Here is a 58,559-nt window from a genome sequence, read left to right as displayed (position 1 = left end):
CCCCATGGAAAGCCCATTGAACTTAGCCTACATGTAATGAAATGTGCTTTATAAGTAAAATTGCTATTGCTATTGCCATTGCTATTGTATGGAAGAGGATTAGGGACACTGAAAAGAATATATAAAGGTCGAATACATTTTTTTAAATGTTTTTGTTTTGAGAAAAAGGTCAGAATTCAGAATAAAGAGCCAAAAAGTCAGAATTCTGACATTAATCAACTGGAAAAAAAAAATTAGGGTCCAATATATTGTATTATCAGTCTGAGAAAAAAGTTGGAATTCTGACTTTAATCTTAAAACTCTGACTTTTTTCTCAGTATTCTGACTTTAATCTCGGAACTTCGACTTTTTTCGCAGAATAAAAACATATAAAAAATATATTGGACCTTAATTTATTATTATTTGTCAGTGTCCCTAATCCTCTACAGTACTATTGCTATTATATCAGTCAGGTGTATTTCTCAACTTCCTCTCTCTAAGTATGCGTGGACTGTCGCCACCTGATGCGCTCATCTGATTGGCTGAGCCCCCTTGTCCCCACCCTCTTCTGATGACAGTGTAGGATTCTGATTGGCTGAGATCTGCTCCGTACTGTGAGACGTCCTTCGAGGGCGTTTCCATCTGCATGCTGCTGAATAGATCTACTCCACTAGATTCAAAATTTTATCCTGCCTTCACCTTTATGCCTGACACCGGTAAGACACCGTATTTACAGTGTTAACGGACAAACAGACTCGTGCTCTTTAAATGCTTGTATATATATTTTTTTTTTTCTGTTTGCCTCGCGCTCAGGTTATGTTAGCATCATCAGGTAAACGTCCTCTCATGTTTAAGATGTCGCTGTGCAACGACACAAAAACCAACAGCACTTTGACCTGAACTTTGCTTCCAATTTACTATTTGAAATATTTCAAGTACTTCCCTAGGGTTAATGATGAGTGCCATTATTTAATGTACCAGAGGCTGCTCAAACAATGGAAAACTAATACATCAGGGTTTAGTTCTCTTATTCTATGAAAATGTCAACTTTTAAGATTTATTTGTCATATTTTGGTACATTATCTGTGTTCTTCTACTGACAGATTTAATGCAAGTGGCTTTATTATGCTCCCCATAAGTTGAACTTCTGCTTAACTTTTGACAGATCACTTTTAAAAATATTTTATTCATCTTTTATTGAGTCTATTTTAACTTTTACAATGACCTCTTGGTTTGGTAACCACAGCATTTTTAACAAAAACAGGTTAGATTACATTGTCAAAGTCTGCTGCAAGATCATTGGTACTAATCTTAATAATCTTGGACATCTTTATCAAGTGAGAGCCACTCAGAAGGCAAAGACCACCCTTGAAGACCCTCACCACCCCCTTTTTTCAGAGTTTAAACTCTTGCCAACAGGGAGGAGGTTCACTGATACTAGGAAGGCAAGATCAAACCAATATCTTAGATCATTTGTGCCCTCAGTTGTTGGGTTTTTAAGCAAGCTGTAGGACCTTGCCTTTGTCTCATGTACAGGAAGGATGATGTCATCCACGGGAGTTAAGTTATATGGATATGTTCTTGAATTGATTTGTGAACTTGTGATTGTTGTTGTGTGTATTAGTTGTATAGGATGTGTGTAGGACTGCTGTTGCGAACCAAATTGCCCCTTGGGGACAATAAAGATTTTCTAATCTAACCTTTAAGATATCCACATTTGAAAAGTTGGAGCCTAAATAATTGTGTTCACTAACTGATGATAGAAAACTTTAGGGAAAGGAGAAACAATGTTATGTAAAAATATTATGCATGTAAAAGGGCTCTGTTCAAAAATACTACTGAGACAACTGGACCTTAAATACCAAAACATAAAACTGGATTACTTTACTTAGATCTATGCTTAATACTTCTTTAAATGCCACCATTTTTACATTGCTGGTTGAGTAAAATACTTTGAAATACAGTTATCAAAGAATAAAGTAGATTATAATGTGATCTGGATTTTTTTTAAATAAATATAATGAAAGACTAATAAATCATGGTCCATGGTCCTAATTGTTCAGTGTAACAAAGGAGACATCCAGCAATGTCAGTAGCAGACCAGATGTGGAAAAGATGTCAAGTTTTTGCCAGTACTTCTTCTAAACCTTTTTCTTTGTCGATGTCACAGTAACTTTTTAAGTCATACTCATTGATGTGTAATGTTTTTTGTGATTCTGTGCAAATGGCAGCAGCTGTGCACAGCTCTGTAGTGAGGACCTGTCATGTCAGCCATACGTTGAAGTTGTATCATTCATTTTGTGCATAAGTTTTAGTGCAGTATAAATGATACATTTGTCATAGATATGAAAAGACATCTAAAAGAAACCTCTCCAATTTGAGCTCACAGAAAATATGCTTAAGTGTATATTTCACAGTATTAACTTAATTTATAGCGAGGCTCATACTGTGCTGAGGTCAGAGGGAACTGAAATAAATTAACGGCCTGTTTAAAAAGGAACCCTGGGTGCTTTTTTTAAAGAGTCAGATGTTAATTGCTTTTAGTTTGACTACGGATTATAATGAGGATTAATGTTATATTTTGATAAATCTAATTATTGAAAATAGATGAGAAAGCTTGGTTACTTTGTCTTACTCCTCTCATTGTTACTAAATAGCCTGATGGTCTCATTATTCCTGTCTTTCTTTCTGTTAATTTTTACTGACATATGTTGTTTACTCATTTCACAGGAGAGCAACAATGAAGCTGAACACTCAAACACTCAAACACAAGTCTCCACATGACACAGAGCGGGAATTTGGAGGAACTCTGGGTGAGTTACAGTAGATCAGGCACCAACACTTCTTATTTTATGTAAACCATAGTATTCACCAAGTCATGAACCCCACATTTATTAGCAACATTTGCTGCATCTAAAGAGAAATCAGCAAAAACGTGTTTCCCCGTTTTATTCATGCTCTCCAATATGTGCAAACTGCTCCAAATCGTGAAAACTTGATTACATCATGATCCTCTTCAGTGGCTGATGAGTTCCTTAAGGAGACAAAGGCAGACTCCTGAGTCTATGCAATGTCCTTGAAAGCCAGCAGACTTCCCTTTGACCGACTGGATCTGCAGCATTTTTCTTTAGATTTTACTTTTCAGGGTTAGTACGGATATATCTGCCCTCATTTACTTATAGTGCATTCATTTGGATTTTAATTACAGTGGTTTGCATAGCCCCTGAAGTTCCACAAAAAGAGAAAAGTTTACACTTAAGTTATCTTTTATGCACGAGACAACTTGTTCCTGTAATAGTTGTGCACTCCCTTGTTGTGATGAGCCAAGCATAAACATTGCCTTTGACTCTTACATGCCATTATTCTGACAAGACCAGAGATAGATAGATTGATAGAGAGACCTTTCTTGTATAAGATAAGATATCCTTTATTCGTCCCACAATGGGGAAATTTAAGTGTTACAGCAGCAAAGTAGACGGTGCAAAACAGAATAAAGCAAACAAGAGCATATAAAATAGCAATTATTAAAAAGTTATTAGCAATTAAAATTAAAGAAGTAAAAATAAGCATATCTTACAACATATATACACAATGTATATACACAACTAAATAAGTAAATTTACAATATTTCCAAAATCACGCATGACGTGGTGAAAAATGTGCACAGACTTCTAGCCTAGGTATAAACAACGTCATTCAACAAGGAAATTTGCTGCCACAGTCGGTACAGGCATACACACATAGATAACATAAATAAATACCAGAAACATATGAGGTCTCTCGCTGCCAGCTTTGTGGCAAAAATGAGCTCCATAGATTACTTGAACACATTTTCATATTTTAGCAACCATTATGCTGGAAAAGCATAATGTAGCAAGCCAAAATCACTGTACAAATCGATGCCATCACAAAAGTGTTTGATACTAAATTCAGAGGTTCTCTCAAACATAACCATATGAATAAATAACGCTTTTACCAAGTATTTTTTTACATATCAACCAAGCGTCAACTTCTGGTCTCAAAGTATGAAGCCCACGCTGCAGTGTTATAAAATGCAGTTCATAGAGAATCTGCTTGAGGCTGGCTGCAGAAACACCGGAAACCACATACACACCAATTTTAAAAAGGCGATCTTTCCAGCTTTAATAAACATGTTTACAGCCTGGTTCAAAAACAGCTTGGCTACAGTAGCTAATTTCTCTATCAGCACACACTGTATGGGGGGGTGAATTTTTTTCTAACGCGACGGTTCAGAAGATATTAAGATTGCGAGTTTTTGCCGAAATAAGGGCATGACTGACGTGACTCCAGGTCGGGAACGCATAGCTGTTGGCTCAGAGGCTCAAACTCCACCTCTTTACGTCACACTATGCCTGGTTGAGTTCCGCATTTCCAATATGGCTGCCGCCATCAATTGGCTTCAAAACAGCGTTCAGGAACAGACAAGTGATGTCACGGATACTACGTCCATATTTTATACAGTCTACGATATCAACACATTTTGGGGCACATCCCTCATACCTGTTCAGATTCCAGCAGATGGTGCTAATGTTATACACAAAATGCCAGTCTTGGTTTAAAGCTAATAAGAATACAAAGCAGTATTAAAAAAGCAAAATAGTGCCAAATAGGAGCAAATAATGACAAATGATGGCCAAAGAAAGCAATTGATGGCTAGTACAATGATTCATTCTGCTACATTCACACAAGATAATGTGTGCGAACAAACAAAAATTGGTTACACAGAATAATAATCATTAACTTATGGGACCTGTTTTCCCTTGTCTGCCTTGTAGTATGGTGTTTTTCTACACAGGTGACTCTGCATTTAAGGAGTATCTCAAACAAAGAGCGAGAAACAGTAACGTTAACAGCTGACATACAAAAAAACTTTTAGACTACTTTACTAGATGTGACATTCAGACTGTGACGTTTCTTTATGTAAAAAATGCTCCTAAAAGTTTTCCACTGTATTTGCCTCTTTTGTCAGTCATAAAACTGCTGCCAGGGTAAAAGTAATAAGACGACATGACTCTCTGCAGTATAGATCACTAGTTTCACAGCATGGACTCTATCAGCAGGACTGCTCATTACAGCTCTAATTGAAAGTCATCACAACCACCCAAGTTAGACTTTACATTTTAGACATGATGTGATATGAGAGAACAAATACATCACAGCCTATGTGTGTGTGTGTGTGTGTGTGTGTGTGTGTGTGTGTGTGTGTGTGTGTGTGTGTGTGTGTGTGTGTGTGTGTGTGTGTGTGTGTGTGTGTGTGTACACTTGTGTTCCTTCCTCCCCTGCTGTCTCCTTTAAATTGAGCATCACAGCCAATTTGCTCTCCACTTATTTTAAAAGTAAAATCATGTTTTGAAGCTGACAGCTCGGCTCTCAGCAGACTACAGATCAGACAATACTGAAGCGATACACCAGTTTTTTCTTTGCACTCCCACTGACAGCTAATTTAATCATTTTAATACTTGTAGTTATTTATTTAACATGCTTTAATATTCACATGGATGCTGTTTCACATCTTTCTATAACCTGTTTTCAGCTCTGTGTTGTCAGCCATGTTGTCCAAACACACCCAGTCTGTTGTCTCATCGTTATCTGCCATCCTCTCTCAGGTGCTGTATGCATCCCCATCTTTCTTCCACTGACGGTGCTGTTTCTGATCTCTGTGAGTCGATGCCCTGAGGCCAGTGTGTTCCAGTGGCCCCCTCCTCTCCCCTCCACTGACCAGTTGTGGGACCCTCTTGCCCCTGTGCTTCTGCTGGGCTGGATCGCTCTACATGCTCTCCTCTATCTGATGCCACTAGGAAAGGTGGGTTAATTCAAAGGCTTGTTTTTTAGGCTAAATAAAAGACTTTTTAAGGGCATGTGGCAGGTTTGGTGATACAACCACTCATTGAGTCATCTAATAAACTTTAGTTCATGACAGCATGATGTAGAGCGAGGACATAATGAATATTTTGAAGCTAAATGGTGGAGGATGAAATGACAACATTCATCTATCTACAGTGGGAATGTGAGAGTATGATCATCTTGTTTAATTGCTGTTTAAATAAGTTACGTATGACTTACTGATGACCTTTTTTGAGTTTGCCTTGATTTCTCACTTCAAAGGAACACAGGTTGGAAATTCAATGTACAATCACTGTATACAAAGATTGACAACACATCTCCACGTCTTCCTGAATGAAGCCAACATAACCCCTTAGACGCTGATATATATCACCAATGACGTCTTTTTTTAACCTGAGTCCATGTTGTAGGTCTCAGCTGGTGGATCCTCAGAATCAACGGCCTGCCCCTGCACTAACCAAAACACAGATTTAATCGACTAATAAAATGGCAAAGGTCCCACGTAGGGATGGGTACCTTTCACATTTGAACCGATACGGTACCGATGCCCGGTACCTGGGAATCGGTACCGGTACTCAACGGTACCAATTTTCGGTACTTTAGTGTGTGTTTGTGTGGTAATAAATGTTATTTTTTTAAATAATAAAATCTCAACATTTTTAAAGTTAACATATTTATTTCTCAATATATAAACTTTAACAAATATATCAAAACAACATCAAACTGTTTGTATATATGAATTTCTTCAACATGAAATGAACAGAAACAGGATTATAGGTGATTAGATATATTAGCTGAAACGTGCTCGTGGCGTCTAATTGCTCTTTCGGGAGTTTATCAATTAACACACGTGAATGCCTGCAGACGGGAAAAAGTCAGTTCTCCGTCTCTTTATAATAACAGGACACACAACTTACTTGTTGGGCATTCACGCACACAGGAACAATTACAAACATGGCAGGTAGTCGGAGCGAGAGAGTCCATCTCTAATTAATCCTCCTGCAGCTCTGCCTCGCGGTGAGTGCGCGCGCCGGGCAGCTGCAGGCTCTGTTTGTCGCGATCCTGCGCAGATGCAGAGAGCAGAGAGCAGAGAGCAGAGAGTAGAGACGTCCACCCGATCAGTATCTAACATTATTACAGGGCAAAAGTATGGAAAATCGCCTCCTCTTCCACTCCCTCACAGTCACAAGGATGCGTTTAGGTACCGAAACATGGTACCGTTTGATTTTACGTGAATCGGTACTCAGTAGTACCAACGAAATTTGGTTGGTGCCTATAAAGGTACCGAATCCGGTACCCATCCTTAGTCCCACGGTTTAGCCCTGCCCACAGCAAAACAGATTCTTGAGTCGGTCTGAGCAGACACTCACAGTTATGGAGCATTAAATGACCCTAGTGTTAGTGTTAGAACAGTTAGTCACATCCTCTTATTTTTAGCCTGAAATGACTAATTACAACTAAACTTCTCACAAAAATGAAACTCTGGCATAAATCAGCATGATAAGATTTAAGTGTAGTGACAGCAACTATGTTTGAGAAGAGCTGATATGTATAGTGGTTTCTAAGTCTGACTCATGTCCCATCTGTTAACATGGAGGAGGCAGGCTTCATGTCTCATTCTGTAGCTAGTCAGTGGAGGGAGTTTCAACAACAGGTTACTTCCTCAAATGGTTTGGCTTCACTTTTGGGGAGGTGTTGTGTTGTCCATCTTTTAAGACAGTCTAACACGGTCAACAAACTGCTCATTAATGTAATATTATAAATTTGTAAACTCTATCAACTACACGCAACATCCAATGATGTGAGATAATGGTGGCTGAAAACACCTTGTTATGTTGTTGCTGTGTGCATTTGCAATACTAATAAAATAGAGGTAATATGGAGATGTAAAAATATACATTGTTACCCAGCCCTTGCATTATGATATATATTATGCACATGAAAACAAAAATATATATGAAGTTTGATTCGATGGCTTGTGACCCAAATAGGTTCTTCTAGCAAAATGAGAAGATAAGACTTTACTGTGAGAACATGATTTTGTTAGGGCCTCATACTCTGTTTTGATTACAAATATGTAAACATTGTTTTGAAATGAATGTGTTTATCTGCAGGTGTCTGAAGGATTAGTGCTGAGAGATGGAACCCGTCTCAAGTATCCCATAAATGGTATGTTTATTTTGCTAATTCCATTAGTAAAGTTGATTACTTGATACACAGTATTACCTTCATATTTTCTGCATTGTGTATTTCTATAGTTCTAGGAATTATATTAAAGCTGTTCTGTGTCTGTATTGAGTTTTACCCAACTTCAAGTGTAATAGCCTTGCATTTTTTATTCTTCACTGAAGCAATATTCAGCTGTTCTGACTTTTTATTTTTGAGGTAACCTCTACACTTGTCAACCTACTCACCTCAAATAAAAGTTGACTTAAGTTATGCAACCTGAAGTTTCACATCTTACAACTTTTACCTTTTTTTAGACCGGATTCAGTCATCACGTCTGCCTTCAGGCTGCAGGACTTACTTGTGTTTGTGCGTCTCCCTCAGGTTTTCATGGCCTGTGCGTCAGCGGTGTGTTGCTGCTGTTGTTTCTTGGGCTCGGGGCTCCTCTGGGGTATCTGTTTGAGCTGCTGTTGCCTCTGGCGGTGTGTGCAATAGCAGTGTCATTCCTGTTCTCCGTCTACCTCTACATGCGCTCCTTTTGGATTCCTTCTCATGGTCTCGCATTGGGGGGCAACACAGGTGAGAATAAGAGTTCATCATTACAGGAAAACCTCACTGTAAAATACTGTTTAAAAGCTGCTATCTGTGATGCACTGTGTATTTCAAGGCTTTTTTACTTGGTGGAGGTTTTGGTATTCCTCTGGGTAATAATCTATCAGCCTGGCTCTTCAGAAGCCTGCAGGCATCAAGCAGCAACTGAACACTCACTTTCAAGTAGTCTGACCTTGCTACACTGAGAAGCTGTGCCCGACTGCATCCAAAAGGCAGAAACCAGAGAACGTCAAGTATTGTGATTCAGCTCCTGCTCACTGATTATTATATTTAACCCAGTTTGTGCAAAGAAAGAACTGCAGGGCTGCAACATTTCCAGCAAAACGTAACAAAAAAATACAAAAACAGTCCTCTATAAGCGTGTATTAACTTTGGTGACTAATAAAATGTGGACATGTATGTATGATTTACAGAGATTGTAGGTCAGACAAGGCAAAATGATTGATCCAGTGTTAAAGATGTGGATATTGTCCTCAGTTTTCATTTACTGACCTTTTATGCAGTGCTAATTAGTTAATGTAGGTTAGCTTGTTAATTTGCTGAACCTGGGGGGTTACTGAAGTAAGCATTATACTTATAAAACTTGAGCTTTTCTTACATCTGGATTTGCAACAGCAAATGATAGCATTGAACTTAAACCAGTGAAGCTTCACTGACTCAGAATAAATCCCCTCTCAACAACATAGACTCTCAGTTCACCATTATGGTTCCTTGTTTTACATGTATGAATAAACAGCAAACAGCAATCAAAAGAAAAAGCTATTTAAAAAACAGCTGCTTTCAGGGTTTTTGTACAGGGCACTCAGGGAAGTTTAGAAAAAGTCTGAAAAGACCTGAATTGAAGCAGAGAGGAAACGGTGGAATCAATCAATTAGTCAGACTTTATTTGTTTTGCTCTTTTCGTAGAACAAAATTAAATACAAAGCGCTTCACGTAGACAGGAAATCAATAAAAACAATCAGAACTCCAATTAATGCACAAGGTTAAGACAAACAAACATGGTGTTAAATCCCCAATGACCTATGGTGGATGCAGGATTAAATATTTCAGATAAATATACAACTTTTTTTAGGAGGAGAGATTTAGTCTTGTTATTAGGAGACCTAGTGAAAGTAGCACTGTCATTGACGGGTCGCAAACCTAAGTAGTTTTGATTGTACCTTTTGCTTTTCCAAACATTACATGTCAAAATGTTGACTGTCAAAAACACTTGGTTTATGAGTGGATCAGACTGTAGATTATATAAATCTTATAGACATAAATTGTTTCATAAAGAAAATATGCTACCCTGTTTCCAAAAAAGTGGGACACTGTGAAATGTAAAAAGAAACTGGATGTGAGGATTTAGAAAACATTTGATGCCAACATTTGATTTACATTTAAAGGAATATATTTAAATAGATAGATAGATAGATAGATAGATAGATAGATAGATAGATAGATAGATAGATAGATAGATAGATAGATAGATAGATAGATAGATAGATAGATAGATAGAGCTTTATTGTCTGCCCCAGATCGTGGCAGAAATTCTTCTTTGACAGGGCTCAAACAGGCGCATACACTTTTTGACAAAGATCAGCTGGATATCTCTAAGCTTGATCGCATCATAGAAACAGAGTTTTTGGGAAACAGTTGTGCTACAACTAGTTGCTAACTCACTGACTTCTAAATTATCATATATGGTTTAAAAAAATGCTGATATGTCATTGACATGACAGATTTATCACCTGTAAACATAATATTTAAGGCATACTCTCCTTGTTCACGTTTAGGAAATCCACTGTATGACTTCTTCATCGGACGGGAGCTCAATCCTCGGATTGGAAACTTTGACCTCAAATATTTCTGTGAGCTTAGGCCGGGACTGACTGGCTGGGTGAGTTTACCAGAAGATGTGGTGATAAATTTACTCCTAAATACAACCCTTGTTGTCTGACATTGATAAAACTGCCAGTGCAATGGTTTATATACTGTGTCTGTTTGTGCACTGTGAAACTGTCACTGGCCAAGGGCCAATAGCAGTGCAAGTAAATACTTATAGAGAGATAGCAATTTCCCTTGAGTTACTTTCAACAGTGAGAAAATCTGAAGGATGGAATTTAAAATTTCTCACACAACGATAAAACATTTAACTTGATTTAACTTTGATTTGTTAAAAACCTTGGCAGAACAAAGATCAAATGAAATGTCAAAAACTGAAACTCATAACTGACCTCTCTAAACCTTGTAACAGGTTTATGCTGTCAAACTACAGTTAATTTTGTAAGTCTGAATTATTATGAGTTAGTACTCATCATCATCACTGTTAGTTACCTCTGGTTGAGAACCCAAACAGTCCAACAGGGGGCGATGTTGCTCTCCCATGCCTTAATTCTGACACAGAACGACAAGCTCTCCCTGATGAGCTGACCCAGTGAGACATTTATTAGAGGACAAGGACGAGCATCATGAACTGTGTCTGAGCCATCAGACCCAATAAGACAAAATGTAAAATTTTCAAATGAGATTAATCAAATGAAAAATAGCTTATCTTTATTTGCACGACAGAAGCAAGCAAAAAAGGGCAGTATGATGATCTAGTCATACTGGAAAATGTTGATGTAAACAGTCCTTTGTTTACATTTTTTCGATCTTCATGTTCAGTAAAAACAGTCAAACCTTTGCTCGTCTTATTGTTTTTAAGCTTGGTGCGTAGGAGAGGACAGAAAAAGCTCCCTCCAACTGACTACAGACAGTGTGTGGGAGATTTCTGCTTCCTGTTGAATTTTAAAACTATTTACTTTTAACTTTCAGCATCTCACAATTGTGTCCAGAACAGAAACATCTCAAATAGTGATTATTTAAGGGGATCTCCTTTTTTTTATTCAATATAAATCAATATCATAACATTTAAAGCACAGTCAGAGCTACTGACCTCTTTTAACCAAGATACATGTAACATCTCAACATCCCTATATGTTTTCTATTCAGACGTTAGTGACAGAAGATGTAAGACTTTTCTGTAGGACCTTTTGGAAAGATTAGTCATGATACTGTGTTGACTGTGTGATAGTCTACAACTCAGGAAAAATCAGAAACAACTTGTCTCTATTTAAATATAATGTATACTACATTTTGACTTCTGAAGTACAAATTTTTCAGAGTCTTCTTTGACGGTTGTTCCTTCTTCACAATCTTCACCTCTCCTGTTTTCCTCTCAGGTGGTTATAAACTTTGGCATGCTGATGAAGGAAGTGGAGCTCAGAGGTTCTCCCTCACTCGCCATGATTCTGGTTAACAGTTTCCAGCTGCTGTATGTGGCAGATGCTCTGTGGAACGAGGTGAGGAGACATTTCCCACCATGTTTCTTTGTACTGTTTACTTTTTTACTGGGCTCTGCCTTAATCTCTGTTGTGTCAAAACAGGAGGCTGTTCTGACAACTATGGACATTGTACATGACGGTTTCGGCTTCATGCTTGTCTTTGGGGACCTGGCCTGGGTTCCCTTCACATACGGCCTGCAGGCTGCCTTCCTGGTCGTGCACCCACAGACTCTGAGCTCACTCGGAGCAGCAGTTATAATAGCGCTAAATGGTAATCGCCTCTTTGGCTGTGATATGATGCGTCTCATAGTTAAAGACACAGATGCTAACAGGTTTCTCTTTTTTTTTCAGGTATTGGATATTATGTTTTTAGAAAATCCAACTCACAGAAGAACCAGTTTAGACGGGATCCTACACACCCGAGTGTTGCAAGTCAGTACTCTTTTAATGTCATTAATCAGGAGAAATTTACCAGCACACATTCCAATCTTATTTCCTGTAATATTTGTTGACTCATGCTGCATGTATTAGGAGGACTAATCTAACAGAATACCTGAAGTGGTACAGTGTCGCTGGTTTGAATTGACTTGTATACTTCACTCTGAAATGTCTCCATTTCCCATGACCCCGTGCAGGACTAGAAACTATTGCTACAGCAACAGGGAAACGTCTGCTTGTATCCGGCTGGTGGGGTCTGGTTCGTCATCCTAATTACCTCGGTGACCTCCTCATGGCCCTGGCCTGGTCTCTGCCTTGTGGTAAGACAGCTTTAATGACACAGCACAGCTTGTTTTGCATGCAGGCCACACCGACACAGTTTGAAACACAGAGTCTTCATCAGAGGAAGATATATAAGAGATGTTTTTAAGTCATATTTAACATGAGAATGAAAACATGTGTTGGATCTTTTGATGCAGTTTCACACTTGCTCCAAAAGCATCTTTGTCTCATCAAAATGTCATCCTGACTGGTACCCACATGCCAAAGGATAGCTTTGTGAGGCTCATGATGTTAACTGTTTCAAAAAAGTAATGATAGAAGTGAACTCTTTCTTAATTAGTTTGTATTGCACTTTTTATAGGGAAACAACCAAACATCTAAAGACAAGAGAACTCAAGGCCATTTGTAATCCTTTTATTGTCAGGGAGCCTTCATTGTAAACTGACAGAAATGGCATGCGATTCTTTCAGGAGGGAGGTCTAACGTTACCAGGCCATGACAATAAAGGCATGTTAATTGGTTAAAGGGATAGTTCAGCTTTTTTAAAGTGGGACCTAATGAGGTACTTGTCACTAGTAAGTGTATTACCCACAAGGGATCCTGGTCAGCTCCGCCCTTTGTTAAGAAACCAGGCTCAGGACCAGAATGGAAGCTTAGCCATCAACTGCTGAAGATGGGGTCAACACTGCAATGTGGATTCATATAATGTTAAGTTTGTATTATTGTATAGTACATTTCTTAAACAGATTTAATAATACATGTGGTTATCTGACTAATAAATAGTAATAGACAAGTGTCTGACGACTCCAGGTCTGAGAAATGAAATCATTTTGAACCATAGACTGTATAAATAATGGACGTAGTATCCCTGACGTCACCCATCTGTTTCTAAAGAGCTGTTTTGAGGCCAATCGTTGACGGCAGCCATATTGCTGCTGTTGAGCAATTGTGATGTAAAGAGGCGGAGTTTGAGCCTCCTAGCCAACAGCTACAGTGTCGCAGTCAGCAGGGCCTCTCATTGGAAGACTCGTAATCGCAATATCTTTGAAATTGCCGCGTTAGAAAAAAATTCACCCCCCTCACAGTGTGAGCCGATTGAGAAATGAGCTATCCAGACTACACTCGTCTTTTGTACCAGGCTGTAAACATGTTTACTTCCGCATTGGACTCATATTTGAGAGCGGAGGTTGCCGCTTGTTTTGAACACGTAAATCTGTATTATTCCCAGTTGCCAGCAGGAGGCAATTCCTCCAATGGCAAATTTCAGGATTTACAAGTTAATCGTCTTAAGTCTTGTTCAATGCAGCATGGTGTTCATTTTTTCAATGATGGTTCCATTTAGAGTAAAACAGATCATAAAGAAAAGTAGAGATTAAGAGTGGGTTTGTGAATCCAATTCAACTCCAAATATAATGTATGGTCTCTTCGGTCTCCAAAAGACCAAGATAGTAAAGACCAGAACATACAGAACTTGGGGCTTTAACATTGTAGTCTTAAAATTAAGGATATCCTCACTGTGGCTTGTTTCACTCGCAAGTATGCAGTCTATGATTGATACCAAAAAGATGCACCCATTTTTCAATTAACCTTTTCACAAAATGAGCTCAAGTGTGTATGTTGCATGATGTCTAAATAACTGCATGCCGTAAAATATTCGATTAAAATCAGTAGACAATTATAAGATTCTCATATTTGATTTAATTCTGCAATTATTTTCAAGCCACATGGGAGCAGCAGGAACAAGCTGTGAACAAAACACTGACAAAACACCTCATTATGGCTAAGCGTTAGATAAGAGGTTACTCATTTAACATTCAGTATCTAAGAAGTTGTGATCTTTTGGAGTCATGTTTGTGGTCAACTGTCAGTCTGTTGTTAGAGGCTGAATAGACTGAGGTCATTCAGAGATTTTTAACAGGGTAAAATCTGCCTTAAACGGACAGAAGGGCAGTGAAACAGAACCAAAAGAAATGGCTAAAAGATGCTAAAAGCCAAGTAAAGCTGAGGGAAACAGATAAGTCATGTGAAAATAATCATTGGGTTTATCTGTACAAGCAGTACGTTTAATGTTTATGTCATCATGCTATATTTATCATTACAAACATTATTATTAACTTCATTTAAACTCGAAAATCATTGAGAGCACGCCCTCATTTAGAATGACGACGAGCATGTAAAAGAAACATTAAAATGCATGACAAGCAAATAAAAGATGTAACCCTAAAATAATGATGATCAATTAAAAACAGACAACAATTAAAAGTAATGTTACAACCATTGAAATAATGTTATACAAAGTCAGTTAAAACAGGTACAATCAGAGGTTAAAAAATTTAAAACTAATGATTTAAAATGTTTAAAAGAAACAAGTGCATTCATTTTTAAAGGGCTTTGAAGGGAGTTCCATGCTGATGGTGCAAACACGCAAAAGGCAGATCTACCCAGCTCAGAATTAACTCTGGGAACCTGGAGAGTGAGCCAATCAGTTGATCTGGTGTGTTTTGCTCCAGAGGACCAGACTAGCATTGAAGATAAGTATGATGGTAACTTCCCAACAAGCGCTTTATAAATTAACAGGTACAAATGCAAATCATGCCTCTCAGCTAGAGAGGACCATCCCACCTTTTTGTAAAGTATGCAATGATGAGTGCTGTAACTATCACCAGTATAAAACACAATGCAGAGTGAAAAATGGCATCAAGCGGCTTTAATGTAGAGGCTGAAGCATGCCTGTACAAAATGTCACCTTAATCGAAACATGGATTATAATGTAGAGCACCGAACCAAAGGCAATTATCAGAACAACAGAAATACTAACAATGCATTGACCGCCAACTTTGATATCCAGCTTTACCGATTGTTTTATTCAGACACTTAATAAATTCTGATAAATAATTCAGATAATCATATTGTGTTTGCAACTAATGCTGCAACAACAAAAGGCAACAGTCCATTATTTGTTCTCTGTAAGCTGCCTTATGTTGCTTTCAAATCCTGCTTCCTAAAGTGGTGACTGTCAGACTTTTGTTAGCACTGACACATTCAGCTCATTTGCATTCAAACTTTCAGTTTCTCGCTGCCTTTGTAATTGAGATGTACTGTAGTTTCCACCATAATTGCTGCTGTAAATGTCACAAACTGCTGAATTATGCACTCAAAATGAAAAAAAAATCATGCCAACGTGTTCAGGACTGATGAAAGCGGCTCTGACAAAGTGGAACAGTAGTTACATCAAGACCCTGACTGAAGGAACAATGACTGGAATAAAAAAGGTGTTTTTCTCAGAGACACTCAGCGTTGCAGTCTCAGAAAATCGACTGTGGGAGCATTATGAGCTCCATCGAGCTGGTATTCACTGCAGGATCTTTCTGTTATAAAGACTGTACAGCTGAGACGTGGTATACAATGATTACAGCGCGTGTCATGTCATTCACATAATAAGCATTGATCGAGTTTTTCTTTGTTTAGAAGATCATTTGAAATTCATAGTTCTCTTTGACATGTTGCTGTGTTTATTTAGTTATTTAAGCTACTGAACTCCCGGTGATAGTCTACATGTTTGTTTCTTTAGGTTTCTCACATCTTCTGCCGTACTTCTACGTCATATATTTCACCGTCTTGTTGATTCACCGAGAGGATCGGGACGAGAGACAATGCAGGGCCAAATACGGACTGGCGTGGGACACCTACTGCCGACGTGTGCCCTACAGGATCTTCCCCTATTTATACTGAACAAGGAAACACGAGTTAAATGGGACCAAAGCTATCACAGCAGCCCAACAAAGTGAGCAATAACTTGAACTGTAATCTCTTTTTCAGATACACAGTATTACAGTTTTTCTCAGTCGCTTTGGTACATTTCTCGAATCATCCTCGACATTTGCAAAACAGTAAGTGCATTTCTCAAAACAATTCGTACAAATAGCAAAACACAATGGGTAACCTGCAAAAGCTGACCCCTCTCTTGTTCAGGGATGACATCCCTGTAGAGTGTATCTACAAAGGTGACAAGACGCTCTGTGTTATACGGCCTGATAATGGGAATATGCGTTAGCAGCACCCATGGTTATGTTCCCGCCCCGTTGGCCTGGCACATCAACTGTAGCTCTGTGGCCGATGATATTTCAAGTTCGAGTTGATGGTTCATGAGATGGACCTTTGAGCTATGTCAGAAAACTGGTTGATCATTGGTTGATCTGATGCTTCACACATTTCCCTTCGTTAGAGAAAGTCAAAATTCACCTGGGAGAAATTTACCAATTTAGGACAGATTTAGAAAATAAGTCTGATGGAAATGTACAGAAATATAACTGACATATTCTGAAACCATGTTCAACCATTTTGCATGTGAAGACTTATGCGATGAACTAATGCCTAAATGTTGTGGAGGGTGAGACTATTCAACAGAGACCCATTATGATACATTTTGATCAACATGACATAAGCACTTCAAAATGTAGGAAACAGCAGAGAATTGTACATAATCATTTGCATGGATGTACCAAAGCATTTGCAACTTTTTCAAAGAAATGAGAAACTGCTTTTTGATGTGCACACATGGAGCAATGATTTTTAGATTGACCAAGTAGTTTTGAGAATTTCAATTCTGATCTGAGAAATGTACCAAAGCGACTGAGAAAAACTGTAATCAGCCTTGATTAGTAAGGTATCAATACAAAGGAGTGACATTTGCAGATCAATATTTTTAATTCATTGCAGATTGAATTTTACATTTTGAGGGAATCTTATACAAGAAAAGTTAAGCTGCATTACCTATTTCATGATATGGTATCTGTCAGATGTCTTTTCTTTAAAAATGAGAAGTTTAAAAAAAATTTGAATAGGTTTCCATAAAAACATCAGTGCCTTTTTCAATTAAAATATTTCTGGTAGCCTTTTTACCATTTTTATTAGTTTTCTACACTGTTTTCATTTGTATGTGTAGCTCTATGTTATCTGTGACTTACATTTGAAATAAATGTATAAAGAACAACATACTATACTCAATCATGCATCTTAATTTCACTAACAGAACAGTTATTTGAACCTTTGGGGAATGTGATAAACAAAATACTAAAGCATTAATGAAGGGGAGCTCTAATGTCGTTAGTTTGTATGAGAGGAAAATCTGTATTCCTTTATACAAGATTTCAATCTGTTCCTTCATAGGTCTGCTGGGGACAGCTGAGTGGAGCAGCTAATAGCTTTTAGCTGCTACCTTCACAGTCTGTGAGAATGGCAGCTAATAGCTGTGTCAGTTTTTAATAACCTTTTCCAACCTATTATCATCATCCTGTTTAAGTGGATTTCTTTCCAGCACACAGGCCTTAATAGCAGACGTTCACCAAACCTCTGGGCAACATTAACGACTGTCAGGCTTATGCCTTGAATTAACACCGCTCCAAATTACTCTGAAGAAACAAAAGGTATACAGGGAGTGTTAGTCGAAGTAAATGTAGCCAGAGGGTTCTGAAAAATAGTCCAGAATCAGACTGAAAGCTGCGTCTCTTCTCGAGGCCTTGCATCAGAGCAGGTTGATTCACTGTTGAGGTGACAGGTGGGCGTTTTATTACCAGACTGATGCGTCAATGTGAGAAAAGGTTTTTCAAAAAGGTGCTCACTAAGTATAATATCTTGCGTGATGCTGTGTTATAAACATGGCATTTTAATGGAGTTTGTTTTTTCCTCTTTCAGATTGTTTGTATCCTCATCGTATTAACAGGCAGTGCAGTCTGTCTAAGCATTATGTGCTTTGGATTTGCCCTTTTCAATTATAAACCACCCTTCATTTACACTATAAATTATATTTACTGTGAAGTGTACGGAGCAGAGCACTCTGATGATGCAAACCTTCATTTTCCACCTTTAAACCCATTTTCACTGCCGTCGGCCTCTGGCCTCGCCTACACAGCACTCAAGCTATTCTGTGTTGTTTCAAATGCTGAGTGCTAATTAGGAATGTTCTTGTATAATGAATTAGTGTCTGGATGTTGGCTGAACTTATGCAAAAGCTTATTTATGTTACTGTTTATATAAAATGTATGTATACTTTATTTTTAGAGATTTTTAACCACTTCGCACAACAGTTAGGAAAGAAGCAGGATTAAATACAACATGTATGGTAATAGTCAAGTGGTTGTTGACTTTTGTACTAGACTTCAATTGACTAGTTTCAATTGACTTTTTGATTGTAGCGATGTCAGCCAAATACATTTATTTTCAAACCCTAATACATAATGAAATATTTATTTTTAAAAAACAGCTTTCCGGTAAATGTACCATTCCTCTCTCCTGCCCTCTGGTAAGAGGTGCAGAAGTTTCAAGTCACGCACAAATAGACAAGAAAACAGTCTCTACCTATTCATAATTTCACAAAGTGCAGCTTGCTTTTACAAGGTACTATATGTTTTTTCACAAGTCTTGTCGTTTATTTACTATTTTTTCAGATGTAGCACTTCCACTGTTGTATACTCTAGTACCTTGATTCTGAAATGGGGGTACGTACCCCTATGGGTACGTGGGAGTACTGCAAGGGGTACGTGACAAATGTAAAAAATAAAATAAAAAGATATATAAAAGAAGAATTAAAAAAAATATCTGATTAAAAGCAACTTCATCAACAGCATTTAATTTTTATTTCAATGCAACATCAAAAAGGGCACTATCTCCAAATTGAGCGTATTAATGCATAAAATATATTATTTGCAAAACTGCTTGGACCAGGCGGCCTCCGTCTGTTGACGTCAATTGTTCAGCGAGCGATCACGTACATTTCCATGTTAATGAAAATGCGGCCAGGAGGGTAACAATGGACAGGTGGTTGAAATGCTTCTTGTGTGACAGAAATAAATCAGTGTGCTCCTTGGGCCATCAAAGGTACTAGCTGCCTCAATCTTTATTTATTTCTGAAAATATTGCACTACAAAAGCATAATATTTGTGTCATCTTTCTTTTCAATGTTATTATGACACTGTAAAACCACATTCATACATTTATTCATGTTATTTTCCCATATCCTGAACATTTTCTCAGCCATACAAGGGCATGCTTTGCTGAAATTGTTTTTGAAAGGGGGTACACAAGCCAAAAAAGTTTGAGAACCCCTGTTCTTGTACAATGACAACAAAGGCTTTCTATTCTGTTTCTATACCTTCACTAAAAATAGCCTATGTTATGCTCATAATACTGAGCTTACTATATTGAAGGTGTTTTATGTGTACCTGTATTTTTGGTTAAAGGTCTGCATATTCTTTCAGTCCTGTTCCCCTCTTCAGTCCCTCGTTAAGATGTTGTAAAAATAGAACATGGATTCTAAAACCCATTTTTTAAAGCCAACCGAATTAGTTCATTATTTTCTAACCTTCATCAACACTTAGTTTGTGATTTTAATTTGAAAAGTTGCTGTGACCTTTTCTTCTCATAGAAAGTTATAACAACCTTCTAAGGTTTAACCTTGGTTCTGATCAATATTTCAGCAGTCTGGGTTAAAATTAGACCCTGTCATGATCATTACTGAGCACAAAGAGAGTACAGCAGATTAAAAACCCTCAGGGCCTTATTCATAAAACATTAACAGTGGTTTGATCTCAAAATCTGAGTTTACAATTTCAAACCTGTCATATTTTTTAAAAACATTGCAACCGAGTTTAAATTAGCTTTTAATCTGACATCACATCAACAACCATCGTGTCCCCGACGAATTAGAAACAGTTTTTGAACAAAGCGTTGTTTGGGTTCATTTTTAGTGCGAACACATTTTAAAGGTCATATTGTCTGTTTGGTTTTAAGCACACCGATGATTTATGCATTACTGACAAATTATACAATCTGTCTTTTTGTTATATAGTTACTGAAAATGATCTCAGTATTTAGCAAAAGGCAATGCACAATTTTCAATTGAGACAGCAGCTGACAGTCACAGTGAGTCACTCTCATGTCTCTGTCTGGAGAGACGACCCCGCAGTACAAATCAAAAATATATGTGTGAACAGGTTTGACAGATTCTTGGACATTAACAAGCTCTGTTAAGACTCCACAACTGCTCCTCTACACTTTCAGGAGGAAAAAAGCAACACAGCACCTTTATTTGTAATGAAAAAATGGGAATTTAGCAAACATGAAAACCAACTTTTAATATCACTGCAAAAACTCAAAATCTGTGAAAAGTGAAATTGTCTAATTTTTAGTCAAAATGTCTTATCCCACTTGGTTTAAGATACATTTACTTAACAAGTAAAATTTGAGCAAGATAGAGGGACTTGTTTTAAGACATCTTAAATATCTTGTTAAGACAAACAATCTTAAAAATATCTTGTTTTGAGTTGTAATTTAGAAGAAGCAAGGTTTATTTTACATTTCATACATTTTTCAAGCTGAGATCTTATTTGTAGAAGACGGATAATCTTGATTTAAGTCAATTCATTTTATTGGAGAATCTATCAGAAATCAGCTTCCATTGATAAAAGAAAGAAAGAAAGAAAGAAAGAAAGAAAGAAAGAAAGAAAGAAAGAAAGCTGTTTTTTAAGGGTGTGTTACAGTTTTCAGGCACTGTTTCTTCTAAATCAGATACAAATATACATCCTCAAACTACATGCACACAATGAAACACCTACTTTTGAGCATAGCTGGCTTATCCTAAAAAACAACATGACTGAATATTAGTATATCCAGCTCACTATGAGAAGACATTATACCTCAAAATGCTCAAATTAAACTTTGTAATGTTATTTCAAGTACAAGATGGTCTTAAACCTAGAGAAGTGCCATTATAATACAACTCCAATTAAGGTAAATATATCTCAAATTAAGAAGTTGACGTGAAATTCATTAGTGCAGAAATCTTTTTTTGAGTGAAAAAATACTAATTGTTAGCATTCCTGTCTTATTCTGAGGCACTAAGCTTTAAAATATGGATACAATATTGCTTAAAATAAGTTTTCCCTGATGATTTTAAGATTTTCACAGTTTTCTAAATATTCTGTCTTATTTTAAGAAATCTTACCAAGCAAATTTTCACTTGTTCTATTGGCAGATTTTTTTGCTTATGTCAAGGTAAAAGTACCTTGAAATAAGTTTTTTTTTGTTTTGTTTTTGGAAGGGCATTTTTTCCAGTGTGGAGGGAAATTTGTGAAGCAGCCAGTTAAAAGCATAAACACAGATACAGTTAAAACACAAAATACATATTTATATTCCTTATATTCACCAAGTGAAATGCAAAGGGACATCGTTAGAGATCAAAAGTGTGATGGCATGTGTGATAAGACTTTTGTGGTATAACAGAAATGTTCATCATTTCAGTGAGTGATTTCTTCGATTTTTCACACTCAGTCTGCATATGAAAAATTGCAACAAAACAATTTGTATAATTACTGGTTATAAAATGCGTTCTATGATTATTTGCATATGCAGCCTAGAAATAAAAGGTGACAACTACACTACCCTTAATCTTTATTTTCAATGAGACGGATCACTTCTGAGTTGTTGTGATTTTATGTCTCAGTCTCTATCCTGTAACTGTTGTTCATTGTGCAAATAAAGCCTCACAGTGTCTTAGCTTAGCTATTGCGCTTAGCTATATACAGTATGGTCTTCCTTTTTATTCATGTCTTCACAGCAGCAGTAACGTGCAACATCCTGGAATGCCTTGCATAGTAATGAATGAGAAGAATGTGTGCATGCTTTTCTTTGTGTGTACTTATATTAGTGTTTTTGTGTGTGGTGTGTGTGAGTGCACCTTTGCGCGTGCGTGCACTTGCCAACTGTGCATGCCAATCGTGACGTTTCAGGCCCATCAGTTGTAGCCAGTTTCTATGGTAACAGCTCCCAGAGAGCACAGACGTAGGAGGGGAGGGGATGGATGGGGGGGGGGGTGAGACAATTATGGTGGTGGAGGGTGCTGGAAGAGGAAGAGCCCGGGATGATGAGTGTGAACGGTGTCAACCGTGGGATGAGACAGAAAGAGAAACAGATGCATGTGCAGCAGTAGTGTGTGCCTGGTGTTAAGGTGTGTGTTGAGGTGTGTGTGTTTTCAGGAAGAAGGAGGTGCCACACACTGGAGTTTAGGGTCCTCATGATAAGATACATTGTACTTTTATAAATACAAGAGTTTTAAAGATATAGAGTGTAGAAAATCTACCATGAATGCTATTATTCTGTGTTTTGAGTGAGAGCCTCAGAGTGAGTCAACAGGAATCTCTAATACAATTTAGTTTCCATGGTGACAGCAGGGAGTGATATGTCCTTTTCAGAGGGAAAACGCCAGCTTGAAGCCTGGCTGTTGCTCTGTTTTCTGTCTGAATCATTATTTTGACAAGTGATAACCTGGCAAACCTTACAGAACCTACAAATGAAGCCTTGAGCAACCTCAGAGACATACTCGGCATGTTTCCCCAAGATTTAAGAAGAAAAATAAATGTTATTTTGTAGGTGTTTTACAGCTGCAGAGGCATTTTCATCTCTGGTCTGTTGCTATGCATCAAGCATTGAGCACACTATAATTTGATTTATTAGTATTCTAGAGGTGCAGACATTAATGAAAGATTATCATCCTCTCTTTGCTGCCTCTCCACTAGAAGCTCTTTCATATCAGTGAGGCATTTTTCAGGGAATTCAGTTATTTTGGTTCTTTTATAGAGGCTTGCGTGAATGTCTCTGAAACCACTTCTAAATGCAGCTGCCTTTCAATGTGACTCTTATACTTCTGTACTCTGTCTAGTGCACCACTTAGTGTCCTCGGGTATAGATATTTTTTTTCCTCCAGAACATCTTCAAAGTCTGCAGAGCATCAATCTGCAAAACTTGTCACATAAATCCAACCCCAAACACACATGAAATAAGAAACTTGGACATTATCTTTTTGGTATTACTGTTTTATTAGAATACGGCATGAGAATTGCTGCTTATTTACTGTACATCAGAGTGTAACCTAATAAATATAAAGTAATCCACCAAGTTTACTATAGCATACATTGATGATAAATGTATAAAAGACAGATACAAATAGATATACTTAAATACAGTTTTCTAAAATGCTTTGTTCAGAGCAACTACATAATGACATTCAAATGAGCTGTATTTCTCCTCCTCCTCTTTCTCCTGTTCCTGTGCTTTATAATAGTGATTGTCCAGAATCAACATGCTCACAATGTTGGCAGAGTTTTGAGGTCTCAGCATCCTGTGATTATTTTAATGGGAACATCATTTAGTACAACATGTTCTGTCTACCGAGTCTTCAGGAACACTGACAGACTATTAAAGTCACTTCAGTCAAGTAAATGTTGCAGTTTGGTTCAGATTTAAATCACACAAGCAATGTGAGATGCTCCCTTTTAAAAACCCTCAGTAGTACCAAAGTGACATGAAGCAGACTTTGATTGGCACAGGAGGTGTGTGTGTACTTGTGTGTGTGTGTGTGAATGTTAGTTTTCTAAATTGGCTGCACTTCCTTTCTGTAGCCATCATGAAGGTTCTGTCACATATGGAAATGGTTCGAGATGCTGATACTGAAAGCAGTCAGGCCAAAATGCTTTCTAAACTTACTAACTCTCTGAAGTGAAGCTTTTTTTGACACGCTGACTCAATATGAATAAAAAAAGCTTTCTGGAATGTACGACACGGTTCATTTTCTATATGAATTGGTCACTAAGGATACATTTTTGCACAATACTTTTGTGTAAGATCAAATCTAGCTGTACCAGTGCAGCAACACTTTTCTGGACTTTGTGCCAAAGAGCTTTAAATAGTATAGCAATGAGACACAGTGTGACAGCGCGAGGTTTTTTATTTTGTTAAGACACAGGCTGAGGTCTGATCAACCTCAGCCGAATCATGGAAAAGGGTGTATGGCATTGAGTGACCCAAAGGACCCAATAAGCAAGCTGGCATCTACAGATGTATGTTAAAACCAGTTCCATCTGGCTAGACCAGAGATATTCAGTAACAGGCTGAGTGACTAAAGAGAGTAAGGACAATTGAAGAGCCAACAACCAGGGTAGCAAGGGTACCCACCCCAAACTGCAGCAAATTGATGGAGAAGCAAAGAAACAGCTGGAAATCTTTTCTGACTTAAACCGCTAGGAGTGCCCAAAAGAGCACCCCAACAAGGGGGACATATCACCATTGACCCAAGCTAATGAATAAACAATTAGGAGTAAAGTCTTCTAATAAGATAAAGTCTGCAAAAAACATCTCATCCTTAAGATCCAGAAAGCCAATTATTGGAAAGCAAGTGGTGCCATGTGCTATTCCAGAAGCTGGTGAGATGCAGGAGGACCAAAGTCACCCCAGAACCTCCATGCTCCACAAGCCTCAACCCAACCAGGCAATTAGAACAATGCCAGGTTAAGTCGCAATCTGCCAACAATGAGAGAGGGTGGCTAAAGTTTGATTATGATGATGAAGTCTGAACCCTTGTGACTACAGCTAAAAGGGAGGCAGACCAGAAGTACAGGCCGTGTGTCCAATAATCATCAGCATTGCAGCTAAAAGTTTTGGCACAAAGGAGCAACAATTAAGTAGAGGTTTATGGGAGACCAAACAGATGATAGGTAAAGATTAGCCAGCTATGACTACAGCTTGTACTGGGGACTCTCAAGACACAAGAACAGCCACACAAAGGAGGGGGAGAAGGCTGTGCCCGCAGAGCTTTAAGGAAAAACAAGGCAAAACTTTATTTCAGCTTTTACTTCAAATCTCTTTGAATTAACTCAGAAGGTCTTCAACAAAAGCCAAGTTTGGGCGCTGGTGGCCTAGTGGTCTAAGCGCCCCACATATAGAGGCTGTGGTCCTCATCGCAGAGGTCGCTGGTTCGACTCCCAGCTGCGACCATGTCCTGCATGTCTTCCCCCTCTCTTTGCTCCCCACATTTCCTGTCTCTCTTCAGCTGTCCTATCATAAAGGCACAAAAGTGGCCAACTTGCTTTCAGTCCAGAAGAAGGGTGGGCCTCGGTTGAAAGCTGCAGTGACACATGGGGTCAGGCACTGTAGTTCCCAAGTTTGACAGCCAGAAGCTCAACCTCAGTGAAATCAAAATGGTTATCAGAGCTGCCAGAATGAGCTTGGCATTTGGCTCCATTGGTGTGCCACATGTTTTTCATGATAGGTGCCCAAGTGAGTACCATCAAGTTCATTTGAAGGAGAGACAATGGCCCAGTGTTGATTTGCAGAGATTTAATCTGGATGAAGAACTCAAGTACAAACAAGAAATTAAGGACAATATCACTCTTCAGCATTAGGAACAAGTTTTTCTGAATTATTTCCTGGTGCCTAACTGAATTTCTCATGTGCAGTGGTTACATCCACACCTTGGTACAAGGTACCATGTTGCACTGAATACATAGGTATAATAACCCTTCTGATCTGGGAGGCACAGGAAGGCCAGGAAACCTAGTGGTAGTGTGGCTGAAGATCGTCAGTGACTTTGGGTCAATACTACACAAGCTAGTCTACATTAGGCTGGACTGGCACTACTCAAAGCAGCCAGTTAATAGCCTGGGAGACAAAATCTCTGACTGCACATAAAGGGACATTGAGCCTTACCCTACCCTACATGGCATCCTGCCACAACTCTTCTGGCTGTTTTGGCTTCCAGAGGAAAGCAAACAACTACTGCTCAGATGTCTGGGCCAACCTCGAAGCCTTGTCAACGTCACCTTGTGTAGGAATAAAGTGGCAGACGGAAGGTTCATGGTAACCCTAACAAGTGAGGTGCTGATGTACCAGGATCCTTGAGCCAGACAGTTGGGATGTGGCAACAGGGGTTGTAGATCTGAAGGGAGCAAGTAATGGACTGGAAGAGGTCATTGACAGAGCGCATCCAGTTTGCCTATGATGTCATCCCAAGCCAATCCAATATGTTCTGTTGAGGATGGCAGAAACGTTGCCATGCCTGCTGTGCCAGAGAGAGGATCCCTGGAGCATAAACTGAGTTGTTGCCTAACTGCTCTGGGAGAGTAGTGCTGTCACTGACACAACAACCTGGTATTGAGGATGACAGCAAATTTCATCAGTTCTCAGATCACTCATTGCCAGAGGTGAGGCAAAGGCAGCTCATCGCCTCTGTCAAGGCTCATCCAAGTACAGCACAAGGGCCCCTTGCCCCAGCACAGGACTGGCAGCCGAAGGTTGAAGTCACCACTCTGAGACCAGACGTGGTTCTTGTGACAAAAATTATACAAGTGGCTGGTAGGTGAATATTGAGGTTTAGTGCAGACACTTCTATGGCCCCTCAACCCCAGGGTCCTAAAGCTCCTTGGAGTTAGAAGACAACATAGCATTGAAGAAAATAGACCTGAATTGCCAAAGAGAAGGCATTAAAATGGCTGTGAATCAAGCCAGATGATATGTGGACTATGCAAGTTGCTCAAACGAGAGCTGGGCCTGATCATCCCCGGCTGGGTGATTAGTAAAAGGGAGTCTGATGTTGAGATGGCCTCAGGAAGCATTTCAAATCATGTGTCCTTGGCCACCATGTGTACACCACCAGGTGTATGTATGGGATTTTAAGGCCAGATACAGTATAGGGAAACAAAAGTTTTAACAGAAACACAGGGGGCATTAGTTGTAGTCTTTTACTGGGATCTTTTGACAATTACTCATATATAGGACAGTGGGAGCATTATCCTGTGGTCTTCCAAAAAAATGGTTTCATCCACTATATGTTACGTATTGAAATGTATTATCATTTCAAATTCAATAATGTTTGTTTTACTGATGTTTCTTCTGTCTTTCAGTTTCTTTTGTAAGAGTTATTGTAAACCTATGGATTTAAACCATGGCCTTAATTTGCTTTTACTGCAGAAGTTACCAGGCCTTTAAATGAAGCAGGCTTCTATTAAAGGCAGGCCTTTTTTTTAAATCATATTTCCTGTCTGAGAAGTTTAATTGTTTCAATTTTAGTACTTAAATCAGCTGGTTTTTGCTAGCTCGCTCCAGTAAGTCAGCTGGATATACACTAGGAAAGTTGTGTCACATCTATCATGAACTGAATCTACAATAAAAAGGTAAGGCCTCCCCTCTTCATCCAGCTCATCATATACTGTATGCGGATAGAATTTGGTGCTATCAGGATGAGATCGACAGCCCCTGCCAATGATCAGAGGCCGGCCTTCAATCACTTGTAAAGGATTTGATCCCTGAAATTTAAATATCGGCCTAGATTTGATAATTTACAGTAAAACAAATCAAGAATACCAGTGACATAGATAAGTGACACAACTGCTGTTGAGTCTCCATGTGAGCTCATGATATGACATGATTGTTTCATATGTTTAGAAACTACTTCAGTAGCCTGTAGTGTTCCAGACTGTTGTTTTTCTAGGTGAGTCCCACTGTTAATATACCAGACGTTTCATCACAAACATCACAGTTTGTTCTCAGGTTTTGTTAAAATCACACATTTGAGATGTCACCTCTTTACATAAGAATCAAAATAATGAACACATGGTAACAAAGGCAGCACCAGCTGAGAAAAGGCTTCGCTCACTTACACCTCTCTTCCTAACTGTATGATTTTTGATGCATTGGAATGACTCCGATGTCTTTACACTCTCAAATACATGAAATATTATCAGTCGTTATTGTCTCTTCTGCCCCTTATGTCCCATTCACTGTTATTACATGAATGAATGTCACTCCAACGATATGTCTCATGGATTATGTTACATTGCTAGTTTGCTTGTTTTTCATTGCTTTTTGTACATGAGATGTCCACACTACGTCCGATCAGAGAAAGTTGCTTTGCTATGACTACAGTATAGATGCAAATGAGTAAGAGTAAACTTCACTGGAAACAGGAATAAGGCGCTGCACACTAAAAAAATACAGCTGAACTACTTTTTTAATCTAGTTTTTGAAAAAAAAAAAAAAAAGCAGTTGTGCCAAATTTGAATGCGTGTTGAAGAAAATAAGGCCAGACAGTGCCTCAGCACTATTTTGCCCCATTATTGTTCTTTTATCTTGTTTTAATATACTTTTGATTTGGCACAATTTTTTTCAGATACAAGCTTGGCATTTTGTGGTTGAGTGTGACACTATTTGGAAAGCATGAGTCTAGCATGTGGTTTAATATATGTTCAGACTGTATGGACATAATTATTGTGAATGCACTATACAATCTAAGAACCTCAATCAAACTTGTGGTTTATACCTTGTTTTCCCTTACAGTGTAAAGTTTAAGTTTGGCAGAGGCTGGCATTGAGGAGATTTTTGTATCTGACTTTGTATTACCTCTTTTTTGTCTTCCTCTTATTTCTCTGCCTGACTATGTGCATTTCTTACAGTGATTTAAAGTTCTCTATTTCTTACAGTTTCTGTACCTGCAACAGAATCAAAGCAAGAAGTTTTATTTCAGAGATGTCCATCAACTCAAACAGAAGACATTTCTGCTTTGCGTACATTTTCAAAGCCAGAGAATACAGACGTATTATTTTGTTTCCAGCCCCGAAGTGTTTGGAGATTCACAGTGAGTTGAGGGACTGGATCAGTAAGAGCAGCACGGAAAAACTCCAGCCCTTCAGAGATATATTGTTATTTAGGGTAGTGGGTCAAAGGCAACACAAACACCTGCAATGTCCTCCTTTTGTTTCATTTTAGTCTTTCCAAAATGTGTCCAGCTGTCCAACAGCGGTATCTAGGATAAAGCGATTGAATCGAGCGGAGGCAACACCTTTACATTCACATTATCATTCAGATTGGTCTTTTTGTTTTGTCCAAGGTTAGGCTTTGAAAAAAAACAAGCCAGTTAAGGACTGGAGAGAGAGTGTGTCAAGACCTCCATTTCTTCTATTGAGCCTTTCACACAGTTTCTTCCTTTTATTTCTCCAGATATCTTGTCTGTTAGAAGCTCACCAAAGCGTAGACCATACTGTAGCAGGAAATAGATCATGGCAACAGATAAAAACAGGGTAAAAAAATATTTGTGCTGCTTGTTCTGCAACTTAGACAAGTTCATACAACATCAAACAACTCTAAAACCTAAAAAGCAACAGTTTATTCACAAGGTCCAAATAGTTACTCACCTGTAGAGATAATAGAAGAAAGAGAGTAGATAAAAGCCCAGTTTACACCATGACTCCTTTTGGCAGTAATTGAGAATATCTGCATTCATCACACTGACAGGATCATACATGACCTCTGACCCATCAGCTGGTCGATGAAAAAATCTGAAAAAGGCAAAGAGGTTAGAGTCGTAATGGCAATAGAAGCTGGTCAAACATCTGCTATGAGACTTTACCTCCACAGATGGTAGAAGAGCAGTGGGATATTTAGGCCAAGAGTGACCCACTCTCCAGCACACATAAACATCAGGCAGAAGAGGCCGTGGATGGAGTACTCTGGTACCACCAACTACCCGGAACAGATACAGGAAGTCAGGTTAAAGGTCTGCTTGGTACATAGAAACGGAAAAACATAGTGTAACAACTCATGGGTAAACAGTAAAAACCCAGGGGTTGTATGTTGTGATGTACGAAATATTACGCTGTGAAACAAATACCTTCACACAGAAGGTGTTACTTTTACTCATGGCTGCTGTTACAAGTGTAAAACTGTGTGCATGTAGACTGATTTAAATTGAAAGTAGAAGTTAATAAGGGTTAAAAAAGTTCAATGCATTCAAACTCCTGAATCAAAGAGCTTTGCACACTATGCTGACCTTCCTTCACATTTGAGCTCAGTTAGGGAACCTTACAGTTTGCTCATTCAGCTGATAAAACATTTGCTGAAACACTGGTGTTTTTCAATCCAGCAACCTGATGAATCATTGTATAGCATTAAACCTCCATTTAACTCTGACTCAAGTCTAAAACAAGTAAATAATCGGTCTCTTTAGCTGCTAAATATTCCAATTTTCATAAGCTGGTAGCTCACCTGGACTGTTTGGTGATGAAACAGCTAAAGCACAGTGTAATAGTAATGCTTGACTATAACAGTCAACAGTAACACTGAGTGTGCTAGGACTTTACAGAAACAGCAAAACTGCTGAATGGAAAATCAAAACAATGCACATGGAGCCGTTAAAGAGCTCTGCATAGCTGAACACAACTTAAGTATTGAGTGATGATTTTCTGTCATTTCATCATTACAAAGACTCCTTTCACATACAAGAGAGGGCTCCACTGTCAGTACAGAAATAATGATAAGCTCCTGCAACATTTGACAGCTTTTGTATGTTTCTTGCAGTTCTCCACTGCAGATAACTATTGATAATAAATCACTTGTTAGTACCAAACAACTACAGATCAATAGCTATGTGGGAGATAATGTATAGTGATCGGGTTGTTCTAATAGATTGGAACCCCAACAGAGTGACCAGGACCCTGACAGAAAGCAGTGTAAACATGTCTCTCCTTGAGGTGTCCTTCGCCATGACAATCTGCTGTCAGTACATTATCTGCTTCAGCTGAAAGCCGCAGTAAACAGAGTCACCATTTACACCAAAGCACTGGAGGGGTCTGTGGATAGAAGTGTGAACATGTTGACTGTATCCAACCTCAGTTCAATCAGGTTGAATAACATTAAGAACCAAAATGCTGAACCCAATTGACACTGTGTGTACTTAATGTAAGTCAGTTTAAGCCCTGGTTGTGACAATGTTTTGGGGGCAACACAGATAGGACTCAATACAAAGAGGTAAGTGATGAGTAAAAGTTTGAATTGCGGTTTACTATACCATCAAAAACATAACTACTCTCGCTAGCAAGCCAAAAACACAAATTGATTATTACCCTGATATACAGGTGCAGTTCACTTTTTGGACATAGTTTTCTGGTTCATGTATAATGACCCAGGTCTCAAACATAATGATGTTATGTGCTAGTCTTTAGTGTCTATGTCTTGATATCTGACTGTATGCACATGACCACACTTAATGTAGTCAAAAAATTGAGTGAATTGTGTGCCTTATTTCTCGCTGTTGTTTCACTACCAAAAATGTCAATGTCAACTTAATATATCTCCAATTGTCTTTTATCTGCCCACTAATATCACACTGATCTGGAAGTTGTTTACAGTTTTGTCAAAATCAGATTGTTCAGGTAGCATTCCCAATCTCCAATGGTCAACCCCCTTGTGTAGCTTGACAAATTAATGTATTCTGACATGTTTCAGTTGCTGAATTAGGCTCATACTCTTATGTCATAATTGTTTACAGACTGTAAATGGGTCTATAAATACATCTCTTACTTCATTGGAACCTAATATCTTACCTATCGAATTATCTCCCTGAAAGACATTTTTATCTGACTAACTTTTCAACCATTTATAAAGACATCCTCACACTAACATGAAATACATTATTGCTCATATTATGATGTATTATCTGGGAACTCATGAATTATGTACTCTTCATAAATGTATGGGTCCGAGAAGAAAAGTCAGCATGCCAACTTTGCTGATATATAAAAGCTCTTGTGGCATCATCTTCTATGGCTGAATATGCCTCTGAACATTCTCTATCACACATACTTGATGAACTTGATGTCCCTGAGATGTAAAATGCTGCACATTACATTTCAGGGACATCAAGTTCTCTCTTTAAACCTTCCAATGAAGAAAGAAAACAACACTGCACATAAAAACTTAGCCTGTTACTGTGTGTCTGCAGAGCAGTGATGGAGGGCTGTTGGGATGAACTACATGTGAAATGAATCAGAGTGCGTCATGGTCCTCACAGGGTAAGAGGAAGAAACTGGTCATGCACATCTGAAGCCCCTGAGTTTAGTCACCCACCAGCATCAAACAGATGAAAAAAAGAACTATTACTCACCCTGCGAAGCAAGTTGCAGATTCTTTCAATGTTGAGAATCCTTTCCCTCTGAGAGGAGAACAAAAAGAAAGTCTGATTAATAAGTGCTGCTTTATTTATTTCACTCATTGTGGCTCTACATTAAAATAAATGTCAAGGCAGAGAGAATACAGGCTTTTGAAACCACATTCAACTAAGTATTCAAAAAGATCTGGACACATTGTCATGATACGAAAAAAACACAGCAATGTTGGACTTCCACAAGATGGGGTCTGTCTGATCACATCTAAAAGCAGTGTGGTCCACATTGTGTTTGGATCTTATGTAGCTCTACAAGCAATCAAACAGGTATTCATACCTATGTCATAATTTTGCTCTGACCTCTGATGTCATGTCTGGAATTAGATCATGATTAGAGGTATGAAGACATATCAAATGAGATGTGAACAGGTTGTGTTTTTATCCTGAAAACTAATCTGGATAAAGGATAAATCGAGGCTTCATCCAGGTGTAAACGGTTTTAGTATTGAAGGCGAATACTGATAAATACTTCATATTACAGAGATTTCTTTTTGTTTGTGGATACCACTGCTATGGTAGAGAAGAGCCTGTAGAATAAGTCCCTAAGTCCCACAACAAACACCTCTAACTCCATCTCCAAAAAACACATTTTTACTGCAACCTTTTGTTTTTAAGTTATTTTTTTGGTCCTTCATTGATAGGACAGCAAGGGGCAGACACAAAACATGGCATGTAAAGAGAGGGGGTGGACATGCTGCAAAGGGTCGTGGCTTCAAGTTGAGCCAGGGAGTTTGTCTGCAAACTAAACTAAACTAAACTAAACTAAACCATTACCTGTCTCTGGTGAGCCATGACAGAGGGCTCAATATCAGGAATGAAAGAGATCCACCTTCTACTGCTCAATATTATCCAGCAGGTAAAGATTGTTATGGTGATGTTTGACAAGTGAGCAAAGAAACAATGTATATACCTGGATTACTCTATTTCCATAACCTGGCTCAAAGAGCAGCGATACCAAAGTACCAGTAGGATCTGATTTATGTCTCATAAAAAGTATTGCTGTTTCTTTCCTCTGTTTTTATTCAAGCTAAAATTGGAAAGACACAGATTTGTATTTGTTTTGATTTATTGGGGTATCTGTCTTAGTTACAGTATGATAGTCTCTAGTTTTAAGGCTTCACTTAGGCCCCTATCCCCCAGCTGGATCCACAGGCTGTAGCTTTTATGAATCTGTAGACATAAAATCAAGCCCCCCTGGTGACCTGAAATTGGATTTTGCCTTGAATCTACAGCATCCAGCATCCAGCCTCCAGACCTGACACTCCCTCCAGCCTCAGTTTATTTACAGTTGTTGGTTTTGGGTTGTGTAATTTTCTTCTTTTGCTTGCTCTGTGCGCCTCATGCTTCCAAGATACTCAGCTTTAAATTGTAGCGAGAACAACCCTGGACCCTCCTGCTAGGCTACTGTACACTGTTTGGTTTGTAATTGCATATATAAATTGCTGTCCTGCAGTAAAGCTGTTGGGATTTTACAGCATTGAGCCTCCCTGGGCTGCACTAATTAGTGTTAGGTCAGCCATTCACTCTGAATATTTAATTGCTCCAATCAGGAAAGCAGAACTGAAGACATTAATCAGCAGCAGTGAAGACAACTAACAATAGACAGAACAAAGAGAAGATCAACAAACGACTGTTGTCAAGTTAAACTAGTTCAGTAATTATGTCAGAAGAACGAAATATCATAACCATATTTCTATTGTCACTTACACTATTCAAGTACCTATGAATAGATTTTTAAATCATAAAATCATGTCTTAACCTTTCTGTTATGTTTTTTTCTCTGGAACAGCAATAATGGTCTTGGGTCAACTTGACCCGGGGAATTAATGATCCAAAAGTGTCCAAATCCTAAAAAATCCCAATAAACATTTTTCAAATCTCATTATTAACTCCATTACTGACCATTTAAATCAATATTTAGTGCAATTGTGTTCTTTAATTCTCAAATATCATGGTTCAATGAGGATAACTCACTCGTTTTTTATGAAAATGAATGTTAAAACTTTTTTTAATGTACATTAAAAAGCCTTAAATATAAATACAATAGTTTTACATGACATAGATTTTTGTTTATTTTATTTTATTTTACATTTAGATTTATTTTTTTATGTAGTGCAAATTTTTCCTGCAACATAACAGGAGGGTTAAGTTATTATCACTTATTTGCCAGTATGTGCCTGCACAAAGATGAATAAGTTGTATTGCAGACATTTGTAGCAATATTTCAGAGGTTTTTATATCCCGGAAAACATTTAGCATTTTTGATGACTCACTCTACACTGGAGAGCAAATACTGATTTGACTTCAATTTCGATGCCTTGTCGACTATTTATGTCCCACCCTTTGACACACCGAACCTACAAGCTAGTTGGTCATTACTGGCTGCCACTGTTTGGGTTTAAATGTCCCACGTTCAACTTTACTGGCTAATGTAAATGATGATTAATACCCCTAAGAAGTCCCTAAGTAAGTTCCTGCTTTTATTGGAAACAGATATATAGAAAATAACACAGCACTCTATCAACCTTTATATGCTGGCAGTATGTTTGTGTTTTAATGCTTCCACATTCAGCACAGCTGCTGCAAATGTTGAACAATATAATTAACAAGCCCCTCCCTAGCTTTCTGCTTTTAAAGAAAGCACATTAAAGCAGAAATAAAAGCACTCTGCTAGCCATTTCATTTTACTATCAAAGGGGGTTAGGATGATTGTAATGTCAAGAGCATTACTTTGTTAAACATTTTTGTAAAAATAATATAGGACATTTGACCTTTAAAAAGGGCAGTACAAAATGGAGCAGTTTTTTGTGATTTCAAAAGGACATATTTAAGTCCTTTTTTGGAAGCCAGCTGATCACTGGGCTTGTTACAATGGCTGTTCCGCACTCTTCCTATGATAAATGGCTCTATTTGGAATCACTTGTCCCGTCTTTCTTTAGGTTCTGTTGTATCTCTCTTTCACTAACAAATATTTGCTGCTTTGGTCTCTTTTGTAGACGACAGCAGCTGACTGAGCTCGAGCAGCTCTCTGCTAACATCAGAAATAATTGCTGTGTATTTTTCCGTGCATGTTGCCATGTCTGTTTGTGTGGCTTATTGATTTTGGGAGAGCCTGGCAGGGGCACATCCTGGCTGAACATGTTCTTTCTGAACGCATATGACTTGTTGACAACGGCTAAGATAACAAGTTTAAGCTGACTGTACAACACCTGTGCACTGTGATGAAATCCAATACAGCAGCCTTGACATAAATCCTGCTACTGCAAAGCTTGTAATGCTCAATACGTGTTGATCCTTTCCCAGAGAAACCAGCTCTCCATTTTTGTGCGAGGAGGAAAAAATTAAAATGAACTTTTACGGCAGAGTTTGTCGCAGAGCCACTGTACTCAGTGCATTTTATTGTACAGGTGTTGCAGTTATTGTGTCCACCCCCTGTAGCTGGCGTTCCTCCACACTCCCACAGCCGGCTTTCACAGTTTCCTCTCCCACTCCTCATCACTTTTCGGTTCAGATGCAGGTTCACATGACTGCAAGAACATTAGCTAACTTGTGAAAAAGACATTCACAGCTGCTGTTATCTGACTAAACGAATAATGGCACTAATTATTGACTCATGCTAATGCTGCTATAAAAGAGTTAAAGAAAGAAGTGTGCACACTGTAGACTACACAAGCAACACTTTAAGAGGGAAGACAAAATCTTATTAATGAATAAACATATTTGCTTTTTTGTCAGATACATTTTTTGAATTGAAAAGTTTATTTTTCCACTGTCACTGGGGAATGAGTTGTTTAATATAACAGACAGGTGATACCTTGTGTCTGCACTCTAATCTGGCTGTATCCCAGTAACTCATTATATAGCCAGCGGCTTCATTTGAAACAGCCTCTTTAATTGATTAAGCCGACAAGCTGCATGTCTGCAGAAGGTTGATTGCTTCAATCTGCATACAAATGAGTGTTCAATGCATATGCTGCTGTCAGAATCACCTGGAAGCCTGGATTAGATTTATTCTCAGTATAATACGAATATTTTGTGTTCATGTGGATAAATTAAAGCAGAGCATGAATGTAGCTGAATAAAACCTTTAAAAGATTTTATTCCAAAATCACAAAAACCTCAATTTGCTTGTAATTATTTATTTTTGCCCAGAATAAAAACAGGGATTTAATGGGTGGGAAAAAGTATGTTTTTACAAACCCGGTCTGTTTATGCTGACTGTTTTAGGAATTTGTATTTTGCTAATGACTGATAACAGGAACATATGTAGCATTTTTGGAGCAATTCCCTCAATTTGTTTTCAGTCTTTTTGCATTGATCATGGAGGGTTCCTCTTGGAAGTGAAATGACAGGATTTCTGAGGGTTTGATCGTCCTCGAAAGAAAGGAAACAGCAGGGTTCTTACCGCTCTAGTGGGATTGCTCTGATCAATGGGGTTTTTGAAGTCTGTACGGAGCTCATCAAACGCGATGATCTGAAAAAGAGCAGAGATGTTAGCTTGTTTTCATTGAGATATCTTCAGAATACAAATACACACACTGTCAGTCTACTGCACATACAGTTGATCAAATGAAGACGTAGTTGGTTTCTTTCCAACTCCACACTCTTAAGAAATGTTTCAGGGTGTTCTTCGATATTGTAGTACTAGGATGCTATCACTGAACCATTGACTGTAGTGCAGACTGGCTACATCTCACACAGCTGCAGCCACATTGTTCACTTTGCCTGAGCACACATGGTGATTAAATGGCGAGTGAGTCCGTGTATAATTACTTGCAGCTTCACTCTTTCACTTTACCCTTTAAATGAGCTCCCACTGTGATCTAACTATGTATCTATATGTAGTCTCTAAACATCCAAGGTGCTCCAATTTATGTTCTCTCATGTACTCTAATATCAAACATGCTCAGAGGAAAATTTTACTGCTCAAGGCTTTCTCTTCTAAGTCTCCGGAGACAAAATTGAGATTCTCACTTTAGCCTCATTCAAGTTTCAAATTGTTCTCATTGGTTTCTCATTAGTTTCTCCTAAAATTCACTAGGAGAAATAGTTGAGACCATGACATGAGTCTTATTTGAGACTTAAATAAGAGATCTCACAATGTTCAATTTTCTTTTCTTTTTTATAATATATTTTTGGCCTTTTTTTTCTTTATTTGACAGGACAGCTGAAGAGAGACAGGAAATGTGGGGAGAAGTGAGCAGGGGAAGACATGCAGGAAATAATTGACCGGCCGGGAATCGAACCGGCGACCCCTGCAACGAGAACTGTAGCCTCTGTATGTGGGGCGCTATGACTCTCTTTTTTTGAGCCTCATATAGTACAGACAAAGATACCTTTCATGACAGTAATAAGCAAATATTTATTAATAATATTACAGTATTAAAATGATAGTTGAGATATGAGAGTTATATTTGCGATGAAAAGTTTGCCTTGTCGAGTTTGCATTAAGAGGATTATGTTAATCTGCTATTCTATTCAAAATCTTGCATAATTAGGTATCTTTTTAATAACAAATAAACATAGTAAATCAAACACTACAAAAATGTTGTCCCTGTAATATACTGCTCTGATAGCTCTCTCACTGCTCCCTGAGAGGCGACTATAAAGGATCATTTCTCTTACCAACTTCCTGATTAATTGCCCAATAAAAATACAGATAATTCTTGCTGTAAATGCCACCTGCTGTGTTTATCATCAGTCCTACTTTAAAACGGCGAAGCCTCGTTTTGACGGCTCATTGAAAAACAATAAAATGAAGACATTATGTGCAGATAAGTGAGCATCTGATAGATCACGTCTCTCTGTGTGAAACAGACAGAACAAACACTCCTGGTGGAGTTCCTCCGTACAAGTCTGCACAGCTCTCCATCCTCTTCTTTCACACTTAGCTCTGTTGTAAACAGATGCAGTTTCCATGGCGACACGGTGAGACCCTCAGTGGGCTCCATGGTTACTAGAGCAGTGAACAAGCGCTCTGATTGGTCGAGAGCTGTATAGAATCGGGGTGCTGTGGCCGTGGGTGGAGGCAGACTGGGGGGGAAGGGGTGAGCCGAATCAGTTTGATAAGCGTTTCAATCACATGGTTGAGCGCCAAGTCAGACACACACATGCACACACACAAACGCTCCTCACCACCGTCTCTCTCACTCACAGACACTCTGCCTGACTCATATGTAGTCTCACCCACTTAGTCAATTGGTACGTTAGTCATTTCACGGCTTATATTCATAATGATATGTTTTGAAATGCACATTTTTCTTGCCTCCATGGGGCAAAAGTCAAAGGTGAAAAATCAAAGCAGTGTTTGTTCAGTCTACGTCAGTGAAGGCAGCAGTATGTCCGGTGATATCTGTGCAATTTTCCCTCAAAATAGCAGATAGGTTCAGTATAGTCTGGTGGTGGTGGTGGTGGTGGTGGTATTTGTGCTATGAAGTGTTCAGCAGCCTCCCTGTTCTCATTTTGTGCTGTTTGCTGAAGCCTGAACACCTTGTTTGAGGAGGTGTTTATTGTCAGACCTGTGGGATTATACGCTGCTCTAATATGAAGGGATGGAGATGGTTAGTATCAGTCATATTTTTGGCTTTAAAGGTGTCAAAGTAGAAGCAGTCAATTAAAAAAGCACAGACCAGCACAGAAGCAGGTCATAGCATGTCAATAAATCAAAATTAAACACACTCTCCATTTGTGGTATTAAGATGTTCACATCTATAGGCATGGATGAAGCAGTTTTCTGTTTCAATGCTTGTGTTACTTTAGTGTAACTTTATGTCCATGCAAATTCTTAATATGTGCATGCATACCTCCAAGGTAAAAAATGATATGCTTGTCTGGATAAAGATTTGAAATATATGTGTCAAGGTAAGTCTCTGACACTATCATTATTATGGTCTTTGTGATATCATTACAAAGATTATTTTTTCATGATGACTGATTTAAACTATGGAATAATCAGAAGATATTTTAAAGGGTTACATTATTGTAAATTTCATTACTAACCATTTAAATCAAGATTTAGAGCACTGGTGTTCTTTATTTCTCACAGATCATGGTTCAATGAGGTTAACTCACTCTTTTTTCATTAAAATTAATGTTAAAACTTTTTTAATGTACATTGGAAAGCCCTAAATATAGGCATAGATGAAGCAGTTTTCTGTTTCAATGCTTGTGTTAGTGTAACTTTATGTCCATGCATTGATAATACTGTCAAAAACAGAGTCAAATTCTTAATATGTGCATGCATACCTACAAGGTAAAAGATAATATGCTTGTCTGGATAAAGATTTGAAATATATCAATGTCATATTAGGTTACTATGTCTAAGTCTCTGTCACTACTATTATTATGGTCTATGTGATATCATTACAGGGATTATTTATTCATGATGACTGATTAAACTATAGAATAATCAAAAGATATTTTAAAGGGTTACATTATTGTAAATTTGCTGGTAAATTTAACACTGTTAAATGTTTTGATATTTTACTTCATTCGTTAGTATTAAGTAAAAACAGTAAAAAGGTTGATCAGTGCTCTTCATGGTGGTCTTAATCTTTGAGCAGTAAATCAATTGCTTTTGTTACAACACTCTTGTACGGATGCTGCTGAGGAAATCTCATCCTAACACTTGAGCACTTTCCAGGTGTTTTTTTTTTATTCATTTAAAAATGGAACTTTCCTCCAATAACTTGTTAGCGTGCAACAAGTGTCAAGAAAGGGAAACTTTCCCAGTAAGTTAATTAAGTTAAGCACAATTGGGTGTTTGTAGGAGTGAAAGCCCCCACTGCAGCTGTGTCCTGTGCAGCAACACTTTATATTGATTTCGACGACAACATTGTAAGAATGTTACATATAAGTTATGCACAGTCTCATGGCGTATCTTTGCCTGCAAGCGTAGCCCCTGGTTAGTCACAGAACAAACACAATAGCTGAGCTGAGTGCAGACAAATTTTGTTTCAACTGCAAATCCGTACTTATTTAGCTGTATCATTTTCTATTCTATTCGTTATATGGACCATTTTTTGTGGGGGGTACGAAATAATTTCTGGGCTTTTCATGCGAGTAGGGGACAGTGGATAGAATTGGAAACAGGGAGGACCTGGTGGAAGTATAGGTCATATAACCGAGAGGAAACGCTGCCCCAAGAGACATTGAACTTTTCATAATTGTGAGTGTCCATTTCAATCAACTAAAGAATCAGTTTGACTGTGGACTGTACCGATCAGAGGGATCTTGGCTGTTTTATTGCTAACTCAAATGTGTGCTTTGGTTAGCAGACAGGGCGTGACGTCAATTACAAACCACTAGCCAGATCCTTTCTCCGCATGTCTTGGCTCCAAATGTGACGTCACCACCACAAGAAGGCAATGCCCGATGTGAAGGGTGTTTTGACTTCATCTTTGTTCAGCTGGAGATGGATATATGTGATTCATATTTTGCACAGTCAATGGGATTACATGCAACAGGAGGTGGAGGGTTGGAGTCAAACCTGGGGCAGCCACTTTAAGGACTGGGAGCTCTGTGCATTGGACGCATAATTTAAACACTGATCTTAAGAGACATAATGGTTTTCATTCAATTTAGAGTGTTAAATGAGTTTATTGGGCATACTGAATTACTTCAACCTGTGTATAAGATTGTAAATGAAACAGGATGTGCTGTTCCTACTCTCCACTTCCCGCACACATGTTTATTATAAACTGTTATATCTTTGTATACATAAATAAGACTACAGGTGTCACTGCAGAAATATTATTCCATCACTCAGGATTATGTCTCCCCCTTTTCCAGGGGCGCAATGCATCCATCTCCTGCAAACTCTCTAGTCTGTTTCACTCACACTTAACATTAATCTTGTTCTTGTTTTGTCTCTGCAGCCAGCTGTTTGAAATTAAAGTGTCATTTGGTGGCTTTTAAGAGGTAATTTAAAATGTCAGTCACATATAAGTGCAATCATGCTGGGATTTTCTCTGCAATCCAGCTGACATATTTCTGCATGTCATTACCTCCACAGCACCTGAGGGAGGTGTGTGTGCGTTTGCAGTGTTCCTGTTAGTGTTGTACAGCTGAGTGTAGGTGGATGTGTTTGTCTGTCTGTGTGGGATGGACATTTGCAGGCCCTACATGTGATCCATTTTAGTTTCAGTTTTAAGTGTGTTTGTGTGTACATGTGTGTGTACAGCGGCTCCACTCACCTGCCAGATGACAAAGAAGATGAGGGCGGCGCACAGCACCAAGGTGAGCATGTAGCAGAAGGCCGCAAAGGTGAACGCCATGGCTGAGCCCGCCAGCCTGACGACGAGATGGGTCGAGAGAGGAGGAAAGGGAACTTCCCTTCCTGCTCTCTACTCCTGTAATAACTGGACTCCCTCCTTCTGTAAGAGGAGGTTTTAGTCTGATTCTCCCTCTGGAGAAAAGAAGAGAGCCTGTGCTGTCCAGGTGGGTAAAAGCCCTCACTTTTAGTAACAATCAATAAGCAGCATGAGCCGTGTCTTCACTCTTTGTCTCTTCTTGAATGTCTGACAGCAGGACTTCCTCTCTCTGGCTTTGATTAGGAAGCACTTCACTGCCACAGTTGTTGGCCTGATGCTCCTCTTTTCAGTCCCTGACAGGCAAAATGTCTGTCTCCTCCTCCTCCATGTAGTTTCTCTTTACACAAAGCCTACACATTTTGCACTGCCTCACAGTAACGCAAAACACAAAGTGTGCGACTGACACGCTGACAACAGAAGCACAGGATTCTCATCGATACTGAACAGAGGAGTGTTTTAAAAAACAGTGAGGATTATTGTCTGAGATGGTTATGGCTTGTGATAGTTAAGTACTTTGTTGTATGGCTTTCAGTTCATCTGTTGCTTTAAATCAGGAACACGTTTCTAAAACAACTATGTTGGCTATTATTTACAGAGACGGTCTCTTGGTATATTACTTATTTCATTCATCGTAGATGATTATGTATTGCTTTGCAGTTTAGACAGTTTTATTCTAACAAAGCAAATTACTTGTTTTCACCATTGATTTTGCAACAAAGCTGCACAAATGGACTCATTTTTTATTTCAACAATTACTTAAGGTTAACATTTAAATATCACACATCTACAAGGACTTCAAAGTAACATAAGAGAACAATATAAATTATAAATTCAGCCAGCATGGATCAATAACTCGACTGTTTGTTAAATGGAGTAGAGAATACCTGTGTCTGGTTGGAGACGTGTCAGCCTCTGAACAGTCCACTCTGTCCTCGTCTCTGTCAATTTGGGTCGGCACCATGACAGAGTTCTCTGCTCTGCATCTTTCTCTCAGACGCATCCCTCAGAAAAAATAGTACATTAGGTTTTTTTTCATGCTATTTTAATTCTGGAGCAAAAGAAGGAAATCTAACCAGAAACCTAAAGCGCATCTACATTCTGAGTCGGATTTACTCAGATTTTGAAATCACTCCAGATGTTACAGCAAAAACCTCCACAGCTCTCAGAAGTCACAAGTCAATGAGTCCACCATTCTACTGTCTCCCTCTTGTCTTTTTCTCTTTTTAAAGTCCCCTCTCTTTTAATCTAGAAAACAGACCAGATAGTGTTTCCTGAGTCTACTGTCTCTGCCGGTCTCCCTGTATTTCTTAGACTGCGAGAGAAATATTTCTATCACGCTTGATGGTATAACGGTCAGCCAATAGCGTCGCTCCGTCTCTCTCCCTCACTTTTTGCTCTCTCCTCCTCTCTGTCTGTCAGTCTCCCTCTCTCCCTCACATTTTATACATTTCCATAATCCCTTGTTCCCCAGAGAGCGATGAGGGGGCAGGGCAGGCTGGAAGTGTTTTTCCCTTTGTCTGCTTCCCTCTCTTTTTCTCTCTCTATTTCCACCTCTTTCCATCTCTCTGTCAATTCTTTCCTCCCTCCCTTTCAGTCAGCTGTCATATTTTGAAATGTGAGTCTGATTCTTGTGGAGAGTTGCTCTCAATCACCTGTCATTTATTTCAATCCTCCCAGCCATTAGCTGTTCACTGAATATCTATTTAATAGCTAATTTCCACTCTTTGTTGATTCTTTTTTTCTCCCACACCTCTGCTTACAATCAGACAGATTGTAGTGCCATCCAACACATGCATGTCCCTGCCTCATCTTCTATGGGAAGAACTATCACTGAATCTCCAAAGTTACAGCGATGATTTTTTCTTTCACAAATGCCCGAGTCTGTTAGAGGTAATGCTTCATGAGAAAAAATATACATACCACAAAGTACTTCACTGCTGCTGGTTAATGCAAAGATCAGAACAGGGGTAATATCATAATGAAATGCAGTGGTTACATTATTGTCTGACATCCCCACAGTCCTGTCAGATGAGCTCAAACACCCCACATCACCCATAATGTTCCACTTTTTCTTCTTCTTCTTCTAATGCATTACAGAATAGTCATCTAACATTTTTAGTTACACAAAAGTGAACATTAGTTTGATATGTTTCATATTGTGGCAGTTATATTATACCCATCCTTACTGGCTTTATGTAACTAATGATCTAGATTGCATGCTTTTCCTTTTTTCAGCACAAAAGCCTACCCATAGACAAATGCTACATGCAACAAATCCGTGTCATGTTGTCTAACCAGTTATCATTTTATATTTAAGTTATGATTTAAGTGCAGTATTTTTGCACTGACACTGCAGTCTGTAAGTCAGGGAATTACTGTGCTGTGGCAGGGGACAAAAGGATAGCTGATCCTGGCTTCCACTCTCTACTTTATTTTTTGAAAAGGACTATTCGTGTAAACATTAATACTGTATATTACAGCTTGCACAAAAATGCATTGAGTTTTACCAGCACACGTCATCATTGTCTGGAAAACAAGGAACAGAAATATGAAATATGTAATGGCAATGTCTTGTTCAGGTTAAGACGTCAGCGTGATGGATGAAATGAACTTATGGAGAAATAAATGGTTGTCTATAGTCAAGTCTTTATTATCAACACTCTTTGCAAAGAGGGAGAAAGCAGTGACGACTAGCGAACTTCTCTCAGTCGAAGTCAGGCTTCTTCCCCCGAAAGTGCACGAAAACAGAGTGTATGAACCAGTGAAAACACGTGTGGTATATGACAGGAAGCTCTTCCAAAAAAGTTAAAATCCTCTAGTCTAACAGACATCATTGACTAAGTAGAAAAGAGGACACATGAAAGAGCATAACAGGATACGTAAGCAAGCTACCTGAGAGAGCTAAGATGGAAATAAAGGAAACCTCCCGTGTGCAGCCTTGGAGAAACTGCACCTGCAACAGTTCCTATCAGTCTTACACAAGCACAGAGAAACACAAAGAACAACAATGTATTCAATAATTTTCCACCACAAATAGTTACAGCAACAAGCAACAAGTGACTTTTCAACATTCATACATTAGTTTAGGAAAGCTGATAACTTTCAGGTTGCATGTACCATTTCCATTCGAATTGCACCATTGTAGTGTGCAAACTTAGTAATATAAAGGATTATCATTAAAATATATTTTTTTAGTATTATTTTTGCAAGCTATACTTTCCACACAGCAGCTTTCATCGCTAATGTTAGCCCAGCTACAGGGGCGGTTTTATGATTTATGTTTTATGTGTGTTTATTAGCTAACAGTTACATTTTGAGGCTGCATTCATGGTAACTACCAGAAAGATTTAACTGTAACCCAAGATAGATGACACAAAAACCTGATGTCGGTCACACTCCAGTTATGGTTATATAACTCATAAATGGTTCCTCAGTTGAATGGCCAGCTGTTTGTTTTACCCATACCGTACATTCAAATAAATAAGGACAAGTGCGAGACAGTCCAACAACCAATGATTGCTGACTACGTTTGATTGACGGATGGATCAAAAGTGACACGTTCCAAGGAGGGCAAAATAGACTAAATAGACTAAATAAACATCTGAGGCAGGTAGTTCAGAGTGCATGGTACCACAGCATCTAAAGGTTATTGACATTTTCACATTATCCTAAATAGCATCAGTAAATACCAGATATTGACTTGATAGACATATTTTAACAAATGAACGTACAAAAATCTATCTTAGATGTTAGAATATACTATAAATTGACAAGGACTTGGTAAAACTTTTCAATTGACCTTGGGTGTTTTCAAAAGTGCTAGATAAAACTATAACTATAATGCTGATCATCACTATCATCGATCTCTCTCTCTCTCTTATTTTCCTCTATCCCTCTTTCCAACCCCAACTTGGTCGAGGCAGATGGCTGTCTCACAAGAGTCTGATTTTGCCCGAGTCTACCTGTTAAAAGGAAGTTTTTCCTTGCCGCTATAACTAGCAAAATACTGCAAGGTGCAATGCTCATGGTGGATAAAGATGAGATAAGACTGAGTCTTATCCTGTCTTGGTCTTGGGTCTTTGTTAATAATTTAACATAGAGTATGGTCTAGACCTGCTATGTTTGTAAAAGCATCTTGAGATAACGTTTGTTGTGTTTTGGTGCTATACAAATACAGATTGATTGATTGATTGATTGATTGATTGATTGATTGATTGATTGATTGATTGATTGATTGATTTTTATCTCCCTGACATTAAAAAATATAGCCTGTATCTTTCCAACATCATCATTTCAACTTTCTTTAAATACAAGCTGTTGCAATTACAATATTACATTAAACAGAGGCGTTTGTAACACACATCTGAGGCTAAGCACAAAACAAGCAAGGACAAGAGGGAGCAACATGACTATGGTAAGTGTCATTAACCATGCTTCAAGTCCATTCAGTACTGACGTAGTGCTAGAGGCAATACTCAGGATGTTTAAAAGTTTCTTTTTTGATAATAAAAAGTTTGATTCCAGTTGTTCATATTAAGATTTTTTTTCAGTTGATTTCAAGGAAAAATGTGGGTGGGTGTAAGTTTTCATGTACAGTCATGCTGCTGTGCTGATCTGCAGCATGACTGTATATAACCATAGCCCTGTTCCAGACCTCTTAATCACCACCCACCTCTTTTTATAAAGACACGCTGTTCCATGTGTTTACCTGATTATGACTGTAAATGAAAATCTGGTGTGAAATATATAATCTGGTTAGCAGCACAATGCATTGATTGGGATGTTTTCAGAAATCTGGGTTAGTGTGTTGGCCTAAAATGGTTGGACAGAGGTTTCTGGTCTATTTCTGTTTACTGTGTGGTCAGTGGTCGGGGATTCCCTGCAGTCCGGTCAAACTGTGTCAATTTATTTTTTTGTATTACTCTCTACCCTCAGTTTTAAAGCAGTAAAGTCAAACTGTAACATGAAAGTTAATGAAAGACACACAGATTGGTTGAAGTAATGTCCATTCAGTTACCAAGTTTCCTTTTTCTGTCATATGATCACACCTTACAAATTGTGCTAATGAGTTTCTGAGTCAATACTGGAGTTTATGGACTGGAGTTGGATGCCATAGGCTGCAGGCTGCCAAACGACACTGGTCTTAGAGGTTTTGGCACCATCTCTGAGCCAGCCACTCAGATATCATAAACACCACATTTCTGGACCAAAACCACGGGAAGAACTCCAACAAGGTTTCTCCTCTGACCCATAAAGTGAGTTTTCTCTTATTTAGACTGACTCTGACTTGATGGACAGCAACATCAATACATAAAGGAACCCTGATTCTGTAACTGTTTGCATATGTTGAGTCGTCTTATGTGATCAGAACTTTGACCGTGATTTGCCCAAGCCATTTGTTAGAGAGAGAAGAAAGGACTCTCTACTCACCCTCAGTCTCATGAAGGCTGGTTCAAAGTTTGGCCTTCTCTAGTCAATAAGTCTTTAAAAGTAGGATATTCATTTAAAATGTTCTTAGTCTGACCTTTTTGTGTTTTATTGTCTCATGTTTAGTTAAAAGGTGGATGTGTAATGGTCAAAGCAGATTGACTGTGAATATTGGAGTGAGGATTAATTAAATTGTTCAATGTTTTGAAGAATGTGTTTTGAAGACTCAAAAATTGAGATCAAAATGGGTTATGAGAAGATAGGAAACAATCTTTTACTTTCTTGGAATGCGGTGATGGAGTGGGGGTGTAATTTGTTTATTTGAACCTAAGAAATATAAAAATAAATGCCACTAAGTTACTGAACTTTCAAAAATTGTTTTCTGTTTTCCTGTTAGATTACAGATTTCTCCAGAGAGATTCTGTATCCACTGGGAGAGAACATGTTGTTTAATATGAAACCATTTTTTTGTGAAACGCCATGGATGATAAACTCGATAGAGACAGGCAAACAAATGTGCTTTTATCAAGAGGAGAATATAAATTGATTGTAAGTGCAGAACACCATCTGCTACCCCCACAGAGGGCTGTACCTGTAATTTTAAATCAAACAGTAATCAAACCTCTTGTTAAAAATCTCAGGGGTGTTTTTTTCACTTGGGTTCCGAACCTCTCAGAGCTGCACACTTCCTGTACTGCTGTCTCATTGCTGGCTTTATGTCGCCCACTAGTGGTGAAAATAAGTGACAGCAGCTCCTCATGTACTAAAATCAAACCATGCATGTGACACCATGGAATATAATTTGACTCAATGCTGGTGAATTTATCAGCACTGATGATTAACTTTGATATGTTGTAACATGGGCTGATGTTAAAGATTTTTTGTATTGTTTTCCACAGAATAATCAGAGTACACGAGCACAAGTACACACTGACAAATGCACAAGAAGAACAAATGTTTTGAATTTATATGAGAAGAAAACGATAATTAAAATATAACAATGACTTGTTTGATGAACAAAGTGCTTTGACTATAATTGATTGCAGCTTTTCAGTCTTTAAAGCAATTATACAGATCTCAAAATAATGTTACTAAAAATAAGGTTGTGTTATTATCTCAGTTTAACAAAAGTCAGCTGTGTTTAGTGCTACATCTCTGAAAAAAATCCAGTTTTCTAAAAGTAACATGAAAAAGTTCAACAATAACATGTACGGTGCAATTTAAAATTATTTGTATCTTTTTCCCAGGTTTTCAGTGATGCTAAACTGTCAGATTTGCCCTTTTTAGATACTGAAACTGCCACTAAACTGCATTTTACTTCATGGTTCAAATCGCTGTGTGAGAATCCAAAACACTTTAATTGGTGGATTTGTGCAAATGAGGAGTGACAGAATTCAAATTGACCACAAGATGGCAACATACGAGAGGCAAGGCAGCAACAGATGGTCCCATTAGGTGTTCAACGGCAGCAGTATTGATTTACAAATGACTTAATCTCATAACAGAGTGCTATAATCCTCCGTTCGGCTTATTTTGTTTACCTGTAGACGTTGAGGAATTCATACTAACGCTTTTGATAAAGAGACAGCTTGGTCACTGAGAAGCAAACAGGAAGACATTTGTGTTATGAGGAAAGATAAGGGTTGAGCCATTTCATGTGCTCCTAAAGTTGGAGAGGGCTATTTTCAATACAATCTGGACTGATGACTCATTTACTATGTCACAGGAGTTTATTGCACTGAACAGCTGAGCACAGATTTTAATGGGTAATTTTAGCAATTAGCAGATATGAAAACTGTCCCAAGGGTGCAGACAGGTGTTAAACTCATCCACTGAGGCATCAACACTCTGAAACAAAAGAGGTCAATTTAATGTCTCTTGACCTGCTGCCCTTTGGACCTAAATTAAATGTTTTTGTTTTTCTATCAGCTGTATTGATCCATTTAACAAATGGAAAACCAAACATAATAGAGCTCCCAAGGGACCAGAGTGTAGTATTCTAACCTAATGTGTAAATTTAGGCCTACAGCATCCCACTGACAAGTTGACACACAGCAGCTTTATAACTAATAGAGCAATTGGATACAGGGGGTCAATTCTGTACAGATGCTGCCAAGCCCTCTTGTATAAACACAAACAGAACATCATGTCAGGTCCCCTCTGTCAATGCAGCTCAGCAAAATTATGATATATTATAGTGCAAGGATACAACAGCTAACGTGCTGTACACACATCTGTTTATGCAAAATAAGGTAAAAAGCATACTTTCAGGTCTGTACAGGATTCTCCTCTGATGGCTTGTGGCAGAAAAAGATATCAGACCCAAGCAAGTATTAATGTGAAAGGACCGCTGGAGTGGAATAAATGTTTATGGCCATTCACACAGGTACAATGCAGGACAGGCTAAATGTAACTTGTGTGTGTGTGTGTTATTCCTATTGTTAGCTAAAAGAAAGACCCCTGGGAATCAAAGACGATTACAATAGTTAGCACAAAAATACTCGCCTATGTCTTTGCATATATATTCTTTAACATAAAAACTTGATGCATATTGATAATTGCATTTAAAAGGCAGTTATAACCATGTTAATGCACATTAATGTTTTGCACTTATATTACTGACAAATGTTGACTCACATTTATCATTGTACATATTTGCACCTTGCACTTTTTGCACATGGAATTTTGTACATTAATTACTGCCCATGAAAATGATGCACCAATTTCATTTTAAACAAAAGTTTGGCACATTGTTTATTTAAATTTTGCACATAAAATAGGCCACATCTATTTTTTCATTTGATCATTTTGCACAATTTTTTTGCACATGATAATTTATTCCTATAGTAATTTAAATGGGAATATTTCGTCTATATGATTGTACATAAAAATCTGCACATCTACCCGTTAAAGCATAAGTTTAACATCCATATTTTATTACTGCATTATTTATGCTTGTTGTTTTTTTTTTATACACATTGTTCTTTGCACTGTGAGGTAATTAAATGTTCTCTAAGTTAGCATGGTTTGGGTGCAGTTCTTCTTTAACACCTCACTGTGCTTTGCTCTCCTTTTGTTTATTGACCTCAATGCAGCTCACCATCAGAGACCCACACAGCTCATCGTTGGCTGTTACAGAATGTAACACACAATCAGTGCCTCATTAAAACGTTAACTGATTCATTTACAAGATTGAAATAAATTCAGGCTACATAATGTGTGCCAGAAGAGTGCTCAGCAGGACCACAACCGTAAAGGCATCTTGAACAGCAATAGATGCAGAGTCGCCCAACAGTTACCATAGCAACTACAACAAATCCTGTAAGGCTGTCTTTCAGCCTCGAACAAGAAATCAAACAGTTTGTGGCCTTTAAACAAGAGTTCAAATTTTCCTGGAAGACGTCTCCTTGTTTACATGGAGGTCTTGGCTCTCCCTGTCTGTCCTCTCTCTCGGTTTCTCGCCCTCTTTTTTTTAATAACTTCTCTTTGATCTGAAGACTGAATGGTTATTGATTTAAAAAGAAGTCATCCAAGATGATGCATTAAGGACTGATTGGTGTGAAACACTTGTCTCCAATATCAGGGTGCATAACCTGGCCAGTTTTGATAGAAGCTGTGTGATAACTTGATTTGAGCACAATGAGAAAAAGCTGTGAAAATTGAGTACGCTGCAGTCTGCTCCATAACTTCAGTACACAAAATATCAAAGCAATATATGTGTTTAATAAGTACAATACAATACCTGTGACTTCTCAGTCAAAGCCACCCAATTTCAGTTTATTGATAATACCTAAAGCTAGTAATAGAAGAAATGTGTTTTTGAAACATTTTTTTAATTTTTTAAAAAGTGATTTATCTGTTTTTGCAAATGAACTCTTCAAACTGACATAACTAACTGAAAGATGTTTGTTTTGTTGTGGCTTACCAAAACGTTTGCAGAATAAACCTCAGCGAGACCACAAATCCTTTTTGATCTCTCTTTATAAACTTTGGTGTAACATACAGTCAATCTTAATGCACCACAGCACTGCAGTGCAAGGTCAGAGGAGTCAGCTGGGGTGGAAATCACAGGAGACCAAACAGTTGTATTATTGAGAAGAACACGAGACAGGTTTTGAATCCTACTGAAAAAACTACAAGGTTTCTCTTTTATTACAGCGGAGAACACACTGTGACATTTTTTGGGATGCTCATGCTGCTACTCCAGAAAAGTACTCACAAAGATTGAGAGACATTGTAATTATAATGCTTATCGTGGCATGGGGTATAATTATGAGTGTCAATTAGCTGATGAAGACCTTACAGTTTGTATACAGGTCTGGATTTAACACCATCAGACTCCAGCTTTTCATTGCAGCCAATGAAACGCTCAAAGAACCATCAAAGGGGACAAACCCACTTTTTCAGCATTTTTCTCATAGGCTTGGCTTTTCGTTGACCCACAAAATCTAAAATTAAACAACCTTCTTTGCTTTTGGCCTGCCTATGTCTGAAATCACAGAATCTTACAGTCTGTTCTGCATCTGCTCTCCCTGTTATGTCCAAGCAGCAACCATCGGTCTAAAAATATGAGTCCAATTCAGAAGTGCTGAAAACTGCAGTTCATCCAGGATCGGCTTGAGGCTGGCTCCAGATGTTCCGGAAATCACATACGCACCAATTCAAAAAAGACGATCTTTACAGCAGAAATAAACATGTTTACAGCCTGGTACAAAAGACGAGTGTAGTCTGGATAGCTCATTTCTCAATCAGCACACACTGTAGGGGGTTGAATTATTTTCTAATGCTGCAATTTCAAAGATATTGCAGCAAGATTACGAGTCTTCCAATGAGAGATTACGAGTCTTCCAATGAGAGGCACAGCTGACTTGATTGACAGATGGAACACTGTAGCTGTTGGCGAGGAGGCTCAAAGCCCACCTCTTTATGTCACAATCGCTCAACAGCAGCAATATGGCTACCGCCGACGATATGCCTCAAACAGCGCTTCAGAAACAGATGGGCGACGTCACGGATCCTACGTCCATATATTATACAGTCTATGATTATGTCACCATTGAAGTCATTTTAATAATACTTCCCCCCTCACCTGGTATCTCCACCCTCACCTTCTAAGCCACACATTCAGAGCTTAACTTTTGGGATGTCTGCCATTCCTTCTCTCACATATTTCAGCTGTATGTTTTAAGTGTGTCCCTTCCCAAGCAGGTGAATTCAATGATTAGTTAACAAGGTTCATCTGAGGCATCTAAAAATCCACTGCTGCCCTCAGAGAGGAGAGGCATTGGAGATTGAGGGTTGCTGCCATAGACATATAAAAAGTAGACGCCGCATCGACCGTAACTACCAATTGGCGCTGACGAGCCGTGGGGCCGCCATCTTAGTCCGGTCACCTGCTCCACTCAGTGTAATCTATTTGGCAGGCGCAATTAAGTGTCAGCGCATTTAATCAATCATAACTCACTGAATACTAAACTGATTTTGCGCCCCAGCAGCCAATGCGGCGTCTACTCTTTATATGTCTGTGGTTGCTGCTACCTCTCAGTCAGGGATTTTGTAGTTGTTTATGATATAGGTCTTTGCATGTCTTAAAAAATCCAATGGTTCTGATTGTTGGAGGAGTTTTCTGTGTATTTCATTGGATAGTTGACAAAGTAGGGCCGCCTAAGGGTCGGAGCGTAACACTCAAAAGCAGGGAGTGGGTGAGATGGAGCACTTTTGCAATTATATAGACACACACCAAATTAGACAGTTCTGCTTCGAGCTGGTTTATATAAGGTCCAAAATCTCCTCTGGTGCTTCATCTATTATATTTCGACCAAAGCATGGTGCACACAAATTTCACTCAGACCACAGAGTATTGTGCTCAGTGGTTTAAGGCATTAGCCTCGTTATAAGGTAGACCTGTCCAATCCTTCACCGCTGCTCAGCCATAAGCTTTGCTTTTATGAAGCTGTTAATGTTTGCTTTATGGATTTATTAATTTTATCGACACTTGTTACGGTGTTCATTTAATTGCGTTGTAAATCTCAGCAATGGGCAGCATCACGGTAAATGGACTTTACTTTTGTAGAGCAACATTTACCCATTCACACACATTGGTACTCTGACGGCAGAAGATGCTAGGCAAAGTGCTCATCACTATTAACTGATATCACTTACATAACGCAGGCTATGCTATCTAGGAGCAATTTTGGGTTCAGGGTCTCTCCTGAGGATATTTCAACATGTAGACTGTGGGAGCTGGGATTGAACTGCCACCCTCCTTCCTAAGAGTCAATCAGCTGTATCACTAAGCCACTGCTGCCTCTCTTTATATTCAGATTTAGAAACAGCTGTATTGGCCAGGTTTGTGCACGTACAATGAATTCGACTCTGGTTTTACATCTCAATTCAGTTAGACAACTCATGTTGTAATGTTTTGAAACATTTGTTACAGCACCAGAACATTGTTTGTATGTTGTGTCTTAGCTCCAACCTCATCACTCCTTGCAGACTAATTCTACAAGGAGAAGTTGGAGGAGTGAAGTAGAATCTGAGGAGTGGAATGGTAATGATGATAATACTGATCCTACACTCCCTTGTTGGAGCCTGCAGATTGATGCTGGGGACTCAAAGTCTGAGCACAGTAGGCTTCTGGTAAAGGCATAGGATGTGTAAAGCATGGACATTGTCTCAGAGGCGTCACTGATTGGTTCCTGAGGAGTCGTTATGAAGCTAATTGCTAGGTTGCAACTTTGGAAATGTTGACTCAGCCTAGCTCAGTCAACAACAGAAACAGGCAAAGAGGTGAAACTGATTTGGGTTTCCAGCCTCCTGACAAACAGTGATATCGCATCAGCCTTCCAGTCACCTCGACCAAGCCCCTGCTTATCCAAAATGTATACATAACTTTAAGTCTTCATATCTTAAAAACAGAAGACTTAGAAAAATGTCCCCCCTTTACAATCTGTGCGAGAGAAAAAAAGAGCATCTCAGACCAAACCCATTTTTTGACATGTTAACTTTGCTGTTAAAATATGCATATCAAAATGGCCGTTAATGGGGATTCCTTTGTGGACACTTGAGGAACTGTAGTTTTTTGCACTTCCACGTTAGCTTTATTTTTCAACTCTGGAGGTTGCTGCTTGGGTGAAGGGCAGTGGTGGCAATGACAGAGCAGAGGGACTGACTGGAAATCTGTCAGCTTAAATGGAACACAAAATTGAAAGGCTACGTTCATCATATGATTAGATGACGCATGTGAAGTGTGAAATCAGTGCATCTCAAGTTGCCTGTCTGAACTAGCTTGCAGGCCTCGCTAGGCATCTGCTTAAAACAAGGACAACAAGCTCAACAAAGGTAACACATTAACATTAATTGTCTGAGATATAATACAAATCTGTGATACATTTATACATGTTATGTATATATTAATATTAATATTAATAACAACAACAATAATAATAATAATAATAATAATAATAATAATAATAATAATAATAATAATAATAATAATAATAATAATAATAATAATAATTCATTTTATTTATAGGCGTCTTTCTGATCACCCAAGGTCACATTACAACATAGCAATAATAAAAGCAACACCCAACAGTAAATAAATACATCATTAGAATAAAGATACAATACTAGAAAAATTAAAGGCGGAGGGGAAGTCATTCCAGTCCCAAAGTGACGGATTAGAGTGCATATGCTTTTCGGAAAAGGTGAGTTTTTAGGTGGGATTTGAAGATGGTGGAAGAGGTGGAATTTTGTACATCCAGGAGGAGAGAGTTCCAGAGGCGGGGGGCCGAGCGGCTGAAGGCTCTCGGCCCCATGGTGGTGAAGCGAGCAGGTAGGAGGGTGAGTTGGATGGAAGAGGAGGACCTGAGACTACAGGTGGGTATTTTTGTATGGAGGAGGTCAATGAGGTCCTGAGGATCTAGGTTGTTTGCCCTTATAGGTGAAGAACAGAATCTTAAAAATGATGCAGTATTTAATGGGAAGCCAGTGGAGCTGCTGCAGGACAGGTGTGATGTGGCTGGTGGAGGGGGCTCTGGTGATGATGCAGGCAGCGGAGTTCTCAACCAGCTGAAGTTTATGGATATACAATAGCAATAACAACAACAACACTTGTACACACTGAGACATTTGATAATTGTGCAATGGAGAGTGTAAAAGGTGCTGAGGTTAATATGATTGACCAGGTCACTTTATTTGCGGTAGTAGATTGTTTTGGTAGTATTTACAGTATTTACACAGAGTATGGATTTGCATTTGAACATGTTTTTTTTTTGCTTTTGGCCCTCTCTGTGATTATTTCAAAGAGCACTTTCAAGTGTCAGCACCTTGAACTATGATATGAGAAAAGAGATACAATTTTATAACTTGCACATTATGAGCAATTATAACATATGTATGGATGAATGTTATGGCAGAGTTGTAGTAATGAACTGTAATAAATAGCTGCATCAAATAAAGTGTTACTGAGTGTTTGTCTTGCTTCCTATTCTTCCAGCTATTACTCAGTGTTAAAGAAGGTGCTGTCCATGGTGCTGACAGACAGTGACTCAGATGTGAAAGATGGGTACTTTGTCAGACATTGTTTGAAGTGTCTGGCCTGTGACGGACATATCTGCTAATGTGAACTCATTGGAGGATGTGATAATGCATTTAAAGAAGGACCCATCAGTGTTATGTGTTACAATGAGCAGCACCTCCTCCTCTCTTAAGCTTTAGACACGTATACATCGCCATCTGTTACAGTTTACAGATAATGAAAAAGCTTGCTACAACGGTGCTATAGTATTTTCAAGACACTGCGCCTCCAGCTAACATGAAAAAGAGGAATAGTGGTTTTAATTGTGCATCAATGTTAGTAAATCATTAAAAAACTACACTTATACATCCATATTCATACAATTCTCTGATATTTAACATGGTTCTCTCTATTCAAATGTGTAGAGTCGCCGTTTAACCTTTTGGTATTGACCTCATACATTTAAATTACAAACAGGGTGACCACTCTCTTGACAGACACTCAGGATGAGTTATGATTTGAAAGTCTCTCTTTTTTGTAATGGAAAAGTGTCAGTATCACAGAAAGAGAAGAGCATCATAGAAAAAAAGTCAAGTGAGAGACTTGTTGTCCTTTTTACACAAACCAATAAAATCAGGCCCTCTGCTTGTAAGCCACTTGTTCCGATGAAGCATCTCCACAAAAAAAACAGTGCCGACTCTTCCACATGTTTCATCATGTGACTTTAAACTGAGTCCTTTTTAGCTTTCAGTCTGCCCCTCCTCCTCCTCCCCCTCCTCCTCCTCCTCCTCCTCCTCCTCCTCCTCCTCCTCACCCTCCTCCTGGCGTTCTGGGGAGCTTTCCTCTCCCCTGATGCTTTCTGTCCTCCAGATCTCAGTCTAATAATCTCTTTTATTTCTCTCCAAGGTTTACCAGAATCATCCCTCCAGGTGGGTAATCTACAGCCTCCATTCGTTATTGCAGGCAATCATCCACCAATAAAACAAAATGAATTTTATCCAAATGAAAGCTATATTTTTAGCTTTGCTTGCAGTGTGGCTTTAGGCATGGCAGTGTTGTTCTGTAGACAGAGATTCAGCAGCAAGTGGATACACACATTAATGTTGCCCTGAGGATTAATCCCCTAATGGTGTTGGTGATCACCTCAAAATTGTAGTTAATGACCAGAGATTGTCTCCATCCCCCTCACGTGTGCAGTGACTATAAGCAGAGTATGTGTGGATGGTCATTTTAAATGCTTAATTGCAGCATATCTATATTACAATTCTTAAACAACCAGTAGGCATGCTTGCACTTATACATAAAGGATTAGTTTAGCGCATAGCTAGTCTTAAGTAGCCTTACTGCAGGGTAGATTAATGAAGTTTAACAAAGTCTGACAATAATAATATATGATGTTCTAGTTTATTGAAGGGTTATAGGAACCTATTTGACTTAATTCAGTTGGAGGACACAGAAAAGATACCTTGAACAAAGAAATGTTAACATCTGTGCAACTGAGACTTCACATATAAACTAGATGTAGTCTCAGTGAAGAAGCGTTTAATCCTGAGATGGCATTCCCCTTATTGGAAATGTTGACTACAACTATCTTTTGGCTAAACTAAAAAACAGGAAAGAAGTGGTGTCGAGGTCTTAGTCTTACAATACTGTCGTGAAAACACACGTTTTAATTTTTTCTAATGGGATTCAAGTGGACACTCAAGGAACTGCAGATTTTTGCACTTTTGCATTGGCTTTGATTTTCATCATCAGAGATTGCTGCTTGCTGTACAGCTCAAACTCAGAAACATTACATCCCCCATTTCCCTCAATGCTAATTAATCAGAACATTCTCAGCAGGTCTTTATTGGTTTTATGAAACAACAACGCATAACTTCTGCCCTAATCACTCAGCAGCCATTTCCCTAAAAATGTTTTAGTCAAAAAACCACAGGGATGTAGTGCTATGTATTCTCATTTAAAACAATACATTAGATAATACATTAGCTAGAGAGAAAAAGGCTGCCAGTTCTATCATTTAATGTCTTCTTAGTAAAGATAACAAACTGATGGTGTGTTACTTTCACCAAATGTGTTGTTTTACCTGGAAATGTAATGCTAGTGTGGGGATGTGGGGGAGGTAGGGCGTACAGCCCAACTGGGCGAGGGTAAGTCCTAACCCAAACAGACTTTCTGTCCTTGGCTCTGCCTTCCCTGTTGTCTTTATGATACCTCTCAGAATACTCTTCCTCTCTGTTTTCTCTCTCTTCTCTTCCCTCATGAAAATGGGGGTGTAGAGGAAGATAGAGTGTGCATCTACCCAAAAAGGCGTCTCGCCCTGACTGTACCTTCCCGATCTTCTTTCCAACATCTCTCATTGTTTTCCTTTTTCTGTTTTGGTGTGTGGGTATGGAGAGAGGTGAGAGCATGGATGGGGGTGGCTCTGAGAGCTGGCTCCAGCTAAACCTCTCAGAGGTGTTGTGTGCCTAACTTGACAAAACATCAGTGAAGGGAGGTGCCCACATCATAACCCCAGTGATGTGCATGCTTTCACTGCCCATCTCTCTCTCTATCTATCTTCATGCTTGGGTGTTGGGAGAGTTAAGGGGCCATGTGGTAAGTTATGTAACTTATTGATGGAGCGTTATTACTGGAATGAAGGCATAATGGAATGGGTTCTTTTTCACTGAGCACTTATCCTTTTCATCAGAGCAGATATACTTTGTGTTCGTTTGAAATATCTTAACAAGCCTTGAGTCATCTCTCATGTTTCTCGTCAGTCCTCAGCCTTCCTTTCTGTATCAAACAGCATGCCATAGAGTTTGTAACACAACCACTACCATATATGT

The 58,559-nt window shown here is 38.6% G+C and overlaps 2 protein-coding genes across 2 annotated transcripts; one reads left to right on the top strand and one right to left on the bottom strand.

Annotated features, from left to right (window-relative positions):
- Positions 1-593: 593 nt before the first annotated feature.
- Positions 594-17,010, top strand: tm7sf2 (transmembrane 7 superfamily member 2). Its single transcript, XM_034683906.1, has 11 exons — positions 594-695; positions 2,710-2,792; positions 5,607-5,803; positions 7,959-8,013; positions 8,395-8,589; positions 10,398-10,501; positions 11,826-11,945; positions 12,030-12,198; positions 12,279-12,359; positions 12,563-12,685; positions 16,219-17,010. The coding sequence occupies exons 2-11, from the start codon at positions 2,720-2,722 to the stop codon at positions 16,377-16,379; spliced, it is 1,278 nt and encodes a 425-aa protein (XP_034539797.1). The 5' UTR covers positions 594-695; positions 2,710-2,719; the 3' UTR covers positions 16,380-17,010.
- An 11,961-nt stretch (positions 17,011-28,971) lies between these two features.
- cnih2 (cornichon family AMPA receptor auxiliary protein 2) lies at positions 28,972-41,744 on the bottom strand. Its single transcript, XM_034683990.1, has 6 exons — positions 41,664-41,744; positions 36,875-36,943; positions 32,410-32,457; positions 29,878-29,990; positions 29,663-29,806; positions 28,972-29,508 (listed from the first exon to the last, which is right to left on the bottom strand). The coding sequence occupies exons 1-6, from the start codon at positions 41,742-41,744 to the stop codon at positions 29,481-29,483; spliced, it is 483 nt and encodes a 160-aa protein (XP_034539881.1). The 3' UTR covers positions 28,972-29,480.
- Between the last annotated feature and the right edge of the window lie 16,815 nt (positions 41,745-58,559).

This window comes from Notolabrus celidotus, chromosome 5, assembly GCF_009762535.1.
Source record: "Notolabrus celidotus isolate fNotCel1 chromosome 5, fNotCel1.pri, whole genome shotgun sequence".
NCBI lineage: Eukaryota > Metazoa > Chordata > Actinopteri > Labriformes > Labridae > Notolabrus > Notolabrus celidotus.
Note: the sequence above shows the minus strand (reverse complement) of the source record. Positions and strands in the feature narration are given on the sequence as shown.

Bases quoted from the DNA above. Each gene is read 5' to 3' on its own strand.
- tm7sf2 (XM_034683906.1), top strand. From the start codon at position 2,720: ATGAAGCTGAACACTCAAACACTCAAACACAAGTCTCCACATGACACA. The intron at 5,804-7,958 runs GTGGGTTAATTC...GTTTATCTGCAG, and splicing joins ATCTGATGCCACTAGGAAAG to GTGTCTGAAGGATTAGTGCT. The intron at 11,946-12,029 runs GTGAGGAGACAT...GTGTCAAAACAG, and splicing joins CAGATGCTCTGTGGAACGAG to GAGGCTGTTCTGACAACTAT.
- cnih2 (XM_034683990.1), bottom strand. From the start codon at position 41,744: ATGGCGTTCACCTTTGCGGCCTTCTGCTACATGCTCACCTTGGTGCTG. The intron at 29,991-32,409 runs GTGAGTAATAGT...TGTTCCGGGTAG, and splicing joins TCTGCAACTTGCTTCGCAGG to TTGGTGGTACCAGAGTACTC. The intron at 29,509-29,662 runs GTGAGTAACTAT...TTCCTGCTACAG, and splicing joins TTCTTCTATTATCTCTACAG to TATGGTCTACGCTTTGGTGA.